The sequence below is a fragment of the Lycorma delicatula genome, chromosome 1, assembly GCF_047948215.1.
Source record: "Lycorma delicatula isolate Av1 chromosome 1, ASM4794821v1, whole genome shotgun sequence".
Taxonomy (NCBI): Eukaryota; Metazoa; Arthropoda; class Insecta; order Hemiptera; family Fulgoridae; genus Lycorma; species Lycorma delicatula.
The window spans coordinates 34,603,655-34,657,424 of NC_134455.1; the positions used below are offsets into that span (position 1 = coordinate 34,603,655).

Consider the following 53,770-nt stretch of genomic DNA (forward strand, 5'->3'; position numbering starts at 1 on the left):
TAGACTTACTTTATGATAGAAAACAGGTATAGAAAGTGTTTAAAAAAATTTAAAAGCGTATCCAGATGCAGATATAGATTTGGACCATAATCTTGTAGTGGGAGAGTTATGGATGAGGATGAAGAGAGTGAACAAAGGAAAAAGAGTAGAGAGGTTAAGTAGGGAGATACTGAAAGATGGAGACAAAAGGGAAAGACTAAAGGAGAATTATTTGGTAAATAGAGAGAGAAGGAAAGAGGACACAGATCCAAACACAAGATGATATGAAGGAGATTGACAGGGTGGAATGGGATAAATCTTAAAGGAAAAAAAAAAGGTGGAGTAGCTTGGAGGAAAAGGAGATTAGTAAGAAATCTCTACTTGTTACACAAGGTAAAAATAAAGATTGGGAATGAGTTATTGGAGGAAAGCAGACTTAGGAGAGGGGTGCAGCAGGGATGTTGCATGTCACCGACTCTGTTCAACTGTTACCTGAAAGTGATAATTGAAAAAGAGCCTAACTGGTAATAAGAGTGTAAATATTGGAGGAAGGAGGATAGAATGCGTTAGGTTTGCTGATGAGGTGGAAGCGTTGGCAGAGAGAGAGTACATGATGAAGGAAATGTTGAGAAGAATAAATCAAACCTGCGAGGAGTATGGGATGAAGATAAATACAAAGAAATCAAAAAGCATGATAATTATCAAATCAACCGAAAGGGCAATAATTAGGATTGGGGGAAATAAAGTTCAGCAAGTGGCATCCAAGAAGTACCAGGGGTGCATCATTAAGGAAGATATGAAGTGTGATCAGGAAGTTAAAGTACAAATTGCTAGGGCAAAGGAAGCATTCAGTAAAGTGAGGAGAATGCTAGGAAGCAAACTAGATCTGTGACTAAGGAAAAAACTTGCACACATGTTTTGTGTGGAGTGTGGACCTTTATGGAGCAGAGCCATGGACTATTAGGAAGGGAGAGGAGAGAAATTTGGAGGCCTTTGAAATATGGGTTTAGAGGAGGATGGAGAGAGCTCGGAATGAGGAGGAATAATGGAAGAAGAGAGGGTGATTATTGAAATAATAAAAAGAAGAAAATGCAGTTGGTTGGGACATTGGCTGAGACGTGACTGCCTGTTGGTGATGGCATTGGAAGGATTTGTAACAGGGAGGAAAACAAGAAGTCAGAAACAAATGAAATTTATTATTTGTTTGTCTTCAATCATTTGACTGGTTTGATGCAGCTCTCCAAGATTCCCTATCTAGTTCTAGTCGTTTCATTTCAGTATACCCCCTACATCCTATTTCCCTAACAATTTGTTTTACATATTACAAACGTTGCCTGCCTACACAATCTTTTCCTTCTACCTGTCCCTCCAATATTAAAGCGACTATTTCAGGATGCCTTAATATGTGGTCTATAAGTCTGTCTCTTCTTTTAGCTATATTTTTCCAAATGCTTCTTTCTTATCTATTAGCCGCAATACCTCTTCAATTGTCACTTTATCCACCCATTTGATTTTTAACAATCTCCTATAGCCCTACATTTCAAAAGCTTCTTATCTTTTCTTCTCAGATACTCCGATCGTCCAAGTTTCACTTCCTCATAAAGACACACTCCAAACGTATACTTTGAAAAATCTTTTCCTGACATTTAAATTAATTTTTGATGTAAACAAATTACATTTCTGACTGAAGGCTCGATTTGTCTGTGCTATTCGATATTTTATGTCGCTCCTGCTTCATCCATTTTTAGTAATTATACTTCCCAAATAACAAAATTCTTCTATCTCCATAATCTTTTCTCCTCCTATTTTCACATTCAGTAGTCCATGTTTGTTATTTCTACCACATTTCATTACTTTCGTTTTGTTCTTGTTTATTTTCATGCTGTAGTTCTTGCGTAGGACTTCATCCATGCCAATCATTGTTTCTTCTAAATCCTTTTTACTCTCAGTTAGAATTACTATATCATCAGCAAATCGTAGCGTCTTTATCTTTTCACCTTGTACTGTTACTCCGAATCTAAATTGTTCTTTAACATCATTACCTGCTAGTTCTATGTAAAGATTAAAAAGTAACAGGGATAGGGAACATCCTTGTCGGACTCCCTTTCTTATTACGGCTTCTTTCTTATGTTCTTCAATTATTACTGTTGCTGTTTGGTTCCTGTAAATGTTAGCAATTGTTCTTCTATCTCTGTATTTGAACCCTGATTTTTTAAAATGTTGAACATTTTATTCCAGTCTACGTTATCAAATACCTTTTCTAGGTCTATAAATGCCAAGTATGTTGGTTTGTTTGTTTTTCTTTAATCTTCCTTCCACTATTAATCTGAGGCCTAAAATTGCTTCCATTGTCCCTATACTTTTCCTGAAACCAAATTGGTCTTCTAACACTTCTTCTACTCTCCTCTCAATTCTTCTGTACAGAATTCTAGTTAAGATTTTTTATGCATGACTAGTTAAGCTAATTATTCCGTATTCTTCACATTTATCTGCCCCTGCTTTCTTTGGTATCATTACTATAACACTTTTTTTGAAGTCTGACGCAAATTCCCCTTTTTCATAAATATTACACACCAGTTTGTATAATCTATCAATCGCTTCCTCACCTGCACTGCGCAGTAATTCTACAGGTATTCCGTCTATTCCAGGAGCCTTTCTGCCATTCAGATCTTTTAATGCTCTCTTAAATTCAGATCTCAGTATTGTTTCTCCCATTTCATCCTCCTCAACTTCCTCTTCTTCCTCTATAACACCATTTTCTAATTCATTTCCTCCGTATAACTTTTCAATATATTCCACCCATCTATCGACTTTACCTTTCGTATTATATATTGGTGTACCATCTTTCTTTAACACATTATTAGATTTTACTTTATGTACCCCAAAATTTTCCTTAACTTTCCTGTATGCTCCGTCTATTTTACCAATGTTCATTTCTCTTTCCACTTCTGAACACTTTTCTTTAATCCACTCTTCTTTCGCCAGTTTGCACTTCCTGTTTATAGCATTTCTTAATTGCCGATTGTTCCTTTTACTTTCTTCATCACTAGCATTCTTATATTTTCTACGTTCATCCATCAGCTGCAATATATCGTCTGAAACCCAAGGTTTTCTACCAGTTCTCTTTATTCCGCCTAAGTTTGCTTCTGCTGATTTAAGAATTTCCTTTTTAACATTCTCCCATTCTTCTTCTACATTTTCTACCTTATCTTTTTTACTCAGACCTCTTGCGATGTCCTCCTCAAAAATCTTCTTTACCTCCTCTTCCTCAAGCTTCTCTAAATTCCACTGATTCATCTGACACCTTTTCTTCAGGCTTTTAAACTCCAATCTACATTTCATTATCACTAAATTATGGTCGCTATCAATGTCTGCTCCAGGGTAAGTTTTGCAGTTGACAAGTTGATTTCTAAATCTTTGCTTAACCTTAATCTTTGATATATCTTTTTTGATCTTTATCTTATTTATCTTTGATGATCTTTTTTCTTAATCTTTGATATAATCTATCTACCTTGCACTATCGCCTGGCTTTTTCCATGTGTATATTCTTCTATTATGATTTTTAAACTGGGTGTTGGCAATTACTAAATTATACTTCGTGCAAAACTTATAAGTCGGTCCCTTCTTTCATTCCTTTTGCCCAGCCCATACTCACCCACTATATTTCCTTCCTTGCCTTTTCCAATGCTTGCATTCTAATCTCCAACTATTATTAAATTTTCATCTCCTTTTATTGTTTAATTGCTTGGTCAATTTCTTCATATACACACTCTACCTCATCATCATCATGGGCGCTTGTAGGAATATAGACGTTAACAATCGTTGTCGATTTAGGTTTTGATTTTATCCTTATTACAATGATTCTATCGATATGCATTTTGAAATACTCTACCCTCTTCCCTATCTTCTTGTTCATTACGAAACCTACTTCTGCCTGCCCATTATTTGAAGCGGAGTTAATTATTCTAAAATTACCTGACCAAAAGTCGTTTTCCTCTTCCCACTGAACCTCACTAATTCCTACTACATCTACATTTATCCTATCCATTACCCTCTTCAAATTTTCTAACCTACCAACCTTTTTAAACTTCTAACATTTCAAGCTCCAGCTCATGAATGTTATTTTTTAATTTTCTGGTGACCCCTTCCTTAGTAGTCCCCACCTGGAGATCCAAATGGGGGACTAGTTTACCTTCGGAATATGTTACCAATGAAGGCGCCTCCATCATTGCTATATGAAAATGCAGAGAGCTACATTTTCTTGGAAAAAAAAATCAGCTGTACTTTTCCATTGCTTTCAGCTGCGCAGAACTCAGAGGACTGAGTGATGTTGATATGGCCGTTTAAGTCATCCTGACTTACGCCCTTAACAACTGAAAGAGCTGTTGCCCTCTTTCAGGAATCATTCCTTAGTCTGGCTATCAACAGATACCTCTCCGATATGGTTGCACCTTCGGTCCAGCTACTCTGTATCACTGAGCACCTAAGCCCCCTCTCCAATAGCAAGGTCTCATGATTCATAGAGGGAGATGAAAATGATAGACAATATAAAAAGGGAAGAAAGTTACTATAAAATGAAACGGATGGCTCAGAATCAAGCAGAATGGAGGGCAACCATGTGAAAACCTGCCTTTGGGCAGAAAACTTATTACTATTATTATTATATATGCTAAAAGAAATTACCAAATAATAAAAAAATTAAAACAAATATTAAAGCATTTTGGATGTTATGCGTCCAATTTAGATCTCTTTTGTAAAGCCTTAAATACCAAATAAAGCACCACAAAATGTACCTAGTAATATAATAAATAATACATCAATAGATATAATAAAAAATTCCCCAGTAATTTCAAATGATTTGATGTATTTTCAACTGTCACAGTTTATTGCTTGTAGGTAACTTAAATTTCCATGTGATACAAAATTGATCAAATGTAAAAGTTTCCTAGTTTGCATCTCAACATATGAGGGTTCTTTCAGCTGGGTAACCACATATTTTAACAATTATGTCCTGAGAACTGTTAAATCATTTAATGGTATTTTAACCTAATTGTATATTTAGAATCCACATACATTATTAATTTTGAATAATCACTGTTATTTCATTATTGCAGGTTCATGTAGAACTAATAGATAATGAATTGAGAACAAAATTTGACGGTCATGAAACATGGTTTGAATTTAAGAATCCTGTGAGATGGCCATCAACAATATCCATTGATGCTAATGGTATATGTGATGTAACGTTTAACAAAAGAAGACACATGCATTGGAATAAAGATTCAATTAAAAAACTTAATAAATCTGATGTACCACTGGCAAGTGTCTTCCCTGAATATTGGATGGTAGAAGTAGTGGATAACACAAATCTAACTCATGACACTTGTCTTTTGACTGTTAGATATTATAATGACGTTTTCAATTTTGTTGGTCCTGGACAACATTTAACAATCAGACAAAAAGTTACAGGTATGATTTATTCAACTTCTACAGATAAACTGTTGTACTGGTAACATCTCAACATTTCATCCAGAAGTCCTGGGTTCAAGTTCCAGCCATACTGGAGATTTTACCTATAATAAAGATTATCCATTTCATATTCTCCTGTACAAAGCTTTGAGTTTATGTGATAATAAGCCTAATTAATACCTATTTACCTGTGGTAATTAATGCCTAATTTCTTACATTTATTATTTACACTTATTACTTCTACACTTATTTACACTTATCAACTTCTACAGATAAACTGTTGTACTGGTAACATCTCAACATTTCATCCAGAAGTCCTGGGTTCAAGTTCCAGCCATACTGGAGATTTTACCTATAATAAAGATTATCCATTTCATATTCTCCTGTACAAAGCTTTGAGTTTATGTGATAATAAGCCTAATTAATACCTATTTACCTGTGGTAATTAATGCCTAATTTCTTACATTTATTATTTACACTTATTACTCTGAATTTCACTCATCAAAAAATGTCCTCTGTTTACTCATATCATACTTTTCTTATCAAGTTCCTTTGCTTTTGAATATTACACCTTTATTGTTGTGTAATAATTGTTACTACTAATAAATTATAATTTGACTGGAAATAATAACATAATTTTAAGTTTTTACTGACAACCAAAACAAACTTTATTTAACAACTCTCTATTCAAAAATCATCTGATTGGACTCTGTCACAGCAGCTCAGTAATTAATCTAGGTTGTACCAAAAATGCTCTCCATAAATTTTTTGAGGACTGGGTAAGATGACAAGTAAGTGAGTCACATCTTTGGGGCTACTTTGAAGAGGACAATATCAAGTATAGATTCTTTTTAGTAAAAATTAAAATTCTTATTTTGTTATAACTTCTCTTTTGTGTGTGTGTGTGTGTGTGTGTGTAAATAATAAAAATTAAGACAATCTTCAAGTTAAGTAAAAAATATTAGAACTAGATAGATGCCAATATTAAGACTGAGTATTAAATTCTTTAATTTACAGATTGTTACTTAATACATTTAACAATTACAGTAGAAGAATAATTTCTGTCCACCAACCTCCAAGGCAGAGTGGTAGCAACTCTGTCTTTAGTCAGAAGGTTTCAGATCTGAATTCTAGTCAGGCATGGTATCTTTCACATACTACACATCCATACTTCATTCCTTCTAGTAGGTTGGCATTGAGCGACAAAAATCTTGCTAACCTCTGCTCCCAAAAAAAGGGGCAAAGTAGAGAGGAAAGAGAGAAGTAATAATATTTATATTTAGTGGCAGAATAAACTGTACCAGAATGCAGGACTGTATTCTTTTTTTTTCGACACCAGTCACTGTAGGACTACATATAATAGATATAACTTGTGGCTAGTTAGTTAGCTTTCTATTACTCCTTCATTCTCTCACTGTGTTGCTTCCTCCTTTCTTTTGACCACTTTAGGTTAGCACATTCTTTCATATCCTTCTGGATACCTTTGAGTTTTAAGATTCTTTTCCTAAACACCCTTCTGCCTTTTAAATATGTCATGTTTATATTTGTTACCCTTAGATCCTCTTTAATTTTCTTGAACCATTTAATGTTCATCTTGCCATCATTACCCTTGTCAAAAATTCTCTTCATAAACCTGTTTGAAACCATTCTTGTCAGTCGTCTGTAAAATATCAGTCTTCACTTACATATTCCATGATTCTATCTAACTCCTGGTAAAGTTCCTCATTTTTCCTAATTTCCAGCCGTTGTTAGTTTTTCTGTTCTTCAAATTTTTCAAGGATAACGAGAAAGAATTTTGTATGTAACCAGCAGAAGAGATCTTCCTCAATAATTCTGACCTCCATTTTGTCCCCTTTTTTGTGAAGTGGATGAATTGGAGCTGTTTTCCATTCCTTTGTGAATTGTTCTTTTTCCCAAATCTCCTTAAGCACTCTATGCAGCGAGAAAATTATATTCTGACTGGAATATTTCCACATTTCTGCTATGATGGAGTCTTCACCACACACTTTGTTATTTTTGAGGCTCTGTATTATGTTTTTTGATTTTTTCCAGAGTTGGTGGCACTGACTCTGGGATCTGCTGTTCTCGTTCTACTTCTGGGAATCTTCTCTCTCGTTCTTCAGAATTTAGTAGTTCCCAAAATATTCCACCATTTTCACCGTTTTTTTGTCGTTAGTTGCCATCTCTCCGATTTCCTTCTAAAGCAGAAACTTGGAGGAAAGTACTTGGTTAACTTCTGCTTAAAGATTCTATAGTAGTCTCTACTTAAAGAATCTATTATAGATTCTACTTTTCGAAACCTTGGTTAATTTGGTCAAGGAGACTGTTTTCAAAGTTTTAACTCACGTTTTTTAGGATTTTTGCTGTTCATTTCCTTTGTAGTCTAAATTGAACAAGCTTTTCCTGCATTTAATTAGCTTACCGATTTTTCCAGGATTTATTAAGTTTTCTAATGCATTGTCACACTCCTGATTCCACCACCAATGCCCCCTTTTCCTTGTTGTGTAAGCGATCTCTTGTGCAATCTCTACTATATATTTTTTTCAAGTTCTGCCAATTTAATTTTAAGATTTTCCAATTTGTCTTGAAACTGTCTTTTATTTTCTAGTAATTTTTGGGTATCTATCCTGTAAATTTTATTTTCGACTGTTATCTTCTTATTCTGAGGAATTTACTTTCATTATAGTGAAACAGTGATCTGAGTCAACATTAAGTCCCTTCTTCACTTTAACATTCATGATTTTCTGAGTGTATTTTTCTGGAAATGCCTGCAAGACCTTTACCCTTGTAAATTCTGAAATTCTTAGATTCAAAGTGGTTTTCGTCTAGATACCTAGTTTCTTGTATGGTTGCAATCAGTATCTTTTGACCATTGAATATGTCAACTAGATTTTTATGTTTACAGTCTTGATCATGACTTTATTGTCACCAGAAAACATTTATATGTTTTTGAACAGAACATTTACATGAAGTTTAAGTCCGGAGATTCCAAAAGACCCAGATTCCTTCGTGCAGTTCTCCAGAACCTTACCACATACCACTCTTTCCAGCAGTAGTGGATTTCTGAAATTTTTTATTACCATCTGGAGTAGTTGTCCTTTAATTTTTTCTGCCATCATGCTTAACTATCGAAAGTTTAGTTTTGGGGATTCAAATTCTCAGATCCGACAATACAACTGTTCAAATTCTCAGATCCGAAAGTACAGCTGCATTTGTTAGTCTCAGGAGAGAAAGTTGCAGCCGATGAAGTACAGATGCTGTTGGATCACTGCTCCAAACATGGAGACCAGATGTGTCCTTACTATTTTTGGTCCACCCCAAGAATTCTATTTCCTTGGTACCCACCATATCTGGTGAGCATTACCTTATCTGCTTCCTGGAAAGGCACCTAAAATGGGAATAGCAAAATCAACATGGACGGATTCTATTTATTTAAATAAAAAATATTTATAAACAGACCATAAGGTAGAAGTAAAGAAGTAAGTAATAGGCTAGATATTCTAGAATAAATTGGTACCAAGTAAAATACAGCTGAAGCTAACTGGTGAGAAAGAAGAGTTGAGTGTTCTCAACTATTTTTTTTAGAGGGGGACTTAACCCCCTCCTGATTTACATACATATCTGTACATTTCTCAAGTAAACATAACATTAACTTGAAGCAGTAATAACTTAACAATAAATTTTAGACTTTTAAAACCTTACTTATTCAAATTTTTACATAAAAAATAAGTTAACAGCCTTGTGTGTATAATATTCTCAACTAGCTTAAGACTAGCTTTTGTAGTTTTATTTTAAAAAGAACTGAAGCCGGTAATTTGGCTTCATGTTTATGAGAACTATATTGCATATATTCGAGGTCTGTAAAATAAAGTAATGAGACTGGTTCAGAAAAACTTTTTAATTACAATCCAATTATACATGGGCTCTTATCGCTTCAATATAGTTCCCTTGGGAAGCCACGCAACGCTACAAACGGTTGTCCCACTCTTCATATCAGTGTTGGAACTGAGAAACCAGAATATTCTTTACATGGTTGGTTTCATTTTTTTTTCTGTTTTTTACTGTTCCAAAATCGTGTTCCTTGAGGTGTTTTTCTGAAGTCGGGAACAGGAAAAAATCACAGGGATTCAAGTCAGGTGAATAAGGTGGTTGAGGAACTACAAGAATGTTTTTTCTCCGCCAAAAACTCATTAACTTTTTACTCTGCAGTGTAACAAGGTGCATTGTTATGACACAACACCCAGTTCTTTGATGGCTCAGTTCAAGCAGTTCAGGCGGGCAACTCTTTTCCGCAGTCTTTCAAGAATTTCTCAGTAAACATATTGATTTTTAGTCTGTCATGAAGGCAAAAACTGCTTATGGACAATGCAATTACTATCAAAGAAAAAAAATTAGCATGGTTTTGATTTGCTCATTTTTGCTTTTTTGGGATGTGGTGAGTTTGTTGAAGTGTTTTTTCACTCCTTGTTCTGGCGGTTTTTTTTTTGGGTCATACTCAAATATCCAAAATTCATCACCAGTAATAAATTTTTTTTGGAAAATCAGGATCAGTTTCAATTTGCCCTAGAAGAACGCGGCACAATTCCACCCTATCGTTTTTTTTTGTTCAACAGTGAGGTTTTTTGGAACCAATTTTGTACAAATTTTCATGTTCAATTCGTTTCTCAAAATTTGATGAACTGTGGTATGGTTCAAATTCAATTGTTCTGCAATCATTCTGACAGTTTATTACCGGTCGTACCGTATTAAGTCTCTGATTCGCCCAACATTGTAGTCACTTTTTGACGTTAACAGTCTTTCAGAGCGTGGATCGTCCTTAACTGATTCCCGGCCATCTGAAAATGCTTTAAACCACCTAACAACTTGAGCTCGTGACAGAACGTCATCTCCATACACCCTTTTCAATTTTAAAAAAGTTTCAGTAATATTCTCACTGAGTTTAACACAATACTTAATTGTACAACGTTGCTCATAATTAGTATCACTCATTTTTGTAACGCACAACAAAAACTCGTTTCACAAAAAGTTTGTTTACGTCTCACGTGGCAACAATGTGGCAAAAAATATTAATACCTAATATAAATCAGCTGTTCATATAACCATATGTTTACTAGTAACATTACAGTGTTGCCACTTTGGCTGCCAAAAAATAACTAGTCTCATTACTTTATTTACAGATATAATGTTGTTTCTTCTCATTTAATTTTCATAAGTAACAATATACTTAGTATATTAGTATATACTAGTATATTAGTATATACTTAGTATAAACATGCTACTCTTTTAGAAAATAAATTTTTAAGAATCTTTAACTTAGAAAGTAACTCATTTTAGATCTTATATTATAAAACTTCATGGTTTATTTTATTTTTCATTTTTTCTGAGGTGTTTTTGTCAGTATCTGATGTGCATCATATCAGTGTTAGCTGATACTGAAGTATGTTTCATTTTTAATTGCAATGTCTGCATAAAATTTTTTTTTTGTTTGTACAAATGTTAAAATTTATAATTCAAACATATCTTTGGAAAAACGAGTGGGATTACTAGATTATAAATAATTTTTTTCATATCACCTACAAAAATGAAAACTTAATGATTTCCATCACGTTACTACAATTGAATTCTGCACAACCTGGAGTTATATGCAATATGGAATTATAACTATATTTGTATACTGCATATATATGAAGAGTGGATTTAAGAAATTAATTTTTTAATCGTTTTTAAATTTCGTTATTTCTGTTGCAAGGAAAGGTGAAGAAATACCAATATACACCTGTACCAATGTTGCCAATTGTGAACCCAGATAATCCAAATCCTGGGCCAGGAAAATCATTTCTTTCAAACAGTTTAACACATTTAATAGTTAAAGCTTATCCTCAAGGTACATTAAGCAAATGGTTGTGCAGTGTTGACATGGGTGAATTTATATTTGTCAGTGAGCCGCAAGGAACATTCTGTCCAACCACAGAACTAAAAGGGAAAAAACAAATATACCTACTTGCTGCTGGAACCGGACTTACACCTATGTTATCTGTAATTCTTTGGGTTCTACAAACAACCAGGTAGATAAATCACTATCTCATCTCTTAAAATGGATTTATCTACAATTACTGTTAAAATTTTGCAGTTAACTACTGATAAAAAATCTTAATTGTAAGAACAATGATGTTTAGTAGCACATTTAATCCTTGGTAGCCATGGCCTTTAAGTATTAATATTTTTTATAACACCTTCTATTTATGATTTTCTCAAGAATGCAAACAATTAATGAAACATTTTGTTTAAAAGAGTACATCTTTATATTTATTTTAAAAAAATATAAAACTGCTAAAATCAATCTAAGATTTTTACTTCCTTGTTCGAAGTAAAGGAAGTATGTGATCGCGAAAAAATTTGGTGTTCAGATTTCAACAAAAAATTAATAAAAATATGCATTTAGACCATCCCCTGAATCCATTTTGACTAGTTTCGGCGTGACATCTGTGCGTATGTATGTATCTCGCATAACTCAAAAAAGATTAGCCGTAGGATGTTGAAATTTTGGATTTAGGACTGTTGTAATATCTAGTTATGCACTTCCCCATTTGATTTCAATCAACTGAACCAAAAAAGCCCAAACACCAAAAAAATTGGATTTTGGACTTTTTCTTAACTGCAGTAGTAAGTCCTCATTGAGAGCTTTTCAACGATATCATAAGTGGAACTTATTTTCATTGGTTCCAGAATTATAGCCAAATAAAATTTTAATTAATAAAATATTTGGATCTTATAAGGGAAAGGCACATCGTTTCAACTCAGACTTCATCTCCTTTTTTTTAACTTTTTTTAATTTAAATATATTGATTAATTAATAATTATTAACGCCTAATTGTAAAAAAAGTTTACGATAAATAATTCAATAATAACAATAAAAATTTAAAAATATCAGAAGTTATTAATGAAATAAAATTTTATATACTTTTCATTTAAAAAAAATGCGTATACGAAATTTAACAGACATACAAGGAAGTCATGTGATGTCCGCATCAGATTTTTTATATTCTTTTAACTACATTATGCATTTTGTTCAGTAACTGCGACTGGTTGCTTTAAGCAACATATTCAAGGCCGACTTTCTTCAATTAATCTTCATTTAAGATTTATGCTTTGCGCTCTCTGCTCTAGATGTTGTTATGAGTGTTACTCATGTAAAGCTCTGAAGTACAAATAGCTCCAGCAGAATTGCCTTCTTTGAGAGTATATAATGATATTTACTGCACCAATATCGATGGTGAACAGTGTGAAGTTGTCACCTGCTGTTTGACTGACGCATGATAATATATTCAGCTCAGTGAAGGAAGGATGCTATATAGAGCAAATAATTTCTTTACCTTTCTGGTAAGACTGACTATGACTTGTTATTCTGGCAAACTGCTATGCCATTCTCTGGGATGACTGATGTCTCATATCATATTACACATAAACTTATGATTGCAATACTTAAAAAATACTCTTATAGAATCCAGAAGTAAATTTTATGTTTTTAGAATTAATTAATATATTTATATATTCTTTTGTAATGTGTTCTTAAAATGTATGTTTTAATAAAGTGTTACTTATTAATCTGAAAAAGGAGACAGTTGAAAGCTCATATTCTAACTTATCTATTTTATTTTTTTTAAATTTGAATGGGCATTGTCTGCTTTATTAGTATTAGTAAGCCTGTAGCAAAGAAACATAAAGGACATGGTCCACAGTCTCATCGACCCTACATTCCGGGCATAACCCCGAATCAAAAAACCAGACCTAACCAAACTCACCCTAAAAGCACCATGTCCGAAAGAAAATGTGTTGTATACCGATTAAGGGAAACCCACCTAATTGCTCGCAGCTCTCTAACATCTGGAAATATACCATGCGTATATCGACCAGTAGAAGAATCGTTCCACCTAACTTGCCAAAAGTCAAAACCTTGGTCTTCAATCTCTTACATACGCCCAGAAGTAAGAAGAAGGCCTTCCTTCTTAAAGATATACCCCTTGCTACGTTCCGTAGCTAAAATGTCAATGGGTTTTATGCCGGCGATCACAGAGACTGCCTCTCTCAAGATAGTTCTGCAGCCTCCTACAACAACTAACAATAGAAGACGCTGGGCTTGCAATAAAATTTTCCGATAACATTGGAATTGTAAACGATGAGCCCAGATGGGCGCAGCGTACAACATTATGGCCTCACTGACACCTTTTTAAAGAATAGGCATCGTACGAAAATTCAACCCCCAATCGGGATGGATGACTCTACGAACACCAACGAAGGCATTTATAGCTTCCTTGCGACAACCTAAAGGTGCTCCCTGAATTGAAGCATCTCATCAAAGATTACACCCAGACACTTCTGAACGGTAACATACGTGATTGGAAGGCCGTCTATCACGACCCGTGGGTAACTGGTCGCGGCTAGACGACCTTTAAGAAACATCATAGTGATTTTCTCCACACTGAAAACCATCTTATGCTGAAGACACCACAACCTTAGTACCTGACATACCTGAGTCGCTCTGAGTTCTATCACAGCACGCAAGTTTCCCTCGACCAGCAACCCATCGTCGGCATAAGCCACGATGCGGCAGCCACTGGGCATCCACAACCGCATTACAGAGTCGAATTCAACAACCCAGACGAGGAGACCTAAAACACTGCCCTGTGGACAACTTTTTAAGAGAGTCTTTCCTACTTCTGAACCGCCGTCATGAAGGACAATAGTTCTGTTGCTGAAATAGCTTGAGAGAGTTTCAATCTCATTTAGCGTGCAACTACGCTGCTGCAACTGAAACAAGGCAGAGGGCGATCACAAGTTACTGAAGGCCCCGGATATGTTCAGAAAGACGCTAAGCACATATTTGCACTCGCTGGTCGAAGCCAAATTCAAAATTCATTACCCTAAAAATAATGTCCTCTGTGCCCTTGCCAGGGCGAAAATAATACTCATCGTTCATTAGCGAACGATTAGAAGTCAACCTACTATTAATGCGGAGGTAGAAGACCTTCTCAAAAACTTTACCTACAATAGGCAAGAGCGTCAGAGCCCGGTAAGAAGAAGTTACAGTGAGGTACTTGTCGCCACATTCGAAGAGCAGTTTCAACACACCAGGTTTCCAACACGCTGGAAAATATCCAGGAAAACGAATCCTATTAAAAGCCCCATTCAGGGACCAAGAATCACTAGCAACGTGCGAATAAAGAGTTCCACTGTCATACAATCATATACGGGGGCTTTATTCTTATCCAGGCTACAAATTACTTGGCGGACTTCCGCCTCAGTAATCTCAGAAGACTGATTCCCGGAGAAAGAACCTACAACATCCCTTCCGACACGTCGATGATAAGAGGTTTTACCAACCTCAGATCATCTAGAAGCGGATCGCTCATCAGAAAATTGAGGACACGATATTTGTCTATTACAACTCCATCCTGGGTCGAGAGAGCCGATTGAAGAATGTATTTTTTCTTCTTATGACCAAGAACTTTATAAACGATACCCCGTGAGTTCTTATTTCCCTACTCTTGTGTAAAAGAGCGCCAGGAATCACGCTTAAAAGACCTAACCTTATAAAAATACTCGGTCCTTCGACGACGATAGTCCGCAAGCAAGACTGCACGCTCATCAGGACCACCCTCACACTATGCGGCTCTCCTGAGCCGGCCCACAATCCGCTTCATCGCGGTTAAGTCCCGAGTCCATCACCCAGCTACTCTCTCCCGACCAGTCCCTCTGAGAATTGACTGATCAGCGGCTTAACTGCCGCAGAAGAAAAATCCTCTGCCAGGTCTTCTAATGAGAGCTCGTCCAGTCCTCGAGCAACAACTCGAAGCCTGACCGTAAGAATATTAGAAAACTTGAGTTAATCCACCCGCCTGTGCAGAAAGCGCCCCTGCTGAACAGGGAGGTATCCCCTATAGATATCACGCAGCCCACCTACCAAGTCAAAAACTATTAGTCGATGAACGCTCGCGCAATCATCGACTACAGACCAGTTCTGAATACTACCAGGGATGTCCTTGCCGATGGTAACATCAATGTTGGTACCATGGAAGGCTCTCCGCCCTACGATCGCTCGAGCGAAATTAGACAATTCACCAGCAACATTAAAGACATTAAAATTATGCTGCGCGATGAAACCTTCAATTAACTCACCGCCATCATCCGTGATCCCACTGTGCCAAAGAGGCAATTTGGCGTTCACATATGCACCTATAAGAATCGGGCAATTTTCTACCAGCCTAACAATTCTTTCCCATTTTTCCAAATGCTATTCAGTCGGATCCCTGTACTGAAAGTACGAACTAACAACAATTAGATACAAACCATCCACAGCAAACCAGATAACGACGTAATGCGTGTCAGTGGTTTGCAATATGAAGACGCTATCTAAAGACTTCCTGCACAGAACGGTGGATTTATTGTCACCGATGAAAAACATCTTCTAACTTGGGAAACTTGGCAGATCACCTTTGACCACGTACGGATGTTATAGAAGAACAACATCGAGGCTTCTTTTTTCGACATCTTCACCTAACTCAACTTTGACTACATAGGCACCCTGGGTATTTAGTTGACCGAACCTAACCATCGAGAGAGTTGAAGTAAATCTCAACCGCTATTTTGTAGCATTCACACTCCTTGCTATTTACCGAGTGCCTAAGACTCTAAAGCAACCTTTTACAGTTAACACAAGTCAAAGCCTCTTTTTTCTGCTGACAATCGTCAGGGTTGTAGTCCTCCTCACCACAATGCACGCATACCGACGCATACATACAGAATTTGGGCCTCTGGCCGAAGCGAAAACATTTGAAGCATCGCTGCAAGTCAAGGTATTCCCTGACGTGATAGGATGCGAAATCCAAAAAGATCCTTCCCACAAACAAAACTTCTGAAAGAGACCAGCGCCTAACTCGAACACACTATGATACCGTAGGGCATCACGCTTCCCTGTCTTGAAGACTAGCCTGCATTCCTTTTTGAACGTAGCCTCGTCTAAATCGGTGTTCTGATCTCTAATCAGAGTCAGAAATTCCTCATCGGAGAAGCAGCGGTCAATGTCTTATATTATGACACGGGGCCTACGACTGCGCTTAGGGGTCATCTTGAGCTCAAGCTTCTGTACCGCACGAGAGTCCTAGATCACTCTGAAAGTCTCCTTGTTATCCGCTACCACTATCAAACCCACCAAACAACATTTCAATTCCCGCCGAGTGAGAAGAACTCCTGCCTTGTGACATGTCCGGTTTCCATATTACCCCCTGCGTTCCTAACCATTTCTGGCTTAATCGCAGGACATCTTGCCCTCAAGCTGATCACGTTCCACAGTCATCAGTCGACCTCGATGAGATGCCACTGATGCAAATACCTCGAAAAATATTCACATCAGTTAATTCCGCCCTAGTCAAGATTTGCCTTCATACAAGACGTCATAAGGGGTACATAAATAAAAATCGAATAATGTGTTAAACAAAGATGGTACACCGATATATAATACGAAATGTAAAGTCGATTGATAAGTAGAATATATTGAAGAGTTATACGGAGGAAATGAATTAGAAAATGGTGTTATAGAGGAAGAAGAGGTAGTTGAGGAGGAAGTTGGAATATGTAAAACAAATTGTTAGGGATATAGGATGTAGGGGTATACTGAAATTAAACGACTAGCACTAGATAGGGAATCTTGGAGAGCTGCATCAAACCAGTCAAATGACTGAAGACAAAAAAAAACAAGACGTCAGACAGCTAACTCTAACACGTAACTCTTAGGAACTGCTAAAACTAACTGCCTACCCGCGGAAGATTAAAGACCCCGCGCGCCTAACTCTATTATCAATCTATCACCACCTAAAACCGTATTTACCCATTTTACAATAAGATTGATTCAGTAATTCCCATGCCACGACAGCATATTTTAATAAATTTAGTGATTCGAGTGACCAATTGTTAATGAAAATGTCCCAGGAGACCTCAGGTCTTGTCCATTCGGGAGCTGAGTATAACCTCTAGTCTCCCACTTCAGCTCCAACTTTGAGGACCGCTTGGATTTAACGCTAAGTTGATCGCAACTAGCATTTACTTATTTTCCCCTTAAGTGCACTCTAATTCAATAAATCGCCATGATAAGTTAGTGAAATCGTACTCGGGAGGATGAAACTCACCCTCCCGAGCACGATCCTCATTGATACTCGAAACTACGCTAACCAGGGCTCGGTGCCAAGTATGCCTACCTCAAGCCCAATCAACTGTCAGAGCGGGAACCTAGCTACCCGGGTAGCTAACACTAAATGAACCCGCAATCGCCAGCGCAAGATGTGAGAAGAAGCAAGCTAGCAAAATAAAATTGTAAAAAATACAGCAGAAGAAACTGCCTAGAAATAATTCTCTATCAGGTTTTCTATAACTACTCAAACAGCACTTTAGTCAGAGACTGAAGCAACTCAAACTAAGGAGATTATGTCAACCCATCCCCAATGCAAAAGCGTCCCTGTATACAGGAAAAATAGCCCGCAGAAAATTCCCACAGTTCATCACTTAATGCGTGCCAAAGAAGCGATTTGGCAATCGCAATAGACCGAAACCAACAGCCTTTTGCATCGACGAATGGGTAAATCATTACACATGTGAAGAGACCATAAAAACCTCATGACTGGCAGATCACTCTGCTAGTAAAGGACGCTTCAAAAAAGCAACCCCGAGGCTCACAACAACAGTTCACCTAACACTAGATACAGACATCAAGCATTTAATGAGAAGTCCTAACTTTCTAGGGAATTGAAGTACAATTCTACCGCACATAAATAGCAGCCACCGTCCTTACTGTTGACCGAGTGTTTGCAATCTTTGGGCAACCTTTTACAGTTGACGCAGAATGGAGCTCGACTTTCTGTGGACAGTCTTTACGCTTGTGATCCTTCTCACCACAATTCGCGCAGACTAACGCATACTTACAGAATTTGACTTTGCGGCCAAAACGACAGCACTTAAAGCACCTTTGCACATCAATACTCCCTGACTCGACAGAACATGAGATCGAGATACAACCTACCCGCACACAAACTTCTTAAAGAGACCAGCGCCAAGTTCAAAAACACCGTGATACTGATGAACATGACGCTTCCCAGTCTTGAAGTGTAGCCTACACTCTTGCTTAAATGCGGCCTCATCCAACTCAGTGTTCTGCTCTCTAACAAGGGACAGAACATCCTCGTCAGATAGCCATTGGTCAATGTTGTAGACAATGACCCGGGGCCTACACTTGCGTTTTGAGTCCACCTTGACCTCGAGCTTTTTCACCTCAGAAGACTCCGTGATAACTCGGACAGTCTCCTTCTCGTTGGCAACCAATACAAGACCCTTGCTGGTCTCTTTGATTTTCCTAACTTTAGATTCTTCCGCTTACCACGAAGGGAAAACTGGGAAGTCCTCTTTGAGTTTTCTACTAGTCTTCGTAGACCCCTCAACCTTGTTAACAAAAAGTACCTCGGGCTGCAGCGACGCTTGGCTAGTTTCGCGTTTGTCCCGCACGACTTCGGAGTAACGCCTCAGTCGTCCAGGTGCTAGAACCGGTGGTGCCTGTACAATTTTCACTTCCTTGGCCCAGGAGGCCAACTTTTCATAGCCTTCCACCAAAGCGGAAAGAACTCCCTTAACATGCCTAAGCCTGGGAAAAATCCTGCTCCTCGCCACTGCACTGACTCTGTGGGGGGGGGGGGGGGGAGAGTCCAATAAATTCTCGATGGTCTGCTGGGCTGCGAGAAGTATCTGGGGTAGAACTGTCAGATCTACCCTTAGTTGCACGAAACTCTTCGACTAACGGGACGCTTGTAACGCTTCCGGTCGCCATACCACCCCCCGTTAAAGCCCATCAGGGCTTGGGAGTTGTCTTTCGCCCGCTAACTCTTTACATCTCATAGTAATAAGCCGGGTCTCGTTGGGATGCCACCGATGTAAATGCCTCGGTAGACATTTACATCAGTGATTTTTAAACTCAGCTTTTGCCTTCGCTGTAGGTCAGGCATCATGAATGTCCTACATCGTTGTCCTCTGAACTAGCTAACCGAGCTCGCAGAAGCACGAACCCCGCGCCTAACTTTTATTGAGCCAATTTCTAGTAAATATCTTGAAATTCGAAGCAATTAAATTAATAACATACCACAAAAAATATTGTTAGCAAGAAAGAAATTTACTCCTAGTTCCCTTAGTGAACTCTAGTTCAGTTCATACCCCTGACTTTAGGTTAATTTACGGACTCCGGTCTGGTCTACAAGGGAGGGGCGTACAGACCTCCTACTCCCACTCAGCTCCATCACAGAGTCCCGCGTGATATTTACTTTCTTCAACCACCGTCGAGATGCCGCCACACCTCACGGCTGCATGGGAACCATGCCATGGCAGTGTAGTCGCCATTCCGCCCACAGTGTCGTGTGCTCGTTCAAACTGCTCTCGTCAAAACGACGCTACACCTTACGGCTGTATAGTAACCCATGCCCACAGCAGTGCAGTTGCCATTCCGCTGATTGCTGATATTCAAATAATCACTACAATTCAAATTCTAAGCGTGGCTCGACGCCATATGCCTACCTCCGGCCAATCAACTCCCCAGGCGGTCCCTAGCCACCCGAGTGTCATCGACCTTACAGTCCAGATCAGACCGGAGTCAACCAAACCAAACCTAACCAAACTATTCCTAAAGGCACCTTGTCCCGAAAAGAATTGATTTGTAAACCGATCGATTAAGGGAAACCCAATTAATTGCTCGCAGCTCCCTGACATTTGAAAAGATACCATGCGTGTATCGACCAGTAGAAGAATAGTTCCACCTAGCTTGCCAAGAGTCAAAACTTTGGTCTTCAATTTCTCGCATACGCACAGAAGTAAAAAGGTCTTCCTTCTTAGAAACATACTGTTTGCTACGTTTCATAGCTACAATATCAATGGGTTTAATGCCGGAGATCACAGAGACTTCCTCTCTCGAGACAGTTCTATAACCACCGACAACATTTAACAATAGAAGACGCTGGGCTCGCAAAAGAATGACCTTAATAACTTGGAATTGTAAACGATGAGCCAAGACGGACGCAGCGTACAACATTATGGCCTCACAGACACCTTTGTAGAGAATATGCATGGTTCGATAATTCAGTCCTCAATCGGGATGGATGACTCCACGGAATCCAAAGAAGGCATTGATGGCCTTCTTTGCAACAAACTCGAAGTGCTCCTAGAATCCTCTCATCAAGGATTACAACCAGATACTTCTGAACGGTAACATACCTAATCAGAAGGCGGTCCATCACAACCCGCGGGTAACGGGTCGCGGCTAGACAATCATTCAAGTATCATACAAGTATCATAGTGGTTTTCTCCAAACTGAAAACCATCTTACGCTGAAGACTCCACAACCTGGAACCATACATGCCTGCATCGCTCTGAGCTCTATCTTGGCACGCGTGTTGCCCTCGACCAGCAGTAACCAATCATCGTCATAAGCCACGATGCGGCAGCCATTGAGCATCCGCAACCACATGAGAGAGTCGAACTCAACGACCCAGACGGGTGGACCTAAAACCCTGCCATGAGGACAACCTTCTGACAGGGTCTTTCCTACTTCCGTGCCGCTGTCACAAAGGATGACGGTTCTGTCGCTGAAGTAGCTCGAGAGAGTTCTAATCTCATTTAGCGTGCACCCATGGTGCTGAAGTTGAAATAAGGCGGAGGACCACCACAAGTTATTGAAGGCCCCGGATACGTCCAAAAAGACTCCAAGCACATATTTGCACGCGTTGCAGAAAGCCCGATCCATTACCCTAAAAATTGCCTCCTCTGTGCTCTTGCCGGTGGGAAAACCATACTGGTCATCCATCAGCATATGGTTAGAAGTCAACCTACAATTAATGCAGAGATATAAGACCTACTCGAAAACATTACCTACTACAGGCAAGAGCATCAGAGGACGGTAAGAAGAACTTACAGTGGGATCCTTGTCGGCACCTTTGAAGATCAATTTCAACACACCACATTTCCAACACGCTGGGAAATATCCAGTAAAAAGCATCCTATTAAAAACCCTAGTCAACGGAGCAAGAATCACCGGCAACGTGCAAACAAGGAGATCCAAGATGATACCATCATATCAGGGGGCTTTATTCCTAGCCAGGCTACAAATTACTTGGCGGACTTCCGCCTCAGTAATCTAAGAAGACAAATTCTCAGAGTGAAAACTAACAACTTCCCTGTGAACACGTCGATGATACGAGGTTTCACCAACCTCAGTATCATCTGAAAGCAGTTAATTGTCAGAAAAGTTAATAATCAGAAAAATGAGGACAAGATCTTTGTCTATAACAATTCCATCCTGGGTTGAGAGAGCCGACAGAAGAATGTATTTTTCCGCTTATGACCAAGTACTTTAAACAGAAAATACTCGGTCCTCTTCCGACGATAATCCGCAACCAGAAATGCACGCCGATCAGGATCACCCTCACGCTGTGCGGCTCTCCTGAGCCGGCCCACAGTCAGCTTCATCGCGGTCAAGTCCCGAGTCCACTATCCAGCTACTCTCTCTCTACCCGTGCTTCTGGGAATCGACTGTTCAGCAGCTTCAACCGCCGCAGAAGAAAATTCTCTGCCTGGTTTTCTAACGGGACCTCGTCCAGACTTCGAGCAAAAACTCGCTGCCTGGCCGCAAGAATGTTTAAAAACCTAGGCCAATCCGCACGCCTGTGCAGGAAGCGCCCCTGCTGAACAGGAACGTTCCCCCAAAAGACATCACGCAGTCCACCTACCAATTTAAAAACTACTAGCCGATGATCACTCGCAATCATCAACTATAGACCAGTTAAGAATCCTAAAGGGATATCCTTATCCATGGTAATATCGATGTTGGTACCATGGAAGGCTCTCCGCAAACCAACTGCATCGGTGAAGGTAGACAATTCGCCGGCTCATTAAAGACATTAAAATGCTGCGCGATGAAACCTTCGATCAATTCGCCGCCATCATCCGTGATCCCACTGTGCCATGCATGTCAGAGGCCTGCCATATGAAGATGCTACCTAAAGACTTCCCGCACAGTACGAAGGATTTGCTGTCACCAACGAAAATTTTCTTTCATCCTGGAAAACCTGGCAGATCACCCCTGACCACGTACGGGTGTTGTAGAAGAACAACATCGATGCCCCGTCTCTTGACAACTTCACCTAACTAAATTTGGACTGTATAGGCACCCTGTGCATTTAGCTGACCGAACCTCACCATCAAGGAAGTTGAAATAAACCTCAACTGCCCTCTTGTAACAACCACACTCCTTGCTATTCACGGAGTGCCTATGAATCTTACACAACCTCTTACAGTTGACGCAAGTTGGAGCCTCAGTTTTCTGCTGACAATCGTCACGCTTGTGGCCCTCTTCACCGCAATGCGCACAGAATTTGGCCCTATGGCCGAAGCGACAACATTTGAAACATCGCTCTACGTCAAGGTATTCCTTTACGCGCAAAATCCAGGAAAATTCTACCCTCCGACAAGAATTTCTGGAAGAGACCAGCGCCTAATTCAGAAAACCCGTGATACCAAGCGGCATCACGCTTTCCTGTTTTGAAGATTAGCCTACACTCCTTTTTGAACGTAGCCTCTTCCAAGTCAGTCTTCTGCTCTCTCATCAGGGTCAGAACCTCCTCATCGGAGAGACCACGGTCAATGTCATAGACTACGACACGGGGTCTACGACCTCGCTTGGGATCTACCTTGACCTCAAGCTTCTGCACTGCAGGAGAGTCCTTGATGACCTGGACCGTCTCCTTGTTGTCGACAACCACAACTATACCCTTGCTGGCCTCTTTTATATCCTTAATACGCAGGCCCTTCCGGCTGTTAAATATATATATAAATATATATTCAACATATAAAGTATATATATCATATAAAATAGAATGTCCTGACTGATTCACTGACTCATAATCAACGTACAACCAAAACTACTATAGGTAGATTCAGGGTACCTTCGTATCTTTAAGTAGGCGTGCACTAAGAAAGGATTTTGCGAAATTTTGATTTTAAGGGGTTCAAATCGATAAAAAAACTAAATTTCGTGTTTTTGTTTTAATAACAGCGCTATCTGTTGGACGTAAAAGCAACATACGCTATACTAAATATTTTACGATTCCATTACAATGTTTCCAATATGTGTGTTCGCTATAGACTAAAAAACTACTGGACCGATTTACGCGCGGGGAGAAAGGGAGAAGGGTAATAGGAAAAAACCGAAAAAGGTAAAAGGGAAGAAGGTAAAAATGGAAAAAGGGGAAAATGGAAAAGAAAAGAGGAAGAGGGAAAGGAAAATGGGGGATGAGTAATGGGAAAGGGAAATAAAGGAAAGAGAAACGGGAAAAGGAAAGGGAAACGGGAGAAAATGGGAAGCGAGAGCGAAGCGAGCCATGACCATCTGATCGTGACGGGAAGCGCAAGTAACCATACAGTACGGGCGAAACCACGATAGGGATATTAGATTTGAGATTGTAATAAATTATTTTTTTATCTTTATTAAATTATTTTAATTCATTCATAAAATGAATTGATCTAACACATATTATTCAATTTTCTTATCTTCCTTTTTTTTGTTTTCCTTTATTTAAGTTTTGGGCAAAAATTCATTGTTTATTGTATATTCCTTCAGTATTTTTCATAAAAATTTTTATATACCGTTTTATCAGGATTTAATGAAAATCTAAATATAATATTGCTGATTAAATATTTTTTTATTTATAAAAAAATAAGTTTGCTACTAAAAAGCATTGCGAGTGAAGCTACAACTACATTGTGAGCGAAGTCGCGACGAGGTACGCTAGTATATATACATATACATATACATATATATATATATGTATATATACATATACATATACATATATATATATATAAACATCATTTAATAAGGTAAACTAAATTATTTACATCAAGTGGTTAAAAAAGAACTTTTTTCTTTCATGAAATGTTTTTTCTGAACTATTACTACTAATAAAACAGAAGCTATGATAAATAAAAAATAAAATTCTTATTTTTACAGGAAAACAAAATTACATTTAATATTTTTTAATAGATATGAAGAAGATATAATATGGAGAAAAGAAATAGATGAAACAACTTACGTAGATGGAAGGTAAAAAAAAAATCTATTAAAAATAAATGCTAAATATATTATTTGCTAACAGCATATTGCATTTATTTTATTTTTTATTGCAGTAATTTGTATAACTTTGTGTTAACTAATTCTATTTAGTGCATTTCTTAAGCAGTTGTTAACATTAATTATATCACTAGGTTTTAATTTTATTTGTTAGAATCTGGTTCACAGGATAATTACAAACTTGCTCATTCAGAACACAAGAACACCAAATATCTAAACTTATGTTACTTTTAGAACAGAAAATCTACTAACAAAATGTTGTATACTAGACTGTTATCAATATACTCCAAACTGTACTGTCATCAATAACTTCAAAGTGAAGTTATCTTCATTTTGAAGAAATTCAAAGTGAAACATTATTTAAATAATCAGCTAGTACACTTTGAACATATTTAAATACAGGTTCTTTTAAATAAAATTGTAAGTAGAGAAATTTTTTCATGTGTTAGCGAAGAAAGTTTTAAAAAATTAGACTGAAAACATTTCTTCAGTGAGAATACAATTCTCAAATAAATTAAACGTGTCTGCCTCCGTAGCGTGAGTGGTAACGTCTCGGCCTTTCATCCGGAGGTCCCGGCTTCAAATCTCGATCAGGCATGGCATTTTCACACGCTACAAAAATCGTGAAGTAAAATTATTAAATATAAAGCAGCTCATTTTCAAAATAATGGAACTTCTTCCACAATACTATTTGAAGGTAATTAGGGGCACTTCCTTCACTTAAATCACTTGTAGCATTATTATTAATAGGGTTCGTTGTAAAATATGTAACTGAATAACATATTATGTTTGTAATAATATATTAATTTCCAAGAATCAATTTTCGCGGCACCTCGAATCTTCAGTTAATATTGAATTCTACAATTACATTATACTCGTATATAATTCTTTTAAAAATCTGTTAGTTTAGATTGTTCTCTGTGTTTTATATATATATATATATATATATATATATATATATATATATATATATATAATGTTACATTTATATAACATAGATTCAATATATAAACCCACCGGGTTGGTCTAGTGGTTAACGCATCTTTCCAAATCAGCTAATTTGGAAGTCGAGAGTTACAGCGTTCAAGTCCTAGTAAAGCCAGTTATTTTTACACGGATTTGAATACTAGATCGTAAATACCGGTGTTCTTTGGTGGTTGGGTTTCAATTAACCACACATCTCAGGAACGGTCGAACTGAGAATGTACAAGACTACACTTCATTTATACTCATACATAACATCCTCATTCATCCTCTGAAGAATTATCTAAACGGTAGTTACCGGAGGCTAAACAAGAAAAAAGAAAAGAGATTCAATATATAACACATGATGTATTTATGTAACTCAGTTATATATTTTCTCTATTATATATATATATATATATATATATATATATATATATATATATATATATATACGAGGTGCGACAATAAAGTAATGAGACTGATTTTTCTTTGCAAGATGTGGCAACCCTGCAGCTTGCGTAGGCACACCATCTTTGACCTTGGTCTATAAGCTACTTCTTGTCCAAGCGGCACATTGATGCGACTGCTCAGTCGTGAGTTGTGCTGTAATAAGTGAATACGTGTTTGTGTCTCTCGTCACAGAAATGAAACCGCAAAATATTGCGCAACGGTATGCCATTTCTTTTTGCGTTAAATCGGGTGAAAACGCGACGACAACTTACGGTAAGCTTCAGAAGGCTTTTGGAGAGGAGGTTATGTCAAGAGCTCAAGTTTATCGGCGTCATAAAATTTTTAGTGAAGGCAGAACGAATGTTGAAGATGGAGACCGCAGCGGACGACCATCAACCTCACGGACAGATATCAACTTGACCAGGGTGCGTGAAATCGTACGATCTGATCGAAGATTATCCGTGAAAATGATTGCAGAAGAACTCAACATCAAACGAGAAACGGTTCGTCTAATATTAACTGAAGATCTTGTTACGAGAAAGATTTGTGCAAAAATGGCCCAAAAATCTCACACAAGAACAGCGAGAAACACGGAAAAATGTGGCAGCCGATCTGTTAGAGCAAACGGAAATCCAGATTTGTTGAGCCGTGTTATCACTGGTGATGAAGGTTGGTTTTTTCAATACGATCCAGAGACAAAACGCCAAAGTTCGCAACGGTGCTCAGACCAAAAAAAGCTCGCATGTCAAAGTCAAAAGTGAAATGCACGCTTGTGTGCTTCTTCGATTCCAAGGGAATTGTTCATAAAGAGTGGGAACCTCCTGAAAAAACAGTTAACCGATATTTCTACAAAAAAATTTAGAAAGACTTCGTAAACGAGTTCTTCGTGTCCGTGCCGACATTGCTGATAATTGGATTCTGCATCACGATAATGCGCCATCCCATACTGCTCTGTCAGTACAGCAATTTTTAACCTCAAAACAAATTTCAGTACTACCACAGCCACCTTATTCACCAGATATAGCTCCGCGCGACTTTTTTTCTATTTCCAAGAGTCAAAATGGCGGTCAAGGGACACCATTTTCAAACAACACAAGATGTCCAAAAAGCTATGACGAGGGTCTTGGAGGATATTACAGAAGATGAGTTCCAGAAATGATACCATCAATGGCAGAAGCGCTGGAATAAGTGTGTGCAATCAGAGGGGAACTACTTTGAAGGAGACAACACTAAACATGACTAAAACGGTAAGCAACATTTTTTCACATCAGTCTCATTATTTTATTGTCGCACCTCGTATATATATATATATATATACAGTACAGTAGGGCCTCCCTTAACCAAGCCCCTCTTATCTTAACCGAGATGTCTGGCCACCGCGGTCGAGTTGCGTCTCAGCCTTTCATCTAGCGGTTGTGGTTCGAATCCCGTTCAAGCGTGGCATCTTTTTACTGTGTTGCAAATCATTCATTAAATCCAATATTAGCCTAAGTTGCGAAAGTCTGAAGTACAGTAAAATTTTTAAAAAAATCGAAATGCAGTTTATTCCATATACGAATTTTATTATAGCTTATTATTGACGATTAATCATTGTACGTAATTACTATTGCGTAGTAATTAGTATCGCATTACAGCGCATGGCAGTAAAGCAGAAGATAAATTCCCTTTGGTTTCTGATACCCACTACACATAAAGATCGGTCTATATTTTTTGAGTGTGTATATTCTCTACTGTAATACAGTGTAATAGGTGTAGTGTGGTGTCTTGTTCACTTGTATGTACTACATTGTGGTTATTGTTATAATGGCTAGTTGTACAAATCATTTTACTAACACAAAACGGATGGTAGTGTCAATGGATAAAAAATTAAAAGCAATTAATCTTTATTAAATGCCGGAACATCGATTAAAAAAATTGTTAATGAATTTAACGTCAGAGAAACAACCGTCGGCGAGTGGAAACGGAACAAAAAAGAAATTGAAGAATACTGTTCAAAAGTGCCCGAAATGTTTTTAAATAAACGATCTACGCTAAAGAAGCCTGTCCAGGATGGTGCCGTTTCCTTGTGGTTCAGGCAAGAGAGAATCTTTGGGGGTACCAGTATCTGGCCCTATTTTGCAAGAAAAGACAAATTCAACTTAACAAAAAATTGTCTAGTCTAGATACATTTTCTTCTAGTAAAGGCTGGCTGGAGAAATTTAGAAATCGTCACGGCATAAGACGATTAACCGTATCAGGGAAAAAGTTATCTGCCGATACTGACAACACTGCTAATTTTATCAAAACTTTTTCGCTCTTGTTCAGTCAGAAAATCTGCGGCCAGAACAAGTATATAACGCAGATGAGACAGAATTGAATTTTACGAGACAGTATCAAAAACACTAGCATCAACGGAAGAAGCTTCTGCACCCGGCTTTAAAATGAATAAAGAGCGAATAACTGTTCCTGTCTGCAGCAACGCTAGTGATGACGACAGTATCTCTTCTTGTGATCGTCAAAGCTGCTAAACCTAGGACATTAAAATATTTAAAATTAGATTTATTGCCTGTTATGCAGGCTAACCGAAAGTCGGCGTGGATGAGTGCAGACATTTTTGAGAATCGGTATGTCCACAGTTTCGTCCCGTATGTGAAGAATTATCTACAAATAAAGAAATAAAGAAAGAGTAAAAGGATTACTCTATTTTTTCCTTAATATTTAAAACATTTCCAACGTATGTTTTAAAAAAATAAGAAATTTATGGACTTATTAAATTTGCCAAAAACAATGTATTGAATAAATGTAAAATAGATAGATGTATTATTCAGTTACATACTCAATGGGTATTTTAACATTTTTAAGATGATGTCTACAAAAGTTCAACCAGGAACTCCTACAAAGATGGTGCAGCTAAATTATCTCTGATAAGTACAATGGAAGAAAAATCTCCAGTGTCTTTTGAAAGTGAGCTGTTTAACTCTTAATGTTAAAAAATTAAAATGTTAATGCTATTGGGTCCATACTATTCAAGGAAAAAAATATTTTTCTGATATACTAATAATACTTCCAATATGTCTTTTATCAGCTAGTGCAGTTAGATTAAAATTTAAGAGAAAAAACATTGATTGCAGTAATATTATTGATTAGAATACAAAAATTAATTATTTATTTGAAATCTTCTGCTTCAAATATAGCAGATACATAAATGGACATTTTCAATTCAATCAACCAAAATAAAGAGTAAGCATTTATTTGTATGTAAGACCAGAATACTTACTTAGTTTTGTGAAAAATAATGTTTTAAGGTTTAGTATGTAAATAAATTTTTATATTATGTGTATGCTTTTAACTAATTTGAAAAACCAAATTAAGTTATTTATTCAAGCTACGGTTCACTTTTTATTTTAGTCATTTCATTTTGATTTCATAGAAAATAGTTGTTTTCCTCTTTAAAAATGAACACCCCTGGCTATCATATCAACTTCTGAATAACTATAATGTAGTCCGATTAAGTTCAAGCACCATGAATGTCAAAATATTCTACTTTTTTATTTTTCGAAAAAAAATGAATTGGACATCTTCAAGCTGTTAAAAGTAACTAACTGATATAATATATTTGTTAGACACTGCAATATACATATAATTTGTTCAGCCATATGCGAAATACCCATGGATACTATATCAACCGACATTTAAATCACAACCTATAATAATATAATCAGTTTTATAGATTTTATTCTAACTTCTTTGCAGTTGTTCAAAAAATACCCAGTTTCTTTTTTCCTTCTCTTTCCTAGAGAATAAACTCAATTGTCGTATAACTTCTTTTTCTCTTTACTTTAATGTACAAACATTATTTGTTTACAAAACAGCAGCTGTGAGTCCTTGACTTTCAAATATTTTACTATTATTATTATTTGACGGCAACTGTGTTTAGTATCTCATATCCACACTGTTATACCGTATCATTTTCTACCTAATTATCTGACTCCTTGGACCTGCCTAATTTTCATTTTTCTCAGTAGCAACTGCATCTCTCTCTTTTTCTGTTTAGCCCCCAGAACCACTGTAAAGTATTACTTCAAAGGATGAATGAAGATGACATGTATGAATGTAATGAAGTGTAGTCTTGCACAATCTCAGGTCGACCATTCCTGAGATGTATGGTTAATTGAAACCCAAATCAAACAACACTGGTATCCACAATCTAGTATTCAAATCCGTACAAAAGAATCTGCCTTTACTAGGATTTGAACCTTAGAACTCTTGACTTCGAAATCTGCTGATTTTCGATGACGAGTTAACCACTAGATCAGCCCGATGGACAACAATTGTATCCAACACAGATAATTTTTTAAACAATAATGCCTACACTAATTTAGCCTCTTTGTTACTAAAAACATAATCATATCATATAATCTTTTCATACTACAGTAGCTACAATGCAACCTTTACAATACTATATTGGGTTAAGTTTGATATTTCCAATAGAGCTGTATAAGAATTAGTTTAATACATGTGTAGATGAGTTAATAACATCTTTGATAAAGAGAAATAGCGCACTTTAAGATAAATCAGTATGAAGAGGAATTAATTTAATTTCCAAAGTTGCAAAATAAATAGTTGATAAGAATATTAAATCCTAAATAAAATGGAGGTTTAATTATGGAATGATAAGATTAGCAATTTTTCACTTGAAAAAGATAATAGCTTGTTCTTGAAACAGTAACAATCCAAGTCAAAAGAAGCAAAAGCTTTTCATAAAGTGCAAAGATATCAAATGCAATGTTAAAACATACACAAAGCATGTACAGGTTACCTTTGTGGGTAATTTTTATTACCCACAAGAATTGAGTGTAGAATTGATTGTATTTTTTTAAGTATGCAATCATATAATTAAAAAATTAATAACTATTCAATCAGATTGAAACAGATATTGCCCAAATGCACATACTGTCTAACAAATAGAAACAACATTAATTGAAACTTTGGCAAGCAAAGGATTCATCAGAATTGTAGAAGACAAAGAAGTTGATAATTTCTAAACTAACAAACTGTAAGCTTTTTTGAAGGGAGCCAAGAGCCTTAAGATAACTGAAAAGGAAGGAATTAAACTAATGTTAATTAAATAAGCAAGTGTTTCATTTCATTAAATATTTTTTTGCTTTCTTAATGAATTTTAATGTTTCTTTACTGAATCTTAGCAAACAATAGACATTGTTATATCAAATACAATAGTACAGGTTATTCTCATTTGCAAGAAGAATGACAAGGTCAGATAACCATGAAATCAGCATACTACATTTTACACATAGGCTATATTCTTCTATAGTACTCCAGATTAAAATTTATTACTAAACACTTTTATTAAATAAAAATAATATTTTTAAATCTGGCATTCTTGCATGAGTAATGTATTTCTTCTGAAAGAAATCAGGAATTCAATTTGCAGACTTATATAGTACCTGAGGATTTCCAGAAGGCATTTTACAGGGTTGAAAGAAGATACGAGTATATTAATCAATGTTTTTAGGAAAAGAGGTTATGTTTTGTATGGTCAGATAAGAGTCAATTTAGCAGAATATTTTCTGTATCAGATAAGATCATTAGAATAATCTTAAAACTAAATGACAGAAATTTCCTATTAACAAGAGAGTAAAACAAATATCTGGTTTATCGCCTGTATATTTTAATATGTAGTTTGAAGATGCCCAAAAAAAACAGATCAATGTCAACTGTAATGGAACTTAGTGGCCAAATGGAGGGGTTAATTTTACCAACACAGTTATTGTCAGAGATCAAGTTTTTTTCCTAGATTTAGAATACAAATTTCAAGTTTTATTTAGACAGACATTTACAAGAATTGCATCTTTCATATTAGTGTTAGCAAATTAAAAATTTTATGGTATATCCAAAACACTGTGAGGCGGTTTTGGATGGTAAAAGTAGGCAAAGCAGATTTCTCAGGTTAACTGTTTCATGACTAATTTGTTTAAATGGGCATAAAGTATAAAATGTTTCGTGTAATAAATTTTAAGCAGTCTAGCACTTAAAAGAAGAAAATAGTACTCACAAAAGATAGGCAAGTTATTGCAATGTTATAATTGCAATGAAATGGACATGTGACATTTGAATCTCTAATTATGAAAATATTATCTGCAAAAGGTACCTAATCCAAATCACATTTGCTCCTTACACAACAACATTAACCTATTTACTGACATAAGTTTTGGCTATTTTGTGTATTTACTACCATCCTTGCCAAATTTTCTACATCATAAATAAATATATGAACTACATAACCAACAATATATGAAGTACAATTGTTTATTCTTCATTTAATAAAAACAAGACTACAAAAAATATAGCAAACAGAAAATTAATTAAAGGAAGGAGAGGTACCTAATTTACTTCTCTTTCTTAGTTTATGAAACGTAAAAAAATATAATACACAAACATATAAGTAGTTATGTATAACAATAGTAATATGATAGTAATAATAAACAAGTTAATGTATACATGAAAGATGGAATTATTTACAAAATCAACTAAGTAGTTACAAATGTACATACTCAGTAAACTCTTACTATTATAAAATATGATGTATTTATATTTCCATTTTTGATAACTAAATACATCTGAAACAATAAGTTGTTCACAACACAATTCTAGTAAAGGGACTAACTTGTATATTACTGTCTGGAACAAAAACTGTATTATAAGTATTTTAAGTAGGTACAATAGTTACAAGAGGTATTGCTTGTCCAATCCGAATTGTATAGGCAATTTGTCATCAAAATAGGTTGTATTTGAAAATCCTTACCTACCGATTAATCTTTTGTCCATGCATTAGGGGTGATGAGGGAAGCTTAACTCCAGATTTTTAACATCCCCCTCCCATAGATTTTTGAAAAACTCGAAATACTCAAAAAGTTTTTGAAATGTGTTTTCTCTGAATCTATGCATTTTAGAGAAAGGTTTTTCAAACAAAAAATGAAGAGGACATTCTCCTCTACAATTAATATTTTCGAAGGTATGCTGTATAATTTGAAATTGAAATACTGTAAGATTTTAATTACTCTCAATAGAAAAGAATCTCAGGGATTTTAGTAGAAATATCATGTTTTTATTATAATATTAATTTTCGTAATCTCTAAATGAAGAGTTTTGATCAACAATTTGCTACAGATCATTTTAAGTAAATTTTTATTTCAATCATGAATTTGTCTTTGAAAAATGAAAAATCATTTATCCTCATAAAATAATTATTCAGTAACTATTATTATTTAACATTAATATTTCGATCCACAATAATCTTAGTATTACATTTATAATACAAAATGCTGTTTGTTAAATTTCAGATTCACAGTTGAATATGTTCTTTCAAGACCAAGTGAAACATGGAAAGGACGACAAGGAAGAATATCAGTTGAAATGCTAAAAGAAATGTTCCCTATGTTTGATAAGTCAAGTGATTCAAGATTTAATTATTTTGGATTATGTGGTCAATATGAATTTTCAACACAAACTGAAAAGTAAGTGTATGCACTTGAATATAACAGTCATATTTACTACATAAGTATTTAATTATTTAAAAGTTTAATGCAGATGCAACTGCCCACATACAGGTAAAACATAAGCATCTAAAAATAAAATAAATCTCTAAATATGCAAAATTCAGATGACACAAAGCATAAGAGCAAAAAACTTCAAAGAAAATTTTTATATGTTTATTAAACATTAAATATAATTTTATTTAACATACTTTTAAATTCATATTATTATTAATATTGAGTGTAAATAAAGTTGAAGTGACTGCAGGTGTAACGGAGGCCCTTCCACTGTCCACATGCCCAAGCGATGCCAAGCATGTAGCTAAGGTGCCCATGTATGTCGGTGCATGGGAGCCCTGATAACTTTAATGTGTAGGTGCCTAGAGTTAGTGCACATCTGCTCTCTACCAGGCCATATGCCGATCCCACCAGAGTGACCAGACCAGACCATCAGGGTTTGTGACCTGTGAGTGGGTATGTACTCTGGTGGCTAGCTTTGCTACAGAGGGGACAGTAAATCATGCAAGTTGAACAAACACCAAACATGACAGAGGGTTCATGTAAACACCCTTGTCTTGAACCAGCCGTTTTACCTGAGGTGAAATGAGTCTGGAAGAATGAAGAAGAAGGTTAAGAGTTTGCAGAGAGCTCTATTCAATCAAACAGGTTGGTCTAGTGGTGAACGCGTCTTCCCAAATCAGCTGGTTTGGAAGTCGAGAGTTCCAGCATTCAAGTCCTAGTAAAGTCAGTTATTTTTACACGAATTTGAATACTAGATCGTGGATACCAGTGTTCTTTGGTGGTTGGGTTTTTCAATTAACCACACATCTCAGGAATGGTCGAACTGAGACTGTACAAGACTACACTTCATTTACACTCATACATATCATCCTCATTCATTCTCTGAAGTATTATCTAAAAGGTAACTACCGGAGGCTAAACAGGAAGAAAAAAGAGAGCTCTATTCAAGAGAAATGTACTAAAAGCAAAGTATCTTGCGATTACAAGGGATGATGGCAACTTTTTGAGAGAAGTGTTTTTCTTATTGCTCAAGAAATAAGTAAATGTGCTGGAGGCCCAGTTAAGGAAATCAGAAAAACCTACAATGGGCTTTTATACCACAACCGATGAGGTGCTTCAAAGGTCAACATTTTGGCCACACCACTTCTAAATGCAAAAGACCACAAACATGCATGTGTGGTGAAGAAATTCATGAAGGAGAACAACGCAAGGACCCTTCTTTCTGTGTAAATTGTAAAGGACAGCATTCATGTAGATCAAGAAAGATGAGATAGCTGTACAGGAAGTTAAAACCCTGCAGAAGGTCAGCTACTTCAAGGCGAAGACGATTCTAAGGGCTTACAAGTCTACAGCACCAAACACTTATGCTAAAGCTGCGGCTGATGTTCCTGCTCCAACTGCTGTTGATTAAGACCAACTTCTCAGCAAACTTGTGCACACATTAGCTACCATGATTGAGAGAATAATAAACAATAGAATGAATCTCTCACTCATAAGGAATTTACAAAACCTTTGATAAAAATACAGCCTCCAGATAACAAATCAACCATGAGCAGAAGCATATCTGACCAGAACAAGACCAAACCAGAACTATACTGTAGAGGACCTATAGTTCTCTCAAGAAGAATCTGATGAAATGTTATACAATAGGCACATTGAAGCATTGTTATGCCTTAAAGACTCTATAAGCAAAGAACAATTTCTTCATAGCGACTGACTTCAAATGGCAATTTTCTATCTCTTTCATTTTTATACCTTTGATAATACATTTTCTTTAAGATGACTGTTTAAACCCATTCACTGTTTAGCATTAATTTAATAGAAAGAAATACAGCAAAAACTGACTTGTACATTGCAGTTATCAGCAATAAAACACATACTTTTGAAATTTTCAGCTGAGTTGTGGATTACTGAACAGGGGGTTTGCATTAGCTACTGCTAAAGAGATGTATAGAGGTATTAGTGTTAAATGTTCCTCATTAATAAAAATGTTGGTTTGTAAGACTAATCAAATATGTAATTTGTCTGAACCTTCTTGTTTAGATCTATCAGTCATATTTTGAATTTATTCAAAAGTTTGGATTGAAACTCACCCAGAAGATGTTGATTAGGTTTTGGCTTGTTAAAAATGCAACATTTCAAAGTATTACTGTACAAATAACTGGAATATAAAGTGGGATACAAATATTACTTTTTTTAACACGGTGCCAATAGCATTTTATTGAGTATTATAGCATTTATCTATATTATTTTTTTCAGACTCTTAATGACTTAAATACACATGAAGCACCTTCATGTGTTTTGATCAGTGCAAGAGGCACCAATCAGACCTGCTTTATTAGAGAGCAATGATTGTTATTAATCAGTTAGACCCTGTGAAAATATCACTAAGTGACAGTATCACCTGAAGAGCTGAATATTGTGTGAATTTAGTAGGTAGCCTTGTTCTGAAGATCAGCAGTAGATAATCTGACTTACTGAAGAAGGCAATAGAAAGAATATTTTCACTTCTCTGAAAGACCATGCATGGGATACTGTGTTCTTTTAAAACAATTTTGCTTTTTGCGTGTTACTTAAGTCTTGTTAAATAAACTACAATCTTTGCAGCTGTGATATTATTGGATGATAAAAACAGTCAATTAAATACTTAATATTTGTTGGCAGGTGGTTAACAGAAGATATGGGGTATCCAAAGAAGGATGTCTATAAATTTATGGGTCAATGAATATTACAGAAACTGAAAATTTCTGAATTAAGAAAACAAAAAAAAAATAAAAGCAATTTTATTAACTATAAGATGCACAATTAATAATAGTTGCGTATGAAATAATCTATTAAATATTCCAACTACTATTTAAAGACATAAATAATTAATTCACTATATACAAAGTACATATTTATACACGGTTACTTTCTTTTTAACTCAGAGAAAAGTGGATTTCATAATTGAAAGTTTAATAATTGGTTACAGATAAAATAAGTGCATTTCACGGAATAATTATCTGATCAGTATTGTAATCCATTAGTTATAAGACCTGTATTCCTAAAGAAGAAGATGTGTGTAATTAAACAATAATGATAAAATAACAAAAAAAAAAAATTGTATATTTATGAAAATTTTTGTATGAAATGCAGCAACACATGTAATTCTATTTTCCAATAAACAATTAAAATTCTAGAAATCTTACAGAAATTGCAAATGTCCATACAATAATTAAATGCAGATTAAAGCTTTTATATGAAACTGCTTAGTTTATGTTATAAAACAAATAAATTTATAAAAATACATTATAATGATAAGATTTGTTGATTTAACTATACCTCTTTCTTATACCTCTCTTGGATGTTAAAATTTTATTTATATTCTCAAAATGAAACTCAACTACATATGAGTGGATAAAACACAAATTTTATCTATCATTTTATCATAAATTTAAGATCTCATGCACCTTAGCCTTCTCAATCAAAAAATTCAAACATTGTAAAATTAGACCAGTTCTTTATAAAAAAAGTGTTCAATCATTTTAATTATAAAATTAATAGCTAATATTTTTATGATGACATTCTTTTTCAAAATTTGTGTCTTTTAAGCGAATGGCAAACTTCATCGGTGACCCATCGTTGGTCCCCCAGAACCCATCAGTTATGAAAATCTGATGGTCTTTGCAATTAGTATAATATGAACATTTAAAAAAATTAATAACTGATTAATCTCTATACATAAAATTAAACTTTTGAGTAGATATAACCATCAACATCATCATTTTTTCTTCTTGAATTAGCCACCTAAGGACCACAATAAATAAATATCTTATTCATTTTTTCACTTTTGACTTTCCTTCTTCCCAATTTTTCTTCATTTTTTCTCATGTTTCACTTTTTCTCTTCACTCCATCTGTAATCATATTTCTTTTTCATTTTTTCCTGTTTTCTAAAATAATATTTATAGATTTATTTCTAAGATTATTTTTATTCATACACAAACACTCTGAGACAAACAGACATTCAGGTATAATAACTGTAATATAACACCTAATTTTTGTTTTTCTGGAAATTGATTTTTTTATTGTACAAAATGCTTTTTTAAGTGTATAAGACCCACTTTACTAGATCTAATTTTATTTGATTCTTTATCTAAAGCATGGGTTTATTTATCTCACCTAGATATTTAAATTTATTCGCTTTATTAATTTTTCCATATTTGGTTTTTAACATTTTCAAACATTTTAATATTTGTCATAAACTTAGTTTTTTATGTTTTAAACTTAGAAATTTATAAACCTGTTTTTTAGCTAACATTTTTAAAAGATTACTTTGAATTTCTGCAGTTTTAATATCTGAGGACAAAATTACCAATCTGGCTATTACAATAACTACAAAGGCCAAACAATTGATTTTGAGATTCTTATCCTTTCTTCGTAGTTTCACATTTTCTAACTTTAAAATCTCCATCTGTTTGTTCATTTCTCCAATTACTTTTTCCAAGACTATATTGAACAGTAAGGGCAATCACCTTGCCTCATGCCTGTTTTAATTTCAAAAGGTTCAGAACTTAGTCCTTGAAATTCTATTTTTGAGAAAGTATTTGTAAAGGTTTCTTTTACTAAATTCAGCGTTTTATTGTCTACTCAAAATTCCTCTAATATGCTGAACAAAATTTATTTTAAACTAAAACTAAAAATTTGCTCAGAAAACCATCCCTTTCTGAAACCTCCCTGGAATTCTCCAATTTTGGGTTCTAATTAATTGTTCTTCCCTAATATTAACATTTTTTTTTTATAGAATTTTAAAAGTTACAGGTAACAATGAAATGGCTCTGGATGCATCTATAGTTTTATGTTTTTTTTTATTACCTTTTTTATGGAAAGGATGTATGAAAGCATCATTCCAATCAATTTCCCTCTTTCCAGATTTGAACAGAAAACTTTTCTAAGCTTTTAGTAATTGTTTCATTTGCAAATTTCCACATTTCTGCAAAAAACTGAGTCTTCAACAAATGCTTTATTATTTAATAATTAAAGTTTTTAATTTTTTGCCTTCAGTCATTTGACTGGTTTGATACAGCTCTCCAAGATTCCCTTTCTAGTGCTAGTCGTTTCATTTCAGTATACCCTCTAAATCCTACATCCCTAACAATTTGTTTTACATATTCCAAACGTGGCCTGCCTACACAAATTTTCCCTTCTACCTGTCCTTCCAATAATATTAAAGCGACTATTCCAGGATGCCTTAGTATGTGGCCTATAAGTCTGTCTCTTCTTTTAACTATATTTTTCCAAATGCTTCTTTCTTCATCTATTTGCTGCAACACCTCTTCATTTGTCACTTTACCCACCCATCTGATTTTTAACATTCTCCTATAGCACCGCATTTCAAAAGCTTCTAATCTTTTCTTATCAGATATTCCGATCGTCCAAGTTTCACTTACATATAAAGCGACACTCCAAACATACACTTTCAAAAATCTTTCCTGACACTTAAATTAATTTTTGATGTAAACAAATTATATTTCTTACTGAAGGCTAGTTTAGCTTGTGCTATTCGGCATTTTATATCACTCCTGCTTCGTCCATCTTTAGTAATTCTACTTCCCAAATAACAAAATTCTTCTACCTCCATAATCTTTTCTCCTCCTATTTTCACATTCAGCGGTCCATCTTTGTTATTTCTACTACATTTCATTACTTTTGTTTTGTTCTTGTTTATTTTCATGCGATAGTTCTTGCGTACTATATAGTAATTCTAGCCAGAATTACTATATCATCAGCAAATCGTAGCATCTTTATCTTTTCACCTTATACTGTTACTCCGAATCTAAATTGTTCTTTAACATCATTAACTGCTAGTTCCATGTAAAGATTAAAAAGTAACGGAGATAGGGAATATCCTTGTCGGACTCCCTTTCTTATTTCGCCTTCTTTCTTATGTTCTTCAATTGTTACTGTTGCTGTTTGGTTCCTGTACATGTTAGCAATTGTTCTTCTATCTCTGTATTTGAACCCTAATTCTTTTAAATGTTGAACATTTTATTGCAGTCTACGTTATCGAATGCCTTTTCTAGGTCTGTAAACGCCAAGTATGTTGGTTTGTTTTTCTTTAATCTTCCTTCTACTATTAATTGCTTCCCTTGTCCCTATAATTTTCCTGAAACCAAATTTGTCTTCTCCTAACACTTCTTCCACTCTCCTCTCAATTCTTCTGTATAGAATTTTAGTTAAGATTTTTGATGCACGACTAGTTAAGCTAATTGTTCCGTATTCTTCACATTTATCTGCCCCTGCTTTCTTTGGTATCATTACTATAACACTTTTTTTGAAGTCTTGACGTAAATTCCCCTTTTTCATAAATATTACACACCAGTTTGTATAATCTATCAATCCTCTGCACTGCGCAGTAATTCTACAGGTATTCCGTCTATTCCAGGAGCCTTTCTGCCATTCAGATCTTTTAATCCTCTCTTAAATTCAGATCTCAGTATTGTTTCTCCCATTTCATCCTCCTCAACTTCCTCTTCTTCCTCTATAACACCATTTTCTAATTCATTTCCTCCGTATACCTTTTCAATATATTCCACCCATCTATCGACTTTACCTTTCGTATTATATATTGGTGTACCATCTTTGTTTAACACATTATTAGATTTTACTTTATGTACCCCAAAATTTTCCTTAACTTTCCTGTATGCTCCGTCTATTTTACCAATGTTCATTTCTCTTTCCACTTCTGAACACTTTTCTTTAATCCACTCTTCTTTCGCCAGTTTGCACTTCCTGTTTATAGCATTTCTTAATTGCCGATAGTTCCTTTTACTTTCTTCATCACTAGCATTCTTATATTTTCTACGTTCATCCATCAGCTGCAATATATCGTCTGAAACCCAAGGTTTTCTACCAGTTCTCTTTATTCCGCATAAGTTTGCTTCTGCTGATTTAAGAATTTCCTTTTTAACATTCTCCCATTCTTCTTCTACATTTTCTACCTTATCTTTTTTACTCAGACCTCTTGCGATGTCCTCCTCAAAAATCTTCTTTACCTCCTCTTCCTCAAGCTTCTCTAAATTCCACCGATTCATCTGACACATTTTCTTCAGATTTTTAAACCCAAATCTACATTTCATTAACACCACATTATGGTCGCTATCAATGTCTGCTCCAGAGTAAGTTTTGCAGTCAACGAGTTGATTTCTAAATCTTTGCTTAACCATGATATAATCTATCTGATACCTTGCAGTATCGCCTGGCTTTTTCCAAGCGTATATTCTTCTATTATGATTTTTAAATTGGGTGTTGCTAATTACTAAATTATACTTTATGCAAAACTCTATAAGTCGGTCCCCTCTTTCATTCCTTTTGCCCAGCCCGTATTCACCCACTATATTTCCTTCCTTGCCTTTTCCAATGCTTGGATTCCAATCTCCAATTATTATTAAATTTTCATCTCCTTTTACGTGTTTAATTGCTTCATCAATCTCTTCGTATACACACTCTACCTCATCATCATCATGGGCGCTTGTAGGCATATAGACGTTAACAATCGTTGTCGGTTTAGGTTTTGATTTTATCCTTATTACAATGATTCCTTCGCTATGCGTTTTGAAATATTCTACTCTCTTCCCTATCTTCTTGATCATTATGAAACCTACTCCTGCTTGCCCATTATTTGAAGCTGAGTTAATTATTCTATAATCATCTGACCAAAAGTCGCCTTCCTATTCCCACCGAACCTCACTAATTCCTACTACATCCACATTTATCCTATCCAGTTCCCTTTTTAAATTTTCTAGCCTACCAACCTTTTAATTATTTCTATTTCATTTATTTATCTCTACTTAATTCTTTTCAATCTGATGGATTTGAATCTGAGAATATTTTGATGGCCTCAATTTTTGTAAATTTTTCTTTTGATTCTTCATAATTCTGTAGATTTTCAAATAATTGGTCATGATGTCACAATTTTTACTGGTGTTCATTGCTAGGGATCCATCTGTTCTTTTGAATCATACACTTGGAGGTTGATAATTCTTTAGGTTATTTTTAAAAGTTCTATTAAAATTACTTGTATTGCTCTTTATAGAATTCTCTTCTACTTCATTTAGCTTACCCTTCACTCATGATCTTTTAGCATTCCTTAAAATTTTAGATATTTCTTTTCTTTGATTCTTAAACGTATCGTAATAAACTTCCTTTTTTATGGAAATCACTATTTTCCATGCAATTAATCTTCTGTATAATGCTTTATCACACTCTTTACTTCATCACCAGTGTTTAGTATTTCTTTGTAGGGATGCTACTTATTTACCAGTTAATTAAATTAAACTGAAATTAACTTTAAATAAATTAACTTTGAATTAAACCATTAATTTTCAGAATGTTTTCTTTGAAAGTCTCCCAATTTTCTAACTTTAAACTGAATAGTTTATTTTGAAACATTTCTTTGTTTGAATTTAATTTTTCTGTGTAAATTTTAAGAATTCTGTTTTTAAACACTTTCTTAGTATTTTGAGGAAGAAGTTTTACATTAATTTTGGGTAGATAATGATTCGTTTCTATATTACAACTTTTTCTAACCTTTACATTTAAGATTTCTTTCAAGTTTGCACTTGACATTGCTATATAGTCTATTTAATATTCACCTAAAAGTCGATTAGGGGACTTCCACCTCTGTTGTTTACTGGGAATTTTTAAAAATAAGTAAACATTAGTTTTAAACTGAAGGTTTTTCATAAATTAATTAGTCTTTCCCAATTTTTATTCATTCAATTATGAGCAGGATAATTTCCAACTACCTTTTTATAAACCTTTTCTTTACCTGCTTGGGCATTAAAATCCCCCAATAAGATTTTAACATTTTTGGAAGGGATTTTTGAAATTTCCTCTCTAATTGCTCCCAAAAATTTTCCACCTTTTGTGGAAAATCTTTTTTATAAATGTTAATTGGTGCATGACAGTTAATTAAGGTATAATATTTATTTGCACATTTTAAACTAAAAAAGACAACCTTTCAGATGGTGAGCGAAAATTAGTTACGGAGTTTAAAATATTCTTATAACAAAAACTGTTCCCAAAATAGGGCAGTTTTTCATAACTCTGTTACCAACTTTTCATTTAAAAATTCTGTAAATATCTGATTCAAAGGTGTTTTCATCTATAAATCTAATTTCTTGTAATGCTAAAATCGTTATATTCTCTTATTTAAGGTACCTGTAAGCTGTTTTAATTTACCGACTATCAAAAGTGTGTTTATATTTATGGTTCTTTCTTCCTTTGTTTCCTGTTTAGCCTCCGGTAACTACCATTTAGATAATTCTTCAGAGGATGAATGAGGATGATATGTATGAGTGTAAATGAATTGTAGTCTTGTACATTCTCAGTTCGACCATTCCTGAGATGTGTGTTTAATTGAAACCCAACCACCAAAGAACACCGGTATCCACGATCTAGTATTCAAATCCGTGTAAAAATAACTGGCTTTACTAGGACTTGAATGCTGTAACTCTCGACTTCAAAATCAGCTGCTTTGGGAAGACGCGTTAACCACTAGACCAACCCGGTGGGTTTATATTTATGGTTCTAAAGTAATCACATCACCTGTAAGGCAATCATGGAATCCAACCAAACACGTACATGTTAAAATGTTGGGCTAATCAATAGCCCAACTTAAGGCCTTATCAATAGCAAACAGATCCGCAATGAAAATACCAGTGAAGCTGGGGAAACCAAACGTGTATTATCTGTTTCTAACCAAAAAAGCACAACCAACAGAATTAACGTTTTTGAAGCTAACCGTATAAACTGCAGCATCAGGATTCACATGATTTATTACATTATAAAATCTGTTTCACAAAAAAAAACCGGATTTGTGTTTTTAATGAGAGAAGACTGCCAAGGGAGTAATAACATGCAGCAGCAATAAGGACTGGAGGTAATTGTGTATTTAAAGTTGAGAAATGGTGCTGAGCTGTGATGCCTGGTGGAGGAGTAGATCTTGGCTGTTCCTGGTATCGATTAACATGCTGGTTGGAGAATACCGCATCAAAGGTTGTATGAGTTGGTTGCGCTTTAATCCGAGCCACATAGGAGCATATCATTAGCTTCTGCCTATTCCAAAGAGATGGCTCACAACTGCACATCAGCAGACTTACCAACAGGCTTAAGCGAAACGCATCCATGGCAAGATGGATCAATGAATGATGGACTGCATCGAGTACTTTAGAGCGGTGGTTCGTACCAGTGAATAAGCTATGCAAAGTCTAAGCAGGAACGAACGAGGGCTCAGTATAAGCCCAACATGCATATATAATCGGCTACCCAATGGGTATTAGATAGAATTCTTATTATGTCTAATATTTTTATACATTTTACCTTCAGCTCCTTCAACTCAATTTGGGTAACAAATAATAACCCAAATTAGTTATTAGTCTTATCACATGCCTATAAATCTAAGCTGCATGCATGCCTCAACTAGTGCACTATGTAAATACAGTTGAGGACCAACATGTTCCCTCAACAGGGAAAAGCAAATGCATTTAATTTTTTCCAGGGAAAACGTGAATCCAGTAGATTTAAACCACGATTCTAAGCAAGTTATTGTACTTTGAAGCAGTTTCTCACCTGTAGCTAACGTTCTACATGCTACATAAATAGAAAAATCATCTACAAATAAAGAACATATAACAGATTTTCTCAGACAGTTTGTTATACTATTTATGGCTATGGCAAACAAAGTAACAGTTCCCTGAGGTACACTGTTTTCTAGTGTGAAACTTTCAGAAATCATCATTCCAATTCTAACTCGGAAGGACCGACTACTTAGAAACCTCTGACAAATAGGAAGAGATTAAATTCATGATAATGAAGTGTATTTAGGATTCCTCTCCTCCATTCCCCCATGCCAGGTCATCTTTTGCAAATCGAAAAATGCAATGATCAGGCGTTGACAAATTAAAAAGGTATTTTGAATAGCAGCTTCCAGAACAACTGCATGATCGATAGCCAATCTACCTTGATGGAAACCAAATTGTTCAGGGGCAATTAGGAGTATTCTCTCAAGATACCATGCTAGTCGACAGTTTACCATTCGTTCCACCACCTTGCACAGGGTACTGGTCAATGAGATTGGACGATAACTTTTGGGGTATGATTTATCTTTACAGATTTCAGTACAGGATCATCGTAATGACCAAGAGTCTGGAAATACCTGGTCGTAATCTGGAAAAGATGTCGTAGTACACTATCTGGGAGGTTTGATAACATACTGAGCCTATCATTTCCAGTGGGAAGTGTCATAAGAATTATTCAAGGCATACCTTTGCGAATCTCCAATCACCAGCGGGATACATCAACCTGCAACTTATATCTCAAAACTCAGGACAGTATGATTTTGGTACAAATTTTGAGAATTGCCCTCTCTTCTTTAAAAGTGGGGCAATCTCATGAGCGAGCTGAATGTGCATCCCCACAGTTAACACATTTTTCTTCCTCCTGGCATTCAGAGTCATTGTGGCCTTCTTTTCCACATCGAGCACATATTCCAGTGTTCAAGCAAGAAGTTGTAGTGTGGCCATACCTTTGACAATGGAAACAATGCCTAGGGTTAGAAATGAATGGTCGCACTCAAATAGACAAGTAACCTACTTTTATTTTCTCCAATGGTATGGGAAAGTTAAATGTTAGTATGATAGGAAGTAGGTTCCTCCATTCCACTCTGACGTTTCATAATTCATCTCACCTCTACAACACCTTGGGGATGAAGGTCATTAGTAATCTTACCAATATCAATCTCCATAAGGTCCTGGCAAAAGTTTACTTCTCAGCTCTGGTATTCAAGGATTTGCGGCATACTGCTTTTACATTGATACCACCTATGTTGGTGTGATGCAAGAGTGATCAACTCTGTTCGTCACTAAACATCTCAAGCAGTATCTTTACCCTTAATTTCTTGATATTTTTAGGTAAACCACTTGAGCCTGTAATCACTTAACAACAAATCTTACATTCTTATATTGTGGATGGGATGAATCACCAGTTCTCATCAATAGAGTTTTTATCCTCATCAGACAATGCTGAGTGAGGTCTTTTCACATGACTTTGGGTGGTGGTTTTTTTCAGATGGGCCACCAACCATCATATGAGTTTCTAGGGAATTACTAATTTTGGTCTCACAAGTACTGGGGAAATACAAGACCACCTCTTCTGAACCCACATGTACAGAGGCTAGGGCTAAAAACAACTGGATTCACCCAGGAGCCCAGAGGACATCGTTCGGGTCTCACTACATAGAGCTATGCATCCATCAGCACGATAGTTTCCACTTTGGGTTATGGTTGCGTTTCATAAGGTATCACCACACCTCTGAGTGTAAGTGTAAGAAGAAACAGTGTAGAACATTGTTGTATATCCACTGGGTTGGTCTAGTGGTGAACACATCTTCGCAAATCAGCTGATTTCGAAGTTGAGAGTTCTAAGGTTCAAATCCTAGTAAAGGTTGATACAGATTTGAATACTAGATCCTGGATACTGATACTGATCCTGGATACTGATCCTGGATACTTTTTTGTACTTTAGTGGTTGGGTTTCATTTAACCACACATCTCAAAAATGGTTGACCTGAGACTGTACAAGACAATCTTCAAATAACACCATTCACCTTAAACAATGTTGTTGATGAATCACTATTTTTATTTTCGATTGGCAACAAGGAATTTTAAATTTGTGTTTTAAATACAAAGAGTAACACTCAGTGGGTATTGGTGAAATTCCTGCCTGTATAAAAGAAGTTATTTAATGCTACTATGTCTCTCTTAAAAATTAAATGAATGACTGTTTCAACCATGGAGTGTTTCCCAACTGCCTTAAGACTTCTGTTGTACCCTCTTAATAAGAATCAGCACTTAATTAATTTAATGTCTGGCACAAAATTATTAGCCAATTTTGTTACTGCCTGTATTTTCTAAAATATTCAAATAATTATTCTGAAAAGTAGACTTTTAACATTTCTTGAAAAGTATAATTTGTTCGCAAATTTTAACATGTTTTGGGTGGTCAAAAATATAGTCTATTGATACAGTCATTCCCAGCTTTTAAAAATCATTTTTAAAAAGTGCATATAACAAACATACCATTTTCAATTTTTTTGCAATTTCATTATTTTTTTTTTCAATTTAGTTTCACTTTTTTACTATGAAAAACCTAGTATTGTTGTATCAGAAAAACTGCTTAATTATTTTAAATGTCCTTGATTCCTTGCTTACCTTATTGTCTATTAATGATTTGTCTCAAAATATTGAATCATTCATTGTTACTCTGTGGGCAGATGACATTATTGTATCTATATCTGGTGTTAATTATGTAAAAGGTCTTCAAAATTCTACATTAGCATTCAAAAAATTATTCACAGGATGAAGCATGACCATCTAACATAAAATATGGATAAAATCGTTGCACTATCCTTTTCAGGTAAACGTAACATTGCTAATCGCATGGATAGTATTCCCTCCCATTAATGATAACAATAGTATTTTGATTGCTTACAAATCAAAATTTCTTAGTGTTTTATTAGACGACAAATTCTCTTGGGATGATCAACCCATACTATTTTTTTTAGAAGCACCTTACTAAAATACAACTGATCACACAAATTTCCCTTGATTACACAAAATAAATACATATTATGAATAATACACAAATACACAATAACAAAATAGAAGTAGATAAAGAAATAAAATAAATCAAATTTGTAACAAATCAAAATGGTTATAAGTATATTTTTATTGAGAACATTAATAAAAAATACATTAAAAAGAATAGAAAAAAATAGTTCATTAATTTAATCTGAAAAAAAAAACAAGAAATATAAACCTGTAATATATACTGTATATAATTACATTAATAAAAATACAAATAAAATAGTTAATGTCTACAACTATGAAAATCATAGTATCCTTTTATCTTTTAGATCAGTAAAATATTTTACTAAAATTCTATCACAAGATAAATTTAATAAATTTAAATCAGAAGATAATAAGATAAACTTTATAAATTAATTGTTATGTATATAAAATACTCATCAGAAATCCTTTAAACAGAGCTTTTCAACATTTGAAAGCATATATATATATAAAAATATATATATGAGGCTGATCACCTCATTGCATATAAAAATCCAATAATAAATACAAAAAAATAATTTACAATAAAAAAATAATTTAATAAATTATAAATAAATAATAATAATAATAGTAAAGTTGAATATTTAGAAAAATGTAACATTTTCAAATATAAATGTAAATACTCTTATAAATGTACATGTAAATTTTTAAAATTATGAATCTTTATATTAGCACACCTGTTATTTGGCTGAATTAGTTGTAACTAATTTTAATTCAGTTTATCTTGACAACTACATAGTTTTAACTCATGACAAAGGTAACATATTGCATGAGGTGATATTTAAATAATGATGATAGATCAACAGATATGAAAAGTACTTATTATAAAAGTAGTTAAGTTAAATTAATTGAGCTAACTATTCATTTGGTGTTTTTATGGTGATTTTTGTTACAAATTATTAAATGTAACACCCTGGACATATTTAATATTACGTATAAATATGTATATTTATACTTTATTGGCACGTGTAGTAGAACATTATTTCAGAAATGTTTCACTTTTGATCAGATTTAAAAATAAGGTACTGATAAGTAATAATAATGATTAGAACACTGAGGTGGTTTAGGATTAAGATACTTGCATACAACTTCTTTTAAATTGTAATATGCATCAACACGATCTGACTCTTTAAGCACCTGAAACAGAGTAATTGAGTAATAAAAAATAGCATAATACAGTATACTAGAAATATAGAGTACATTTATTTGGGACTTTCCAATGTTTTTTCCTTTATCATTCCAGGTAAATTAGAACAATTTATTTCTTTATCTATAGAATAAAACACCTACTCATTTCTGATGTAATTTACTTAGATTACATCAGAAATAAAGTATAAGAAATGTAAAGTATAAACAAGTGCAATCTTACATAAGTATAAACGTAATTATTTATTTAAAATAAATAAAATATTTACTTATTGACAGAATACAAAGCAAACTTAAGTGTCATCAAAGCGGTATCTACAATTACGCTACTGAATTCCTTTTCTATTTCTGGGTCTGACCATCATTCAACCAATGTTAAAATAACTACAGTGTGGGAAAATGCATTATCTTTTTTGTCTCACAAAGTAACTTTTATAATATTCAGACAAAAAATCAGAAAAAACGACATTTTCCTGTAATTTACTGAAAAACAATCAGTACTCAAAATAAAGCTTAAGTAAAAAATAAAATAAAGTGAACACCTTATGCACAATTTATTGAAAAAAAAAGATTACCTAAAATAAAGCTAAATTTTACTTCTTCATAAAAGTATTACTATTTTTTTAATAATTATTTAATAATCATTAATACAGCAGCAATGAGCTATTTTTTTTTTTTTTTTTTTTTTTTTTTTTTTATCAAAGAAACTACAACTTTCAAAAGTTGAGAATATTAAATTTTGAGTTCATTTCACCAAAATGTTTTGCTAAAGAAAAAAGATGGCACTTTTCTTTGTACTTTATTTTAATTTTTTTATTGATATTCTGGCATTAGCACATCAAAGAAAAAAATGAGATTATTAAAATGTACATCATGCTTGAAAAAGACAGCACATAACTCAAATACACCCATTATAACCTAAAAATTAACAGGACAGATACAAAATGATATATTCACTGCCATGCACACAGTCTATTTCCTTATGAATTGTTCAAATTTTTTCCAACTTACTCCATTGAAGACTGGAGATGGTACATATTGTACTTTTGGTTGAAAGTTGTTTGTTTCATTTCCATAAGCTGAAAGAAGCTCTTTCCCTTCATTATTGTTGCTACAGTCTGTAACTTTATCCTTTGTATTTTTTTTTATAGTATTCTCTGACATGCACTGTAAAGAAAAGTTATTTTAATATGATAAACACAATTTTCAACATTATATTTACTGGAATTTTACTAATGTGATCTAAAATATTGCTGGTTCAAATAATGTAAAGCACAAGTTAAATTTAAAACCATTTCTAATAATAGGTTAATAAAATAATATTTTTTAAAGACTTAATATGTATCAAAATGTTATTCGTAATAACAGGAAATGTCTGAAATTCATGTTATTTAACTTAACGTATACTGATTACGCTAACATCTGTTCAATAATTAGATAATTGCATAATAATAATAGTAGTATATTAATTTGTCTGCTAAGACCAGTTATAAAATGTAACTCTTCAAACACCCCATAAAATTAATGAGAATGTTGTGGTTAATTTTTTAAACTTAAAAATTAACTTTTCTGAACTATAAATTCTCTTCTAGAAAATTATTTATTTATTTAAACACAAAGTATTATGCAATAGCTCAAACAAGTATTAAATAGAAAAATACAAGACAATTTTAAAAGCTACAAAAGTTAAAGGACAACAAATATACATACATGTTTGGGTATAATCACTTAACTGATTCTCTCATTCACAAGATCTGTTTTTATTCACTTTAAATATCATCAAGAGAAAAATATTCAGTTGTTATGCTACACGTTTACATTACAGTACAGTTTACAGGTCTTCAAACGTTCACTGTTTATATTTCATTGTCTACTTCCATGTCTACAATTTTGATGATTGTAAGATTTTTACATAGCAAAAGATTTCACAGTTCATCATTCAGTAACTTAAACTGGCAAAGTGGAAAACTAGTTCCTCTAATAATGTTAAGAAAGAAAGCTTCTTTCTTGGATGAAATAATTGTAACAATATAATCTTCCCAAACTTCTTTTTCACTCTTGCTGACATGCATGTTCATATAGAAATAATAAATTCACACTAAATTCATTCTAATTCAAAGTTGTTTTAAAAGACCTGTACCACAGCAATGATCCAACCTACTAAAAACAGAAATAGAATTGTTTATAATATTTTACCTGTTAAGATGAGACACAGTTGTAACAAAGATAGGCACAGATGAACTTTCTATTCTAAATTGTACTTATAGAATAACAAATTAATATAACTTTGTTTTTCTGTAAGAAATAAATAAAATGTAAGTTTTATAATCTCACACTAGATTAGAATATTTCTGTGAATCTCTACGGTTTGCAGAAAAAAAATGTTTAACAATAAGCAAAATAAAGAACAGAATACTAGAGTATGGAAATTGAATGTATCTCACCGAGTCAATTAAACGAGATTCCTGTTTATCAGTCATCAAACAAGTTAATATTTTCACAACTTTATCAACATTTTTAATATTATTTATAACACAAGCATGGTATATATTATACTTGCATTCATTATCACCATGTTGACATTTAAAATTCCACGTTCCATTTTGATAGGTTTGCTGAAAATATAATCCAGATTATTACCATTAATGGTACAAGGTTTAAATATTTCTATACTCAAACTATAAGCAGAAACATGAGATAAAGAAAAATATATGTAAGATAATTTTATTGTAATAACTTTTTGAAAATTCAAATAATTCTATAATATAATAATATGGTCAATATCATGGTATAATGTTTGGTCAATATAATAATATATTAACCAATGTGCTAATCAAATTTAATATTAAATTAGATAAAAAAATAAATAAGTTAAACTTACCATATTAATTATAAGAATCGATTTTCTCAGGATCCTGCATCTTCAGTTTTTATAACTAAAAATTATAATTAATGTGGGATCCTGTATTGGTCCACAATAATTTTCAAAAAAAATTTTCAAAAATTAACAAACCATAAATAAATATGTTTTTGTAAATATAGAATTTAATAACAACAGGAGATATGGGATTCTCCAAAAATCAATTCTTGGAATTAATATGGTTAACTTATCTATTTACTGTGTTTTGGTGATTTACAAGCATATTACATTTAATATTAAATCTTATTATAATATTAATGCCAAGCAAGTTAGTATTGTAACTTACTACAGAACAATGATATTTGATTAATTCCTTTCATGATCAACTTAATATTAACATTGAAGTTTGCATACAGATTATTGCTTATTTAATAACTGTAAATACAGTAGGAAGATTCAAAGAAAATAACTAGTCCACATTCCTACTTAATATGTAAAATATAAATACTAAATTAATCTAATTTATATTGTGTAATATTTTACACTATTTGATATTTTGTACAGAACATAAAAAAGCAATACCACCGGTACTTATTAAAAAAAAATAATAATTGTCATTTACATTAAATTTATCAAAATAAAATTAATAATAATATTCAAATAAATTATTTAAATAGTTAAATTAATAGAGTCTATATTATTGAAAATAAAACTCATGTTCTGAAACGTGAAATGTACTGCCAAAAGATTTTTATTGTTTTATTTGGCTCCTTTATTGCTAGTAACATAGTAACTTACAGTTTAGATAATGATGCAGATGGCACACATTTGAAGTAGTTGTAAAAACTGATATTTTAGTGTGTAAGTAAAGAGTACAACAGAATTTTTCAATCCTTCTAAGTCAATGAGTCTCCACATAAGCCACAGTTAAGTAATATATCTAATGTAAATAAAAAATGTATACAAGCAGTACTACCTACTACACAGCTTGCAGTGGACATCTATTATGGATTGGTTTAAAATAATTCAGCAACTAATCTTATTAAAAAATAATGTATGCATTTATTTGCTTACTGATTCACATTATTAATCTTAATGTGGATAAATAAATTTAATGAAACTGCTTTTTTTATTTTAGATGGGCTATCATGTCACTGAAAAGAAATAAATATTAAACAAGTCACTTTTAAATTGATGAAACACTTTATTTTAAGTTTGTTTCTGCATCAGTTAATCGGATCTATTTACCAGTTAGTTGGTAAACAGAGTTTTTATTACATATGATGATATTCTTCATATAAATTGTTATGCTAAATTCAAATATTCATTCAGAATTTCAGAAATGATTTTAGACTTGCTAACTAATTATATTCATTAATAATGTTGTAACCAAAAGACTAATTTTGTTTTGAAAATGTTATTATAGGACTTAACTCTTTTTTATTTAACTGTAAATAAAACACTCATCAAACGAATGCTAAATAGTCACATTTCTGTATGACTCATTAACTGACTTGTCATGAATGCTAATAAATAATGTGTGTGAAGACTACATCATCATTAATCTGCTAATGTAAGCAAGTCTTCACTGAGAAAGCATCATTATCATTTTATGCTATTTTTATGAAATGAACAATAAATTGTGCAATTAAATAGTGCTCTGTTCAAAAACGTTAAGGAAGTATCTTAAAATCTTCCTAATAGTTTCTGCTAATGTGTAATGAACTAACTTTTGGATCTTAGTTATGAAACTTTACATCTTGAAACTTTACTTGTTAAAAGGCCTGTGAACTTTATTTTAGCTGTAAAGTTGGTAATTAATAATGACTAATATGAGACCAAATATGACTAAAACATTGAAACAAGGGTATTTCATGTTTAACTGTGTTACGTTGCTAACTGATGAATAAATCGTTTTCATTGTATGTCCTTTGCTGAGCCTATTTTTTGGAGACAATAAAAACACTACTTACTGACTGTTATTCATTCAATAAACACAATAAGATTACACCTAAATCCAAATATTCTGTTAAATATCTAAACTTGCCTTCAGCAGTAAGACCTTTTTCTTCCAGTGAAGATTTACTTGTGTCACAATCATCAAAAAATTTTATACAGAGATACTCAATTGGATATTAATCAATAAGATCGCATAAGAAAAGAATTACTAGTTAATTTCAATCTAGAACTTCACATGACCCTCATTTACAATTCAGGTAGTTCTTAATGACCAAGCTAATTGTTTGAATTTATCCAGAAAGCAATTTGAATGTAGGATCTAGAGTAAAAGATAACATCTTATTGAATGAGACTCTAGAATGTGCCATTTTTGCAGTTTCAATGATGTATTCAAAAACTCCTTTACAGAAAGAAATGATTTATTATATTGTTATGACATCTGACCAACAATGGAGGCCCTTGGTCACAATCAAGTAAGAAAGATTCAACGTAAAATTATGCTTGAATTTTGGTTT

At 34.2% G+C, this 53,770-nt stretch overlaps 2 protein-coding genes across 3 annotated transcripts; one reads left to right on the plus strand and one right to left on the minus strand.

Moving 5' to 3' along the window:
* Window positions 1-640: 640 nt before the first annotated feature.
* Window positions 641-36,378, plus strand: LOC142317470 (uncharacterized). The gene is made up of 6 exons (XM_075354037.1): window positions 641-835; window positions 5,094-5,448; window positions 11,198-11,513; window positions 24,536-24,628; window positions 33,412-33,585; window positions 36,289-36,378. The coding sequence occupies exons 1-6, from the start codon at window positions 641-643 to the stop codon at window positions 36,347-36,349; spliced, it is 1,194 nt and encodes a 397-aa protein (XP_075210152.1). The 3' UTR covers window positions 36,350-36,378.
* An 11,161-nt stretch (window positions 36,379-47,539) lies between these two features.
* Window positions 47,540-50,529, minus strand: LOC142317449 (gamma-interferon-inducible lysosomal thiol reductase-like protein). Of its 2 annotated transcripts, none has more exons than XM_075354018.1 (3): window positions 50,170-50,529; window positions 49,448-49,603; window positions 47,540-48,427 (listed from the first exon to the last, which is right to left on the minus strand). In XM_075354018.1, exons 1-3 carry the CDS (start codon window positions 50,179-50,181, stop codon window positions 48,302-48,304), a joined length of 294 nt encoding a protein of 97 aa, XP_075210133.1. In that variant the 5' UTR covers window positions 50,182-50,529; the 3' UTR covers window positions 47,540-48,301. The 2 variants fall into 2 exon arrangements, with proteins under 2 accessions (XP_075210133.1, XP_075210138.1); XM_075354023.1 differs by having other exon boundaries at window positions 50,147-50,525.
* Window positions 50,530-53,770: the final 3,241 nt, after the last annotated feature.

Excerpts from the sequence above, each read along its gene's own strand:
- LOC142317470 (XM_075354037.1), top strand. The coding sequence starts at position 641 with ATGAAGATAAATACAAAGAAATCAAAAAGCATGATAATTATCAAATCA. Across the intron at positions 5,449-11,197 it reads AATCAGACAAAAAGTTACAG|GAAAGGTGAAGAAATACCAA; the intron begins GTATGATTTATT and ends TTCTGTTGCAAG. Across the intron at positions 33,586-36,288 it reads TTTTCAACACAAACTGAAAA|GTGGTTAACAGAAGATATGG; the intron begins GTAAGTGTATGC and ends ATTTGTTGGCAG.
- LOC142317449 (XM_075354018.1), bottom strand. Across the intron at positions 48,428-49,447 it reads CATCTCCAGTCTTCAATGGA|GTGCTTAAAGAGTCAGATCG; the intron begins GTAAGTTGGAAA and ends ACTCTGTTTCAG.